This window comes from Brachyhypopomus gauderio, unplaced genomic scaffold (genome assembly GCF_052324685.1).
Source record: "Brachyhypopomus gauderio isolate BG-103 unplaced genomic scaffold, BGAUD_0.2 sc34, whole genome shotgun sequence".
NCBI lineage: Eukaryota > Metazoa > Chordata > Actinopteri > Gymnotiformes > Hypopomidae > Brachyhypopomus > Brachyhypopomus gauderio.
In genome coordinates this window covers 1,957,118-2,020,000 of record NW_027506866.1, presented here as the reverse complement: position 1 = coordinate 2,020,000, position 62,883 = coordinate 1,957,118, and the positions used below count along the sequence as shown (strand labels likewise).

The window sequence follows — 62,883 nt, the reverse complement described above, 5'->3', positions numbered from 1 at the left end:
GCGAGGTGGAGCAGAGAGAGCATGGAGACGATAACCTGGAGAGGAAGAAACAGGAGGAGGGCAAGGAGAAGAGCAGAGAGAAGGAGGGCTCCCTCGGAGTGGAGGACCTGGAACCTCCTCTCTCCCCTGTGCCCACCTCCCACAACAACCACAGCAGCATAGACGAGTATGTGGGGGGTGTGTGTGTGGGTGGGGAGGGAGGCTGTCCGATTGTATGTATTTATCATATGTTTATATACTCGTTTGTAATCTCCTCTCTCTCTCTCTCTCTTTCTCTCTAGCTTGCAGGAGTATATCTCGTGTGAAGGTGTTTCTCTGCAGAGAGCAAGACAGTTCTTAGAGAAAGAGACCAGCTGTCTGAGAGCGAGACAAGCGGCACTAAGGACGGCCCACCCCAGCCCGCAGAGGTCCGCTGCAGGAGGTTCTGCTCAGCCTCTCTGCCAGGTCCGTCAAGTCTAGTCAGTTTTATTTATAAAGCGCTTTTTACAAAACATGGTGTCACAAAGCAGCTTCACGAGCGCATGGGTCCAGATCCCTAATGATCAAGACGGGGGCGAGTGTGGCAGAGACAAACTCCCTAGGCGGATTAGGAAGAAACCTTGGGAGGACCAAGACCCAAAAGGGAAGCCATGCTCCATTGGCCCAGCAACTTTAAGTTCATATTTATAGTCCTGTGTCTATCTGAGCAGTCACAGTCTCTCCAATATGGATGCTGGGCCTCAGGTAGGATGCTGGCCGTATTGGCACATGCATCCACGGCATCAGCACATCCACTGGCAACCCAGAGCATCTTCTAGCTCCTTTATGGAATTGTCTTTGTAGAAACATGTAGTCAAGATACAGAATGCAGGTTAAATATGTAAAATCAAATTAAACTTCCATATATATAGTACACGTGCCAGTGATTTAGCATGTGGCTCCAGCAGGCTTATCCCTAGCAGCATAACTAAAGGGAGGGGCCTGGAGGTGACCACAGGCATGAGGGTACTGAGACATTACTCTGCCTTCGGCTGTAATCTTGTAGTTTTCGGAGCTGAGCGCATTTCTGCGCTTTGAGAGAGCAGCAGGTGAGATGGATTATGGTATGCAGTGAGTTAACTCGGATATTGTGGAGGACTATTTAATGCTTTATAGGCCAACAGAAGAATTTTAAAATCAGTTTGATATTTAACCAGGAGCCAGTGCAACGCTGAGAGAGTAGGACTAATGTGATGGACTTCTCAAGGCCTAGTTAGGACTCTGGCTCTTGGATTCAAATGCAGCAAGTTGGACTTTCTTCAGGGACTGTTCCATCCAATTAAAAGACAGTTACAGTAGTCCAATCTTGATGAGACTGTGGACCAGTTTCTCTGCATCTGATACCGAAAGTACATGTCTCAGCTTGGCAATATTACATGAAGTTGCAAAGGCAGCATTAGTGACATTGCATATGTGTGTGAAAAATGAAAGATCCAAATCACTAGAGACACCTAAACTTTTAGCAGGAGATTCAGGTGTTACTGAAAAGCCATCTAGTGTAATAAGAAGATTCGACCAATTGCTTCTTGCAGTCTTGGATCCAAGAAGTAACACCTCAGTTTTATCAGAATTTAGAAGAAGAAAATTAGACGCCATCCAGTTCTTTATTTCTTGGATGCAGTTGTCAGTTTTGGTAGTAGTATTGACATCATCCAAATTAGAAGATATATATAACTGAGTATCATCTGCATAGCAATGGAAGCTAATACCATGCCTACAAATGCTTGCTAGCATATATAATAGAATAGAATAACATGGGACCCAATACAGATCCTTATGAGCATTCATTATTTTCAAGTACAAATTGGTAATGATCGTTCAGGTAGGATTTGAACCAGGAGAGTGATTGACCTTTATCTGAGAATATTAAGAGATTTTAAGACTACTTTAAGACTTAAAGTTTAGACTTTAGTTTCAGTGCCGTGGTGGGTCTAAGCACGTTAGGTCTTGCAGTGCCTACAGCCATGTAGCCAGGTCAGATAGGAGACAGTAGGAAGCATGAGTGTAGTTCCTCTTAGATGTTCTGCTCCCCTGTGCTGTAGGAGGTGAGTGAGCAGGAGAAGCTGAGGGAGACGGTCCAGAAGGACCACACGCTCCTGAGAAAGAAAGAGGAGAGACTCAGCCAGCTGGAGACGTCACTGGCAGAGGAGGTAACACACACACACACACACGCGTATGCCTGCACCCACACACTTACGTACAAACCCACATTAATACCTACCTGGGCTTTACAATGTTTTTCTCAGCTGTCATGTGATGAAGGCGAGCGGCTGGTGGGAGATCGGAGAGTCTCATTTGATGTCAGAGACTCAGAGACGAGCAGAGACGAGTATGGCCAAGAGGAGACGAGTGAGAGACAAACTCTGAATGCACAACACGCACACACGGGCAGACATTTTGAGAAGGCACTAATTTTGGTTTTCACAAAGTTTACTACCATAGTTTTTTTTATGGTGGCAATTTGTATTGATTCTAGATTGTGAAGAGTGATTAGATGAATTGCAATTAATTGCAAAGTCATTCCCTGTGATGAAAATGACCTTTTACAATACAAAATTACAATACAAAATTATTGCATTACGGCTCCTCCATTTCAGTTAATGGAGATCATTTCAGTGATGATCTCGTTAGCTCAGGAGATAAAAAGTTGATGAGGATAAGACAGCTGACATCAATCCGTCATGCTGATTAGAAGAGAAGACTGGTTGCTTTAAAAGGGTAGTGGTGCGTTTACGTTTTCTCCTGTTAACCATGGTCACCTCCAAGGAAACACGTTCAGTCATCATTGCATCAAAAGGGTTTCACAGGCAAAGACAGTGTGGCTTGTACGATGCACCCCAATCAACCATTTATCCAGTCACTAAGGACTTTGGGGAGAGTGCTTCAAGTTGCATGAAGGAGGCTTCAGGGAGCGTCTCCTACAGGAGCGTCTCCTACAGAGGAGGCAGCTATGAGCCTCCTCACATCATCAAAGTGTGGGGTCACTCCCAATGTTGCCTAAGCAAAGCACAGCCATGAATAAGGGAAGGTATCAAAACATCCTTCCAGAACAACTTCTCCCAACGATTCAGGAGCAGTTTAGCAACAAACAATTATGGACTGTTAATAATTGTACTTCATTATATCACATAAACATTTGACAAAAGGTTCTTAAAATAAACTGAGGAAGCAAACTGTGAAAACTAAAAATTTGCCCACAACTGTAAGCAGCTCTAGAGTCCACTCTGGTCTTGTTGGTTCATAGTTGTCTGATGTTTTTATCTCTCTAGCAGTAATGCACCCAAACCCTGGTCTTCCTCTCTGTTTCAGCACATGCAGTGCCAGTGAAAGTGCAGCAGTTAGCAGAGTCCCTGCAGCAGATCTCTGGCCAGCTGAACACAGTGCTGGGTGCACTGGGATCTCTCACTGGGAGGACCGTCCAGCCCCTCCCTCAGCCACCTCCGTCCTCCTCCTTCCCTCCTGCCCCGTCCTGGGCATGGACACCAAGCCCCGCCTCCTCTTCATTGGCCAATCAGAACAGTTTCTTACACTGTTCTGTCCCAAAAACACACGGGTCTGACCTTCATTTGAACTCCCACTGGAGCAAACTCTTCCCTGGTACGTAGAGACAGACACACCCCAAACATTAGCAGTGATGAGCAGTGGTCACCTCAGTGGGCTGCAGTAACTTTCACTAATGCTTCATTTCTTCATCACTCGTAAAACCTTTAAAATACAAATAGAAAACTTCTGCCTCTCCCTCAAGCACAAACCAGTCACTGCTGGATTTATAGCCTTTTTTGCATAGTTGATGACCTCCATTGATTTTCTGTGCTTGGATAATGCCGATCTTTTCCAGTGCAAGTGTGATGCAGTGTAGAGACCTGCTTCAGATTAGCTTAAATCTAAACCACACTACCTGTATTAAGACTGCTCTGATTTTAGGAGTTTCCATGGATACCAGTGCCCGCTATCCCATGAGGGCTACCAGAGCATATAGTGGATACACTCCAGCAAGGTGACTACACACACTTGCACACCTGTGCAGGCTCGCTCACAATCTCTCACTCTCACTCACAGGGTCAGTGCTGCTGTTGATTTTGAAAGGAAAATTGATGAACTCATACAGTGCTTTTCCATTATGTGTGTGTGTGTGTGTGTGTGTGTGTGTGTGTGTGTGTGTGTGTGTGTGTGTGTGTATATGTGTGTGTGTAGTCTCTCCTCTGAGCTAGATAGCCAGAGGCTGCAGAGACTGATTGAAGACAACAAAAGGTGGCTGGAATCACAACGCAAAGACCCAAATGTGTATCCTTTCACAATCTCTCTCTCCCCCTCAGTACGGGAACAGAATGCATCATATTTTCACACACACTCTCTTGCACCCTTGTACTCTCCTGAACCTCTGCCCAGGCCTCTCTTCACACGCTACCCAGCTGCCCCACCCACCAATGGGCTGGTCCAGCTCGGCCTGGACGAGAACAATCAGATCAAGGTCTACCATTACCGAAGAGGCACAACCCACTGATGTCCGTGTATGTCCAGTGCAAACAAATCAGTGGATAGACAGAATACAAACATGCCATCAGCATGTACACATTACATGTGTACACGTTGCTGACAAAGTCAAGTCAGATTTAGCGTAGTACTTTGAAATTCTTTTTTGATAACATTTCTCATCTAATTGAAATTCAGATGGCATATCTAACTGTAATTAGTGATTAAGGTATTTCCACCTACATAACACATTGCAGTGGTGGATTATACTTATTAAGATGGCGGTGGCAGTGTTGGATGTGGCTAAAACGAGCTGGAACGTCGTCTTTCCTGCAGGTGCTGAACCTGCGCTCTGGCGTGTCCCGCATGGCGGTGGTGTCCTTGAGGGAGTTGTACTCCAGCCTGCAGAAAGGGATGGACCAGGAAGTGGAGGCTACAGCTAAGGTCCTCCTTCACAAAGCAGCGGAGTCCAATGGCTTCATCAGGCAGGACGTGGACACAGCTCTGGACAGCATGGTGCAGAACTGCACCCCCATTTGGAGCATGAACGCCCTTCTCGCTGGAGGACTCTGGTCAGTTAGCATGCAGTGAGCTTTAAACTGTGGCTTTCAGATAGCAACAACAGTCACAAGAAGCTAACACAGCACTAATTTTGGCTGCTGTTTTTACCTCTCCAATGTTCTTTCAAAATATTGCCCTGGCCTATATCAATATTTTTATTTATTTATCCTCTTATATGTTATTTTTATTGCGTTCCATCTCCGCTCTGCTGATCCAAACTGCCCTTCACAATGCTTAAAAAATAGGCTAGTTAGCTAGCTCACAGAGGACATACAAACATTTTCTGTTTAAAAATACACATGTACACTAACTGGTGCAAGCTAAGCAATCGAATAGAATATGATCATTTGATTGTGCACTTAGATCATACATAAGGGTTTTAAGTTTCTTTATAGAAGCTAAAAGTTGTACTGTATACATTGATTGGATGGATTAATAGTTATTACTATTATTATAATAGTTATTTTTTTCCTTCTGTTTTCCTCAAAAGTAATCTGAATGCTGCAGTAAGAAAGTGTACTGCTCGGCACTTGGCTACTTTGGTAGAGAAGATTGGTGCTGGCCGCTTATTGTCTGGGGCGAAAGACGTCACACCGCGAATTATTCCTGCAGTCTCCAAGTTGGCACAGGACTCTTCACAAGAAACCAAGTTAGTACTGGGATCAGAACGAGAATTCTACAAAGCTTATTCAGTTTCCCAGATAGTAATATTTTGCTGATTCTTTTAGTCTCCTAGTCTGATACCCTGAAGTCAGCAAATGCTGCTAAATTGTAGAGTAATAGAAGGACTATCGTGTTTTCTAGACACAGACAGCCTTGTAAAATTGTACCCTGGTAAGATAAATGGTTGGTGTGCTGTGAGTTACGGGTCCCTCACTCACGGTTCTCTCCTGTTTTGGGGTCTGTTCCTCGTCTCAGGCGCTTTGGCCGGCGTATGCTGCTGTTCCTGTCCTCCCACCATGACTTTGATAAGATGGTGGAAAAGTGCATCCCTGCCAAAGACCTGGCAACCATCAGGGACACTGTCCACACTCTGAAATCCAAGGTAGCGATTCATGTTTGGATACATGATGAGGATTTTTTATCCCATCCACTATGCCCCATGTTAACTCATTAAACAAATGTATGTGTAGACATATATTGTAAACAAATACTCGAGTACAGGGCAGTGTGTGGCACCACACATTGTATTTACAGTAGGGCATGCACAGTGTAGTCCCAGACCCAGTAGTTAAAGGACAGATTTACCAGAAATACTATAATTCCTATATTAATTAATAATATTTATAATATTGATAATAATCATTCCAGAGAGTTACCATAGTTACCAAATATTGTCACTTTAATTGAATGAAACCTTTCTAGGTTAAGAAAATGCTTCTGTAATAACCCAGTGCTGTCCAGGGTTGATTTATTTATCTTTGTTCCTTTTAAATGTTCTTTTTATAGAGCTGGTTAGGGAACTCTACCCCTGCAAGCCACAACTGGTTGAGCAGAAGGTGCTCCCTCTGCTCTGGTAGCTCCTGGGGACCTCCAGCAACAGTGGTACGGTCCACAGGAGGGGTGGAAGCGTGAGAGGGGCCACTGTCCACCTGTGCCAAGCCCTTCATGTCCACATGGGTCCGGCGCTGCTGGACTGCGCTGCTTCCCAACCTTCCAATATCCACAAGAGCCTAAGAGAGTTTGTGAAGAACCTCCCGATCACCTGAGAGCTGCCAGCCAGACCTCCAGACCAAAATAAACCCCAACATGGATTCTACTTGAAGATGGAGATGTTTGTGCATTTCTTACTGTGCCTGCACTCTAAATGAAAGAGAGAGGAAGAAAGTCAAACGTTTTTAACATTTTGAATTAGCAGAAAGCTAAATCCTTAAACTCAGAAGTCCTTTTAAATAAGGAGCACAGATTTTAGTGAATCACATCAGGTTTAACACACCTAGGAGCTCTGCTCTTTTTGCACTTTTGATAACTGTTGTCATGGTGACTATAGATATATATTGTTCTATGATTGTTATTTTCTGTTGACATATCCTGAGGTAACTGTGCAGAATGTAATTTATCACATACACAAGAAACAAGAATCTGGGGGGTATTCCACGAAGCGAGCTAACTCAGTAAGCCGGGCTTTTTAAGACAAGCCTGGCTCATTTTGCTCAAATTCGGTTCCACGAAAGAGGCTAGACTTGAGCCTCGCTCAGTTACTACAGCAACATATACGTTTGAACTAACCTGCTCTGTACCAGGCTAGAGTTGAGGCTTAGCTTAGCGGGACCGCTTCTATTGGCTGAGCAGCGTGATGTCAGTCTCGCCATCCGGGAAACTGAATTGAGGAACAAGGTTCCACTGCAGTTCTATCCATTAAATTGCTGTGGATGTAGCATATAATATCATATCTTTATACATTTAATTGAGTACTGTAATTATTAGTTTGGAATGATTGCAGGTTATTATTATCAAAATTTAATAATTATATTTCCAAATGCAATATATATTTCGATCTTAAGAGTACATATTCATTGTTAATCAGTGAGGTTTCTGCACATTTTAATGTATTGGTTTAATCTTCACAAATTCAGGTCAGTGTAAAATGGAATACAGTGTCTAATCGCAGTTATGGTGCAGAAACATACATTAGTATAAACTCTATATCACAAAAAATACAATTCTTTGTACCTGAGTATTAATAATTATTAATACTGAGTAATTTAGGTGAAGATACTTTTAGGTATATATTTATCCCCATACTTCCTCTTTTGTGTTCAAATTACAAGCAAATCATATCACTCTGCAATTTATATATGTTCAGTATAAATAATGTAAATGTGTGGTTAACTTAATGGTGCAAAAAGGAAATGGACACAGACAACTACCTTACCAAGATTTTCATACAGGTGATACAAATAATCCAAAATGTAGGCTATCAAAGAGCAGCTAACAGTGAAGGCTGAAGGCTGATTGACCATGGCATGCCCATTTGTAGAGAATCCAGTAGAGGGAGCGTGTATAGTGTGCAGAGCATTCATGCTACCAGCTCCAAGGTCATTCCAGGACAGGACAGATCCACTGGGCTTTCCAGATGACTACTTATTTGTTCAGAAGACACAGTATTATATATCTTTGTAAATTACTGGGGCCATATATTGAGAAGACCACTAGACGTAGTAAAGCTCTTACCAAACCCCAAACGGTCTGTATCGCTTTGCGCTTCTTTGCCAGTCATGCATTTCTGTACTGCGTTGGGGATGCATAACATCTTAGTAAGGCAATGGTCTGCCGTGAAATTCGAAAGGTTTACCTTGCGCTTAAGCGTTTCCTTAATATATTCATCAAATTCCCTGGTCACAGAGGCATCCTTCCCATCCTTTTCAGAACAGCTGTCATGTATTCATGAGAAGTAGTGTTGGTTTGATCAGTAACTTGGAGTCAATCAATCAATCAATCAATCAAATTTTATTTATATAGCGCTTTTTACAACAGTTGTTGTCACAAAGCAGCTTTACAAGTGGCGAGTCCTAGCCCCCAGAGAGCAAGCCAAAGGCGACAGTGGCAAGGAAAAACTCCCTAGTTTTTTTGCATGAGGAAGAAACCTTGAGAGGAACCAAGACTCAGGGGGGGAACCCATCCTCCTCTGGCCGACACCGGTCACCATGACAACAACAACAATTTAGACAGAAAGAAAATAAAGAAAAGGAAAAGATGTAGTAATGTCCATCATGGTGTAGGTTTATCCGGTCAGGCAGTAGGGGGCTGGCACTGGAGGTAAATGTATATGACTTTAACAGATGCTCTTATCCAGAGCACTTAACAAAGTGCTTTGTATTCATCTTAATCAACTATTTCATGCTAAAATTCATTCAATTCAAAACGCATTGAATTCTCTAGGATTTTCAAATGTCATTGGTGTTATAGACTGTACTCACATCTGGATAAAGGCTCCATCTGTACCCATGGAGGCAGACTATGTGAACCAAAAAATTATTTCACAGCATCAATGTACAGGTACATGCAAGTTTTGCCTACCCAACAGAAAATGTAAAGCATGTCAGTTCATGGGTTTGAACAACTTTCACCCTTTGTCACTTTTGCCATTGTTCTAAATGGTTTGCACCAGCCAATTTCTATTCTCCAACATTGAGGTAAAATGGCCCGGCTCGGTGCACAATATTTCGTGCCTCCTCACTGTATGCGCCTTATGTTTGGAATGAGCGTCAAGCTGTCTTAAACCTAGGCTTCTTACCCTCTCTGAAATTGTGTTGTGTATAGAAGTATTGTATGTCATTGTGTATAATTGTTTTGTTCTGCAAATATTGGCCAGGACTCCCTGGGAGAAGAGTTATTGTAACTCAGTGAGATTCCTCCTGGTTGAATAAATGTTAAATAAAAATAAATATATAAAACAGATGATGCATCTGAAATAAACATAATTTAAAAACAAAATACTAAAATAGGCTAAAACAAACAAAAATGGACTAACAAACAAACAAAAAAGCCCAGACACTGCAGTATTGAAATTCTGTAATAAAGTCATTTTTTTCAGGTAAGAAGAGCCTGCTGAGGGGTAGTTCAAAGTCAAAGTCTACTTTATTGTCAAATCTGTGATACGTGCAGGACATACACAGGATTGAAATTACGTTACTCTCAGACTCCATAGTGCAGCGGTAAACATTTACTTAAAATTAACATTAACTAAAACAGTAAAAAAAGGAATAGTACAATAGTAACGGTAAGTACAATAGTAAAGATAAAAAATATAGCTGAGTTGTTTATATATATAAGAAAATAAATAGAGGTCTCTGAAATTTACATTCAAGTAAGTGGCGTATGCAGCAGTAAGTAAACATACTGTATGTGCAAAGTGAATGTATGAGGAATCTGGTGTAATTACGATTAAAGTGAACGTATGCAATGAATTAGAAATATAATGTGCAAATGTAACAGGAGTGCAAATTGAAGAAAGAGCAGGGAGTGAGTTGATCCTCCTGACTGGTGGACTGGTGCCAGGGGGATCTGCCTCCTGAACTGTCATGAGATCACAACAGATCCTGGACCTGTAGGAGGAGCCAAGACACAAAATGGCAGTGAGATATCAATACTCCCAGCTGAACTACTCTCTGGACTACACCTGGTTGCAGCATGTGGATAAGACAACAGGGCGAAGATAAGATTTTCTATGGGGCAGTGTGAAGTGTGACGGCAGCTGCAGCGTGAGAAGGCAAACTGCTCTACAGACGCTCTACCTGGCTCAGAGAGGCTGAAACTTGGAGGACGCGGCTCTGTGTCTCTCGGCGCCGGGCAGGGCTGCTCTGGCAGAAGGCACAACCGAGGTCTTTTTGGACCATCCCGGAGGCCGCGGCGCTCTATTCTATAAGGAGATGCGAGACAGTGATCAACGACTGCGACCTGTCGACAGAGCCGGAGGGGAGGGAGAGGCAGAGCGCGTGGGACTCACCCGGTGGGATGACCATGGCCAGCGACTTGGGCAGGGTGGCGGCGTTTTCCACAAAGGTGGGCAGGCGCCTGGGGCTGAGCGGGCTGCAGGTGTCCGAGTCCCGCACGGTCACACAGCTGTTGACGTCCACCCGCTTGTTCACGCCGCAGCTAGGGAGGAGTGTTTAAATCCACAAAGTGAGCAAACAGAAGGGTGACCGTTTCAACACAGAGCAAACACAGAGCTCAGAGGCACAGGAGGCGGAGCAAAGGAGTTCGTGGGGAGGGCACCTGGTGGGATTGTCCTTGCCCTCGGTCTCGCTGGAGATGGTGATTATTCTGACAGCGGGGTGGAGTGTGTCCGAGATGACGATGGGCTGAGATGAGTGCGTGGCAGAGGACACACACACAACCAACAAACAGGTCACATGTACTTAATGGCAAGACCCTTCAAACATAGCTGAAAAGCACATTTCCGGTGAGTAATTTCTTATCTGAACACCTGCAGTGTTTAATGTGAGCTGTAGGTTTGGGGATACTGGTGCAACACACGACAAGCTTGTGCTGGCAGGCCCACCTGGCTGTGTTGGTCGGGCTGGCTGCTGAAGGTGACTGGGAGGTTGGAGTTGGTGCTGGCCCCCGCCCCCAGCCCCGCCCCCAGCCACACCCCCACTGCCGAACAGGCCTCTGCTGCCGTCGAAGCCCGTGCACCTCCGCTTACAGATCTCCATGTTCTGGAAGCAAGACTTTACACTGCAAAGTGAGAGAGACAGAGAGTGAGACAGACAACGAGAGTGACACACAGAGTCAGTGAGACAGAAAGAGGTGAGTTACAGCACTGTGCTACAGCAAGTTACAATAAGATGGCGTTCCTTAAAAAGAGCTCTTTGGGGTTTTCTTCCATTTGCATGCAACTTTAGTGTGCTTCCAGTTGGAATTCTTAGCTCCTTGTCTGAATACATTTAACACGAAAGAAGCAAATTATGGAGCGCCCAGCCCTGCATAATGATCGACACGCAAACCATCCTGCCCGCGTCGGAGCTGGAACACAGGCTGGACTGTGTGAGACGGAGGGACGGCCCTGTACATACTCACTGTGCACTGTGAGGGTAGTGAGAGAGGTGAGCCATGGTGACGAATGGGTGTTTGAGAGTCTCCAATGGCGTGATCCGTTTCCCTGCGTCCAGCGTCAGCATCTTTTTAAGCAGGTTGATGAACTCCCACCGGTCAGCCTTCTCCACCTGAACGTCTGTGCCTTCCAGAATGGGCATGTTGACCTGCATGGGAGACGAACGGGTAGGTCATATTATGTGCCAGCAGAGGGCGGCGATGTGCCTAAGACGCTGTTTCAGCAGCAACATTGCCGTGTGTTCCTCTGCATTTCACAGGCGCTGTTGTGACTTACATACACTTCTTATTATGACAGCACGAACCCTCGAACCCTTGAACTCAAAACCAAGACCTTGCTCTACATGCTCCACCAGCAGCTGGTGCGCTTTGTTCTTCATTTGCATGTCACAGCAGTGATGCTAAGCGTGCAATAAGGTGTACAAGAGCACAAATAACCTGCTTCATGTCATCGACACGGTCGAAAATGTATCTCCTGGTCTCTTGGGACTTGACGCCAAGCTCCACCTCATGCTCTAAAGGCGTCTGGGGAACATAGAAGGAGAAAAAACGTTCAGGTGTACTGTCAGGTGCCATTACAGATCTCTTATGAACCGAACACATGGCACAAGAAGGATGGGGGACCTTGAGTCTCCACAGATGGTAGCTGGAGCCAGAGCCCCTGTGGAAGAAGCATCTGGTCTTGGTTCCCGCACTCAGGAGGTTCTCTGCTGGAAGGCCCTGCGTCTGGGAGATGTACCGGATCTGCGGCGACAGCGTACAGGAGGGATGATTTTATGGTATGATGGGATGACTTTATTTTATGTTCATATATTGATCCTGAAGACGAGCTAGCAAAGACAACTACTCTATCCAAACCCTACATGCCCCTACAGCCACAAAGCCACCATGGGTCTGCACCTCTAACACAGTAAGGGCTTCGCTTTCCTAAAACACCTTGCACCAGTCAACCCTGTTGTACTGGGAGCTTCACCTGGACCCATCTTAGAATTCCACTGTCATGCAAACCTGAGATTTTTTCCCACTGCAAGACAGTATTCCTAGCACTACTGTAAAGAGCTCTTATTAGATTACCAATTATAGCCAGCAAACACATCTCAGGCCTAAAGGGCCCACAGATCACACTCTCAACACATTTGAGTTAATTGTTTTGTTGGTTCCCCAAAAATCATTCATAGTCTCTTCTTTGCCAGTCATTACAGAACAGCTAGCAAGCTGCATAGTTAGAATAAAGGTGGCCATCACTGTTAGCAACTCCACTCTTCTCCCAAACAAGATTTACATCTTTATTACACAGCGAGGAAGTTCTGGAAAGGAGGTGGGAAAGCAGACTCTAAATCAGCACTGTTCTTCGATGCTTCGTGAATAAAGACAGAAGCGTGAGAAAGGCGAGGTTCGGGTCCGAGGCCCGTGGGCTGACCTGATCGTATTCAGATGCTCCAGGATACAGGGGACAGCCCAGGAAGAGCTCGGCGATGACACAGCCCAGGGACCACATATCGATGGCCTCGCAGAACGGGAGACCCAGGATGATCTCGGGCGATCTGGACCAAAAAGACAAAAACGTCCATCATCACGTTTAACATGATACTGTGGTTTGTGGTGATTCAAAGGTACTCACTTTAACACAGAGTGATGAATTAATGTGTGAAAATGTAAAAGCTTTAAGAAGTATTTTTTTTACTACCTGAAATATTCTTTTGGTAAATTGGTAGCACAATACTGGCCTGTGCATTACCCATCTACTACTGTAGTGTAACCTGACACTGACACTACACTGACACACTGACACTACATACTGATGTGCTGTTCTCCACTACGTAAATACAGAACAACACTGCCATGGTGTAACTACAATGGAGCAGTGCGGGTACCCTGTACTGATATTACCAAAGCCTGAAGCATAAAACCAACCAAAAAAATATTTTTATGTGTGCTGAGAGCATCTTAACTTCTCAGGCACTGAAGATATTAAGATATTCTTTGGTGTTTGGATAAATGACAACACTTACATGATCCAGTTAAAAATACATCATTTATAAATCAAATGGCAATCAAACGCGTTGCAGTTCATCGTAATGCTTATCACAATCTTAATGTGCAGCCGTGTCACCATAGCCATCCACAACGGGCAGTTCACCTCTCAAGCACACTCGAGCGGAAGCGATTCCCACAACCATGCATCTGTTTCCAATATGCCTTAGGCCGCGCCACTCACCGGTAGTATCTGGTCTGCAGGTAGGAGGAGCACACGGCCTTGGAGACGTGGGTGGCGGAGCCGAAGTCGATGACCTTGACCCGGTACGGCTGCCTGACGGGGTCCACCAGCATGATGTTGTCAGGCTTGAGGTCGGTGTGGATCAGGCCCAGACTCTTCATCTTCAGGAGCGCCATGGCCAACTGCTGCACTATGGGCCGGATGCACTTCAGCGGCAGCGGGCTGTGCTTGACGAAGTCCTGCAGGCTCTGCCCCAGCATCTCAAACACCAGGCATAAGTGGTTCCTGTGCTGGAAGCACTCGTACGAGCGAACAATGTTGAACTCGTCTACGTTCTCCTTGTTGAGACGGCTCAGGATGCTCATCTGAGCAGATGGGGGAAGATGGGACAGGCGTTAAGTTATGTGGGCACAGCATTCAAGGGCTAATATGCTACGTAACTTCAATAGCATCAGCCCAGTTACTGCATGGCTCCCTTCAGACATTTACTTTTGCTATATTTGGCAGATGCTCTTTTCCAGAGGGAAATGACCCCTGATCAGTGGCGGCTGGTGCACAAATAATTGAGGGGGGTGTAAACAAATTAAAAACAAATAAAGCAGTCTTATTGCCCTTTATTTATTTGAACATGAATTTTGCCCTAACGTTCTTCAAGTGAATGCTTTGTGAGAAGATTATTTTGTAAAGATAAAACTGAATTTTCTCTCATTTTGTATGAGCTGCTGCTCCAGCCTGCTGATATTCAACATGAACCGATTTACGTTGGAGGTTCGCGCGAGGTGGGCGGAGTCTCGCCCTACGATCACTCGCGAAAGTATAAACCAGCTTTAACGAACCGCAGCTGACTGACACTACCAACAAGAGTGGGTGTGTCCAACAAGAGTGGGTGTGTCTGAAACCGACCAATTAAACTGCAGCCTCAGATCAGTGCTTGGCAAAAGTTTATGCCTCTTCATGCACTCTCATTAGACCGGTGCCCCGCACACAGGAAGTGTGCACAATGTAAGCAATTAAATACAATTATGTGTTTACACTTTTAATAAATTCAAACATGGCAATTAGACACACAGTGTCACTAAATAATTTCCTCACTATCGCAGTTTATAATGAACTCATTTTAATATCGGAACAATATTAAGGGGGCGGCGCCCCAGCGCCCCATATTGACCAGCCGCCACTGCCCCTGATTACAAATTGCAGTGTTAGCCAATATCAGCCTATTACATCTTATTAGAGCAGGAACAAAGCAACATCACAATCAGGGCTACAATTGTGTAACGCGGGAGTACAGGGAGGTACTTGACGTGTGAAAAGAGAAACAATATAAGCCGTGAGAGCACGGTAAAACAATAAACAAAACTTCAGACAGCTGAAACGGATCATTGCTGATTACGTCCCGCAACTCCTGGTGGTAGAGGGAGTGGCAGCCGAGCCAGCCCTGACACATTGATTCTCAAAACCTCTTTTAAATCTACCATAATTTCCCCACCTCGATCAGGCCCTGGCGGGCATAGGCAGGGTGATTTTTCAGGATCTTGATGGCGACAGATTGACTGGTGCCGCGCTTCCAGCACTTGGCCACCTGGCCAAAAGTCCCGCGGCCAAGGAACTCCAGCACCTCGTATCTGTTGGAGGCAGAGCAGAGGACCTCGTGCTGCACTAGACGGTAGTCGTCCATGCTGAGGAAACTGCTGCTTGTAGCCATGGAGTCAAAGTACGCCATGGACCAGGTGGTAGAGATTTAACCAATCTGAATATCTTATTTAGTTATCTGGGTTAACTAACCTCAGAACAAACTTTTTGAATAAAAAGCAGAAGAAAACGACACGGAATTCATTCGTAGTCGACCGTAAATGTTGTTCTGTTTGCACATCACTATGACAACGCGTAATGTAAACTAGCGGTTTCCATGGAAGCTCAATTCGAATTCTACGATTGTGACGTGGTAACAGGCACCACAACGCGCTACGCAGCGCTGCTTTATTAGCATATAAGATCAAATATAAGGTCGATTAATTTCAAAACAATACACAAAACAACAGCACTGTTTTAAATGTGCGTGTTTGGGTAGCCAGCTACAGTTTTGCTTTTTCTCTAATTCGCTCGCTAGCTATTACCTAACCACCCCCCCCCCCCCCCAAAACGATCACGTTGGCGTATTAATATGTAGTTAAGATATATGCTCGTTTGGGTAGGATTTAATCCAGTAGCTCTACCTTACCTAACAAACTAGCAATATTTTATTTAATGGTAGTTTATTTTCAAAGCACACAATCTTAACGTCTTAATGCACTCTCGAGTTTACCGCTGGAATTACAAGAGGTTGATACATTTCTTATGTATTTGTAACTTATATATTTGTAACGTTATATAAGCGAACCATTCAGTCAAATAGCTATTTGTTGCGAAACGAAACACAGTTCATTTCAAGCATCTTCAAATGCTTTAGCCAATATCCAACACTTTTTTTTTAATCTGAAAAAGCAACATTAAAATGAAAGTATTTCCAAGTATTTCAAGCAGTCGTACGAACCCTAAAATTGGGTCTGTCCACTACAAACTCCTTTATGCTTTTAATTCTTCAGCCGAACGCTTGGTGAAGGGGGTTGTATAGAAGGATAAACTGATAGCACATGTACATCTCAGAGACTCTGCTGGATGTAACACAGTTCGTCTGGAATACGTATTTAAGAGCGCGTGCTCATCGCCAACACGTCTCTGATAGTCTGTGGTGGATCGTGAAAGACCTCCAGCAGCTGCATTACAGACCTACCTGGCTGCGTCATGATCGCGCCTGCGTCTCGGAGACGCTTATGAGATCTCTCCTAGACTATTTAATACGGCGTTTACTCATCTGTAGTACGTCTTTTAAACGGCAGGCTTGGATGCCAAAATGACGTTCATACGCTGCATTCCAGACTTATATGTACAGTAGGCCTATAGCTAAAATGCAGCATCTGAACGTACCTGAATGCAGGGTTGCCAACTCTCACGCATTGAGCGTGAGACACACGCATTTGACCGTTTTCACACGCTCTCACGCCACACTTCCGATATCTCACACAGAAAAAAAATATCCAGTTTATTTACCCCAGATCCACATATATGATTCAATACGTTACTAGTTCGCTAGCTCTGGCGCCATCCACCGGAATCTGTGTCCATTTTACGTTCGCCACCCCCCGCTCAACAAAATACACTCGCCACCGGCTCCAGGTTAAAATCTCACTCCAAGCGAACGTCAAAAGTTGGCAACCCTGTGAATGTGGCATTTAAAATCAAACCAGATTGAATTACAATTAAAGCTAGATTTTATATTCTTCTTCCTCCCTAAGTTAAAGCTACGAAATACACAAGCAGCGCGATCGTATGAGCCACTAAGAAGCCTAAAGACTCAAACAGAAATATACACTGGAAAATTATGCTATATTATTTTATGTAATTAATTAATATTATTAATATTATTACCACAAAACAAAATTAAGTGAAAGGGATTTTCAGTTAACATGTTTATTTAACAGAAAATCAACAATATGCAACAAACGTGTAATTAACAAATTAAAGATGAGCGTCTTGCTGGTGCCAGGTGGAGGTAGTCTTTTAGGCATTTTTCAGCCTCTGCTTTCATGGGAGCGGGTAGCGCTGGGTTCTTCACTGCGGCAGCTGTGTGTCAAAATGTAGAATATTATTACTATTCTTGTTAAAGAGGCATAAGGGCTACACATTTATCAGTTATATTACCCTGAATACATTAAGTAAACTGCATGTAAGAAATAAATCATCTAATGTATCTGTTATTAGGCTAGGCTTAAGGTATTAGGTTACAAGCATAGTAAGTAATTGGAGGAGGAGTAGTATTTTCCAAAATATACAAAGGTGTTGTTATTTACCAGTCATTTTGCCGTAAAACTTTAAAAACCACATGACCTATAAGAGTCCGTAAATGCTATGCGCTTCATGCTAAAGCTAAAAATGTAACATGTAAGTCGTTCCAATATACTCACCAATAACAAGCTGTCCACAGGCTGTCTGTTTTAATACTCGCTTGTGTCCCCTGCCACACCAGTTAAGGCTTTTTGCCAGGTTTGGGGTGAAGACCTTGCTGGAGATCCACCATATCGTTCTCTTTATTGTGTGGCCTCCACTTAGTGACAGCATGTTGGTCTGAAATAAAGCACAATAAAAATAGAAATGGATAAACAGCAATCTCACTGCACCAACTGCACCTTCATAACATATGTCCTAGGAAATGTACATTCTGTTTTGCATTTTGTAATCAGGGTTCTTATTTAAAATCAGTTAATATCTTATTCATTGTATTGACTTAAAGTAAGTGATTAGAACGTTTTTGACTAATAATATAAAACTGTATACAGTCTTGGCTAAAATATTTGCACTTCTTTTTAGAAAATATTTAGATGCAATATTGACAGATTGGTGAACCTCTACCCATCTCTGGAGAGAAAGATAGATAGATAGATAGATAGATAGATAGATAGATAGAGAGATAGATAGATAGAGAGAGAGATAGAGATAGATAGTCAAGTCAAATTTATTTATATAGCGCATTTTACAAAACATGTTGTCACAAAGCAGCTTTACAATCATATGGGTCCAGATCCCTAATGAGCAAGCCAAAGGCAACAGTGGCGAGGAAAAACATGATGGTGGAGATTAGGAAGAAACCTCGGGAGGACCAAGACTCAAAAGAGAACCCATCCTCCACTGGGCGGCCCTTTAGCACAAGTCCATATTTGTGGAGATAGAGTGTTGGTGGTAGCTAGATTTGATTTACAGTTTTTCTCAGTCGATTTGGTACATTTCTTTCATCATGATTTTCAAAACAGTTGCAAAGCACATAATTCACTCAAAATTCTTTGTTTTTGCTTCAAAAGCAAATATTTAGGTCAGTCAATTTGTCAGTGCCATCAGAGTATCTAGTCTGTGTGCCATTGCCTATGAACAAGGCAGTCAAAATAATTATGTTGTCATGTTGTCAGTGCAACTATAAGTCAAAGTCAAATTTATTTATATAACGCTTTTCACAACACATGTTGTCACAAAGCAGCTTTACAGGATTTACATGGTTAACAATACTATGGGTCCATATCCCTAATGAGCAAGCCAAAGGCGACAGTGGTGAGGAAAAACTCCCTATGATGGTGGGGAATAGGAAGAAACCTCGGGAGGACCAAGACTCAAAAGGGAACCCATCCATTGGGCGGCCCGTTACAGTCACAAGTCACAGTCAGTGCAGACTGTAAGTACATTCTGATGGAAACTAGCTAAGCTTTTGATTTCAAGAATGCTGCACATGCTGTGGTATATCAAATGAAACAATACATTTTACACACAAAATACAAAGTTACACAGAACACAAAGTTACACATGACTGTATTTGGGAGACTGATAGAAAGTAATTGGGCTGGAATCAATTTTGTACAGCAATATTGTTTGACTGTATTGTTTGCACTGCAATTTGTTGACAAAAACAAATCTGATTGAAATTCAGAAAAGACAGACAGCTGACTGGAAAAACTGCAAAATTAGAAGAAACTTATTCTACACATTCAAAACAACCTGAGCACATACAGCCTCCAGAGAATATACACATTTCTGAATTTACATACATTTTCTCTATGAAATGTTTGAACAATTGAACACAGACACAGTTGTTCTTCCAATATTCAGCTGCACCCAGTGACCAGCTTCAGCCATTGTAAAACCATGACTTACATGTACAACATGGTCCACAATTGTTGCCCTTATTTCACTGTTTTGTCCCCTCAGCCTTACACCACACAGTCTTACTCCTCTTCTTGGCTGTTCACCCTGCACATGGCCTTGTGTTTCCATTATGAGACTTTGTGATACTGCAGTGTTTAGCCTCTATAAATGTTTGCCAATTACAGTAAAGGTTCATGAGACGCACCTCTGACCTGTAGTTGAGACCATTGGTTGATCTAAACCTTCACAAATTCCCTTTTTTACTGTATCTGAATGTTCACCTGCGAATAATTCAATCAAGTTAGGAAAAAATTACCAAAATGTAACGACAAAAAAAAAAAGAAGTAAAATTATGCCTTAGAGATTATGACGACATGTTCAGCACTTTTGCATCTAATGACCCAGGCGTTGGGTCTAAATGTTTTGGAGAGTAAGACAATTCAACAGACAATACGTACAACACATTTTGATAAACATGACATAAGCAATAATGTATTTGTTCTGTCCCGCACACTTGCAGCGGGATTTGTTAGTTTGTTTAATCCCAGTTGGTGAACATTTTAATTCTCTTTTGCGCCACAAGGGGGCAGCCTTGCTAAATTTGTGCTCCTGTTTTTGTTTAAATCGCGCCATCTAACGGTTAGTGGCTATAAGCAGCAAGGAGATTAGGAAACAGCCATTCGAGCACAAAAAATCCAACCAGAGATAGAAGGGCACCAAATTACCTAGGTGACTACGTAACTGAAGACGAGGATAGTGATGGAATGCATATCACAGTAGACTACTGCTGTAGAGCAGTGTGTGGCATTCCACAGACTTATGATGAAGCAATGCAATCAGACAATTCAAAAGAATGGAGAAAAGCAATGGATGAAGAAATCCAATCTCTGAATGAGAACAAAACCTTCACCCCAACAACACTAGCAGTGGGCAAGAAACCCGTGGGGGGTAGGTGGGTTTACGCAATCAAGTCTGGTGTAGATGGGAATGACCAATACAAGGCTCGATTTACCGCTAAGGGCTACAGCCAGAAAATGGGAGTAGACTATGGGGAAACGTTTTCACCAACAGCAGACCTAACGAGTATAAGAGTTGTGTTACAAAAGGCAGTACAGGAAAATTTACTGGTCCACCAGATGGATGTGAAAACGGCGTTCTTACACGCCCCCATCGACTATGAGGTCTACATAAATACACCAGAGGGTTATCAAGAAAAAGAGGGTGTAGTATACAAGCTGGAGAAATCACTTTATGGACTCAAACAGTCTGGACGAAATTGGAATAGGGTTTTACATAATTGTTTAACAGAAAATGGATTCACACAAAACCAAGTGTCACAAACTCCTTGTGAGCAAAAGCTTGAATACAGTGATGATGCAGTTAAAATGACAGACATCAGAATGTACAGAGAGGCCGTGGGCAGTCTGATATACCTGACAACCTGCACTAGGCCTGATCTGAGTTTTGTGGTGAGCAGGCTGTCACAGTACCTAGCTGAGCCTACACAGGAGCAATGGGTCACTGTGAAACATGTCCTGCGATACCTTAAAGGTACATCAAACAAAGGTTTAACCTTTAGGAGAAACAACACTGAGAATCTTGGTATACAAGCCTACAGCGATGCAGACTGGGTGGCTGATACCAGTGATCGCCGCAGTACAACAGGATACTGTGTGAACCTAAGTGAGAACAGCGCACTTATTTCATGGAAGACGAAGAAGCAACCTACTGTTGCACTTTCCACATGCGAAGCAGAGTATATGGCACTTGCTTCTACTGTTCAAGAGTGTCTTTACCTAGAACAATTACTGGGGAATATGGAAAGTTACAAATACACACAAACAATAATACATGAGGACAATCAGGGGACAATGGCCTATGTGCACGCTGTTAAGTGACGTAATTTCCGCTAAAAGGTTAGGATGGTTGTTGACATCCGGTAGCCATTGAAAGCGTACACTGTGCTAGCTATTCACTTCACCAGTCTTGTAACGAGCATATTTACCGTTATTTACTTGGAAGTTTCCTTCATCTCCTGTCCGTTTACGTGTCCTAAACATGACAGTTAAACAAAAAAAAGTATCGTTTCAACAACGTACAGACAACAGGTTCAACCACCACTGCTGTGTACCATTGTGCACAGCATCGACAAGGTGTAATTCCTACCTGAGCTTCCACACCTTTCCAAAGGACTCAGAACTGCAGAAACAATGGGTGGTTAAGATCACGAGAGATCATTTTATTATCACGAGTACTTCCAGAGTGTGTTCGCGACATTTTATCGCTGCTCGAACCTCCCAATCCTACTGGACAACGACGACTGCGACCTAGAGCTTTTCCTGTGCTATTTCAATGGAATAACTATACTATTCCAACTCCACGACCTGGAGTATGGGAAAGAACAGAGCGTCCACCCAACACTGATCTAACAGAGATGCAGACTGACCATGATGATGATGACCCCTTACCGTGTCATGAACATGACTACTGCGTCAGTAATGAGCCTGCTGCTCTTGATCTCTCCCTCAATGAAAATGAAGAGCTACGCGAGGAGATACCAAGGCTCCGAAAACAAATCGAAGACTTAACTGTCAGCAGCAAGTTCTGTTTGGAGCGGTTTTCTGCCTCTGATGATGACATACGATTCTTTACCAGGTAAATAAAAAATATGGCAGGACACAGTACACGGATGGGCCTTCTCTAAAAATGAAATGAATACAATAGTAATACAATTGACAGAATAATTTGAAATTGTTTTAATTGTTCATGAGTTCATGTCTTCATTATGATTTTCTATTGCTTGGGCATAGAGAGGTATTTTGGCATGTAAGTGTTAAAGAAAAACATGTCACACCTCCTTTTCACCTCTTCTAATACACTGCTATCTCTGTAAACTCGCTGCACAAAAATATCATCATGGGCACAGATAACTAAATCACACCACTGCATACCAGTAATCAATAACTGGCCCTGGATTTGCCAATAATAATAATGGCTCTCCTTCAATCTGTGTAGGCCTTGTGCCACTTTGAGGAATTTGCAGTCTACATAGCTTTGTGCATTTGGGCACTTAATTTCAACAAGCCCAAATGATGGACGCTCAAGTGGGTCATATACAAGTCCATCAGGTGATGCACCCAGCCAAGATGCATCTGGATGAATCACTAGCCCACACTTGGTCAAGTTCAAGTTTTTCAGAACTGCATAGTCCTTTAAGGCCCCCGTTTCCATTTCAAGTCCCCTCTTCATGTGTGCTGTTTGTCGTGTCCCTCGGATTATCCTTTCTGCCAGGCTTTCTGCAGCACCTGGACCTCTAACGTGGCTCACCTCTCTGAAATGTGAGGCAGTCACTCTTTCTCTCCTAAGTGAATGCCACTCAGGTGTAGCACTTTGGGATCTTGTTGCCTCCTCAATAAGGTGTGACTGTGACAAGGTCACAGAAAGTGAGCTTAGGTGTAGCTGTTCTTGGTGTGTTGGCACAAATGAATATTCAGGTGGGCTTAGATGGTAACATTCTAGTGGCAGACTCGGGAATGGGGGTGCATCCTCATGTATGACAACACTGTCAGATGGAGGTGGTGGTTGTTGATAGGACAATACACTGCCAACTTGTACCTTCCCAAAGATGGAGTCCACAAGTGGCTTGTCAGGCGAGATGTTCATTGTGCAGATGAGTGGAAGAGAATCTGCTTTCATTCCAGCGTAGACCGGTCCAGGATTGAGGGTGGCCCGGTGTGGGAGCTCACCGCTGTAGCCCTTGAAAAGTGTACTAAAAGAAGAGTGAATAACATTTATTTTTACACATTGTAATCTGTTCACCAGCACAACTGATTGTGAATCACATATCACATGTCATCTGAAGTACAACGAGGCTAAATTAAATTTTGAAGAGAACAGGGTCTTATCAGATGATCAAAAGCATTTATTATTTTACCACACACTGTAATCTGCCTATTAAATTTGGTACTACATACCTAACTCCACTGGCTGTAGTAGCACCTGGTTTTGGCTTTAGGACAACCATGGCATCCACGGGTCCAGGCTTCACCCCCTATTAATTTAAAAGATGGTGTTAGTAAAGTGACTGTGATACATTAACTAACATTAAATAATGAAATAAGACAAACCATTGTTGGTGGTTTATGCCACTTCTGTTCTGTCTGTGTGCATGAAAGGACAGGAGGCACGACAGACATGCCAGATTCAGAATAATGAGCAGTCTGGAAAAGCAATGCAACCAAGTGGTTGCAGATTCCGCAACCAGCAACACAAGAGCAGTTGCTGTTAATGAGCACAACTGGCATTGAATCACGTAATGTCATCTGAAATACACAAGAGGCAAAATGTAATATCTTGAAAAGAAGACTTGAGCAATGTCAATAGGCGCAATTTCTGTCCCATCATGTTGTTAGTGGTGAATGTCACTTGTCTATTGTCTCATGTAACGTTTGTGCTGTTTTGCATCACTCCTAAAACACTTGGCTATACTGTCTTTCTATTCTACAGTGTTGTGCATGGTTCAATCTACTAGTTCACTGAGCAACTATAAACTATAAAATATATTTTAGATTTAAACTTCATTTTCACTCCAGATGAAATGCTTACACAGAGGAGTGAAACAGGCCTACTTATATTTATATTATTTTGTTGTTTCCACCACCAACAACAGAACAGTGCAGGTTTTACTTCAACTGCTTCTTGAAGAGTGTTATCAGAATATGTTAATAGGTGTAAGTGTTGAAGCCATATGTTAATAAAGAAGATAAAATATTTGAAAGACAGATTGACAGATTTTAGAAAATGCAGTTTGAAGAATAGCTGAGGTGGACTATATTCTGCTTTTGAGTCATAGAGGTAGATAACAATAGCTCGAACTGTAAAATAAACTCCCATTTGTTTACTATAGGCAAAACAGACTGCTAATGATTCCCACTCAGCTACTCTGCATTTGGCTACCATTGTAAGCTTTGAAAACCAATGCCTATGGCTATCACAGCTTACGTGAAGTAAGAGCAAGGATAAAAGATTGAACTTGTGTTGAACTAACTTTTGAACTTGTTCAACAGAACTTTGAACGTGACACTGAACAGAACTCGTGTCATTTTAACCAGTCCTACTCTCAGCTGGTGTGGCGTAGCTATCTGTTTTCTTCATAGATCTGTAGCAGTGAGCCCTCACTGTTATCTCGTTAGCCTTACTTTTGCCTGATACTTCCATCAGAAATACAAACATGTTTTTAAAAGGCATTTCTAGTACTAGGACAGGTCGGTTCGTTACTAAAAACAACATCACTTCATTAGACTGCCACCTCAGGCTAGCTAGCTAACTAGCGTCAGCCACTTACCTTCAAAATTGCAGAGGTAGGATGAAACGTAGAACTTGAAACCCTTTTCAAGTGTACTCTGTGGCGTTGTACTTGATGCTCTGACAATACGACGCACATCGTTGACGGTAAACTTCGGAAACTCCAACAGGCACCTTGTGAATTTCATAGACTCGGCCATAAACATCTGCACTTCCGCATACCAACCGGAAATATGGTACCATCCTTACACCAAACGACGAAGTGGTGCGTGCACCTAAGCCATTAAAAAATAATAAAGAATAAAAATTGAGACGACATTACAGCTTTAAAAACGCAATAAACCAATAACATATGTACTAGATAAGCAAAAATAAGGTACCAACAAAATAAGGTTCACAGCTCCGTGTTCCTCGGGAGCGGAATATGTAAACAACGCGAGTGGAAACTATCTAACGGTGGTACGCTAACGACAGCTAGCGTCGCCACAGCGGGCTACAGTTAAGCTCGCCCATTAAGACGGAAGATATGATTAGTCAATTTAGCTGTCATTTGAAACTGGTATTGAGCTGAATTATAACTGCGTGGCCCTCTGTAAACGAACAGCGGGCATCACAGTTAGCTCGTTAGTTTCCTGTTTACTTTCTAGAAACGTCAGAGGGCGTAATATGGCGACTTCAAGCTGATTGGTTTAGTAGCCTCAATATGCAAAATAGTAACGCATTCTGGTAGCGAAATCTTATTTTGCATAGGGAAAAAATAAAATAACGTTTGAACAGTTCATGTAGAACTAAAATATATGTAATATAGAACTATTCTGTTTCCTAAATATATTTAGGTTAATATATTTTTTGGCATACCGTCATCGAGACATATATGAATTTATAGTGGTATATATATTGTACAAATGGCCAAAGTAAAACGTGTTGTTAGGAAGCACTAGATGTTGCGCTCCCTTGGAAAGGAATCGTATGGTAATGGCATGCGATTGAAGGGATGAAGGGCTCCTAGTGACCTGCAACCGATTTTTTTTAACCTTTAGCACCACCTGACACAGTGCTCTCCTATTTTGTCCGCCTAAGCATGAAAGCCTCATATTGGACCTTTGGGTTTACCCTAAGGTGTTTAACAAGATTTCTTGTGTTGCCACAACTCCTTATAGTTTTTTTTTTTTACACAAATCACAAACAGCATCTTGGCTCTTTGTGGGGCTGAAATAGCTCCACACATGACTTCTCTTGCGTTCCGCCATAGCGTACGTACAGCGCCCTAGTACACTGAGTGAGCGTCTGTGTGTGTGTGTGTGTGAGCGTGCCGCAGTACTTACGCATTATGCACTGACCCAGGCGGAAGAAAAAGTAGTTCCCACCAACCGCATATCATTTAGACAAGATCTCAATATTTTTGTTACTTCCACAGTGTTCCTGTTAGTGCTTTGCATTACCTCAAATGACTGAAATATCAAAAGTATGGATATTTTGATTTGAAAATCGATTTTACAACATAAAGACCTGGTATCGATGGAATGGATATTTCAGTATCGATCCGCGCATCACTAACTAGAGCTGCGTCAACAAGCCAAATTACAGGATTAGGGCTGCATGTATGAACATCACACACTGACAGAGGTGGGTAGAGTATTCAACAATTTTACTCAAGTTAAAATACTGTTACTTGAACCAAATGTTACTCAAGTAAAAGTAAAAGTATGCATCCAAAAATTTACTTGAGTAAAAGTAAAAAAGCACTTTGATAAAAAGCTACTCAAGTAGTGAGTAAATGCATGAGTACTGTCTCATGTCAATAAATTACATCATGGGAAATTGAATGACTGGAAACTGACTTTTAATGATAACAAAAATAATTTATTATAAAAAAATATAATATATAAAAAGTATTTATTATAAATAATTTGTATTTTAGTTTGTTCCTAATTATTAGACCTGTGTAACTTTATATCCTGAGAGTAGGCGGTATCCAACTAGAGATAGAAGGGCACCAAATTACCTAGGTGACTACGTAACTGAAGACGAGGATAGTGATGGAATGCATATCACAGTAGACTACTGCTGTAGAGCAGTGTGTGGCATTCCACAGACTTATGATGAAGCAATGCAATCAGACAATTCAAAAGAATGGAGAAAAGCAATGGATGAAGAAATCCAATCTCTAAATGAGAACAAAACCTTCACCCCGACAACACTAGCAGTGGGCAAGAAACCCGTGGGGGGTAGGTGGGTTTACGCAATCAAGTCTGGTGTAGATGGGAATGACCAATACAAGGCTCGATTTACCGCTAAGGGCTACAGCCAGAAAATGGGAGTAGACTATGGGGAAACGTTTTCACCAACAGCAGACCTAACGAGTAATAAGAGTTGTGTTACAAAAGGCAGTACAGGAACATTTACTGGTCCACCAGATGGATGTGAAAACGGCGTTCTTACAGTATATAAGCTGGAGAAATCACTTTATGGACTCAAACAGTCTGGACGAAATTGGAATAGGGTTTTACATAATTGTTTAACAGAAAATGGATTCACACAAAACCAAGCTGACCATTGTGTATATTCTCAAGAGTCAAAAGAAGGGAAAGTGATCATAATTTTATGGTTCTATGATCTAATCATCGCTGCAAGGGATGGAAATTAATTGAAAAGAGTGAAAGGGATGCTTGCACAGCAATTCAAGATGAAGGATTTGGGGCAACTCAAGCATTTTCTTGGTATACATTTTGATTTTTCTGGTGGGTGTATTAAGATGTCACAAGAAAAGTACACAAACAAAACTCTACAGCGTTTTAACATGTCAGAATGTAGGGTAAGAGAAACTCCTTGTGAGCAAAAGCTTGAATACAGTGATGATGCAGTTAAAATGACAGACATCAGAATGTACAGAGAGGCCGTGGGCAGTCTGATATACCTGACAACCTGCACTAGGCCTGATCTGAGTTTTGTGGTGAGCAGGCTGTCACAGTACCTAGCTGAGCCTACACAGGAGCAATGGGTCACTGTGAAACATGTCCTGCGATACCTTAAAGGTACATCAAACAAAGGTTTAACCTTTAGGAGAAACAACACTGAGAATCTTGGTATACAAGCCTACAGCGATGCAGACTGGGCGGCTGATACCAGTGATCGCCACAGTACAACAGGATACTGTGTGAGCCTAAGTGAGAACAGCGCACTTATTTCATGGAAGACGAAGAAGCAACCTACTGTTGCACTTTCCACATGCGAAGCAGAGTATATGGCACTTGCTTCTACTGTTCAAGAGTGTCTTTACCTAGAACAATTACTGGGGAATATGGAAAGTTACAAATACACACAAACAATAATACATGAGGACAATCAGGGGACAATGGCATATGTGCACGCTGTTAAGTGACGTAATTTCTGCTAAAAGTTTAGGATGGTTGTTGACATCCGGTAGCCATTGAAAGCGTACACTGTGCTAGCTATTCACCTCACCAGTCTTGTAACGAGCATATTTACCGTTATTTACTTGGAAGTTTCCTTCATCTCCTGTCCGTTTACGTGTCCTAAACATGACAGTTAAACAAAAAAAAGTATCGTTTCAACAACGTACAGACAGCAGGTCCAACCACCACTGCTGTGTACCATTGTGCACAGCATCGACAAGGTGTAATTCCTACCTGAGCTTCCACACCTTTCCAAAGGACTCAGAACTGCAGAAACAATGGGTGGTTAAGATCAGGAGAGATCATTTTATTATCACGAGTACTTCCCGTGTGTGTTTGCGATATTTTATCGCTGCTCGAACCTCCCAATCCTACTGGACGACGACGACTGCGACCTGGAGCTTTTCCTGTGCTATTTCAATGGAATAACTATACTATTCCAACTCCACGACCTGGAGTATGGGAAAGAACAGAGCGTCCACCCAACACTGATCTAACAGAGATGCAGACTGACCATGATGATGATGACCCCTTACCGTGTCATGAACATGACTACTGCGTCAGTAATGAGCCTGCTGCTCTTGATCTCTCCCTCAATGAAAATGAAGAGCTACGCGAGGAGATACCAAGGCTCCGAAAACAAATCGAAGACTTAACTGTCAGCAGCAAGTTCTGTTTGGAGCGGTTTTCTGCCTCTGATTGTGTCATACGATTCTTTACCAGGTAAATAAAAAATATGGCAGGACACAGTACACGGATGGGCCTTCTCTGGTGTCTGAAATACATTGTGAATGAATTAGCCATTATATAACTTTATATATAACTTTTATATTCCACAGATTTGCAAGCCATGCCCACCTCATGGGCTTTTGGAAGCAAATAGAGCCAGCCACCCACATCATACGGGTTACAAGAGCACAGACTGTTGAGAAGACTGATCAGGTCCCTCACTCTGCCAGTGCAACGGTAAATGTTTTCGTCTTGTCCATACAAAGCATGTTATGTCATCATTTTCAAATTAATCTTTACATCAAAAGAAGTTTTGATAGTCATAATGTAATATGACAATAGGATAATGTATTTTTTCCCCAGGTTCTTCAACCAATTGATGAGTTTTTTCTCTTCATGAACTACCTGTCATTGGGACTGATGCAAAAGGATTTGGCCCACAGATTTAGAATACATCGGTCAACTGTTAGTCGTATTATTAACACCTGGGCCAACTTCCTTTATACTGTATTGGGAGCTGTTTCTATTTGGTTAGATGTGGACACTGTGAAAACTCACCTCCCAGATGTGTTTCAGGACTACGCTGACACTCAAATAATTTTAGATTGCACAGAACTGAGATGTCAAACTCCAAATTCCCTTCTCCTCCAGAGTGAAGTGTTTTCCACTTATAAATCACACTGTACATTCAAAGGGTTGGTTGGGATAGCCCCTCATGGCGCAGTGACCTTTGTGTCTTCTCTTTATCAAGGTGCTATCAGTGATAAAGAGATCTTAAAGCAGTCTGGCATTGTGGCCCTCCTTGACCCATCTATGGCCATCATGGTGGACAAGGGTTTCCTTGTTGAAGACTGCGTTCCATGCAAAGTCCACATACCCACGTTTCTGTCAAAGAGAGCTCAACTGTCTAGGTCAGAGATCAGAACGTCACAGTCCATTGCAAGACTGAGAGTCCATGTTGAGCGTGTGATTCGCAGAGTCAAAGCACATAAAATATTCAGCACAGTGATCCCCCTTTCAATCACAGGGAGCATAAACCAAATTTTTTACTGTTGCCTGTCTTTTGGTGAATTATCAAAATGGCCCCTTGGTAAAAGCCTGGGCAAACAATGGCTAATCTCAATCCAGAATTAGACAGATGATGTGAATGATGGTGATTTATTATTATTTTATATTTTCTCCAACCTTAAAATGATCCCTTTAAGGTCAGGGGTCGGCAAGCCGCGGCTCCAGAGCCGCATGCAGCTCAGCTTTTGAATAGAATTAATGAGTATTTAATTAACGTATATTATTTTTGAGACTTAAAAAATGTTCGGGTGGAATTTCACAAATGTCCAGTATTTAGTTTCGGTTCGCTTGAGTGACATGTCATCGTCACTGAAATAAATTTCCAATTATTTTGCTTTTGTGGCTCCGAGTCAAAAAGCTTGCCGACCCCTGCTTTAGGTCATGCTAGTCTGTAAATATTGGCTGCAATGTTAAGGTACAGTGCAATATGATAAATAGTATAAAATGCTTTCACTTTTATATGTAAAATTGACAACACAATACAACATTATGTATTTCTTAACTTTTACTGTATTTGTAAAAATGAAATGAATACAATAGTAATACAATTGACAGAATAATTTGAAATTGTTTTAATTGTTCATGAGTTCATGTCTTCATTATGATTTTCTATTGCTTGGGCATAGAGAGGTATTTTGGCATGTAAGTGTTAAAGAAAAACATGTCACACCTCCTTTTCACCTCTTCTAATACACTGCTATCTCTGTAAACTCGCTGCACAAAAATATCATCATGGGCACAGATAACTAAATCACACCACTGCATACCAGTAATCAATAACTGGCCCTGGATTTGCCAATAATAACAATGGCTCTCCTTCAATCTGTGTAGGCCTTGTGCCACTTTGAGGAATTTGCAGTCTACATAGCTTTGTGCATTTGGGCACTTAGGGCGTACTCACACTAGGCTCTGTGATCCGGGCCCGGGCACGGTTGCCTGCCGAAGCACGGTTCGTTTGGCTAGTGTGAGCGCTCCAACCGTGCCCGGATCAGTTAACCGTGCTCGGGCCCGCTTTGAAGAGGTGGGCCAGGGCACGATTCATGTGGACTCGGGCACGGTTCGCTTCTAGTGTGAGCGCTATCCGTGCCCGGGCCCGCTTGGTGCCTCGTCTGATTGGTTCATTTCGCTGGAACTCAAACATGACATCAGTGATGCGACGCTCACGTTAAACAGTCATAGCGGCAAAGCGATTAGCAGACAATCGTTGTGTTAAATTATCGATAAATCTGTGCTTGCACCGTGTTTTTGCACTCCCAAAACGACTCCAAAAATACAATAAAAAGAGAATCGTGAACTCTATAGTGTTGTGCGAGCGCGCTTTTTTCCAAATAAAGCGGCGTTGTGATGACGTAAGCGTGCTCGGGCCGGGTTGCTGAAGCGAGTGTGAGTGCAGGCCAGAGGGGGAGTGGGGAGGGGGGATAACCGGGCCCCAGCACGGAACGAGCAAAACGTGCCTAGTGTGAGTACGCCCTTAATTTCAACAAGCCCAAATGATGGACGCTCAAGTGGGTCATATACAAGTCCATCAGGTGATGCACCCAGCCAAGATGCATCTGGATGAATCACTAGCCCACACTTGGTCAAGTTCAAGTTTTTCAGAACTGCATAGTCCTTTAAGGCCCCCGTTTCCATTTCAAGTCCCCTCTTCATGTGTGCTGTTTGTCGTGTCCCTCGGATTATCCTTTCTGCCAGGCTTTCTGCAGCACCTGGACCTCTAACGTGGCTCACCTCTCTGAAATGTGAGGCAGTCACTCTTTCTCTCCTAAGTGAATGCCACTCAGGTGTAGCACTTTGGGATCTTGTTGCCTTCTCAATAAGGTGTGACTGTGACAAGGTCACAGAAAGTGAGCTTAGGTGTAGCTGTTCTTGGTGTGTTGGCACAAATGAATATTCAGGTGGGCTTAGATGGTAACATTCTAGTGGCAGACTCGGGAATGGGGGTGCATCCTCATGTATGACAACACTGTCAGATGGAGGTGGTGGTTGTTGATAGGACAATACACTGCAAACTTGTACCTTCCCAAAGATGGAGTCCACAAGTGGCTTGTCAGGCGAGATGTTCATTGTGCAGATGAGTGGAAGAGAATCTGCTTTCATTCCAGCGTAGACTGGTCCAGGATTGAGGGTGGCCCGGTGTGGGAGCTCACCGCTGTAGCCCTTGAAAAGTGTACTAAAAGAAGAGTGAATAACATTTATTTTTACACATTGTAATCTGTTCACCAGCACAACTGATTGTGAATCACATATCACATGTCATCTGAAGTACAACGAGGCTAAATTAAATTTTGAAGAGAACAGGGTCTTATCAGATGATCAAAAGCATTTATTTTTTTACCACACACTGTAATCTGCCTATTAAATTTGGTACTACATACCTAACTCCACTGGCTGTAGTAGCACCTGGTTTTGGCTTTAGGACAACCATGGCATCCACGGGTCCAGGCTTCACCCCCTATTAATTTAAAAGATGGTGTTAGTAAAGTGACTGTGATACATTAACTAACATTAAATAATGAAATAAGACAAACCATTGTTGGTGGTTTATGCCACTTCTGTTCTGTCTGTGTGCATGAAAGGACAGGAGGCACGACAGACATGCCAGATTCAGAATAATGAGCAGTCTGGAAAAGCAATGCAACCAAGTGGTTGCAGATTCCGCAACCAGCAACACAAGAGCAGTTGCTGTTAATGAGCACAACTGGCATTGAATCACGTAATGTCATCTGAAATACACAAGAGGCAAAATGTAATATCTTGAAAAGAAGACTTGAGCAATGTCAATAGGCGCAATTTCTGTCACATCATGTTGTTAGTGGTGAATGTCACTTGTCTATTGTCTCATGTAACGTTTGTGCTGTTTTGCATCACTCTTAAAACACTTGGCTATACTGTCGTTCTATTCTACAGTGTTGTGCATGGTTCAATCTACTAGTTCACTGAGCAACTATAAACTATAAAATATATTTTAGATTTAAACTTCATTTTCACTCCAGATGAAATGCTTACACATAGGAGTGAAACAGGCCTACTTATATTTATATTATTTTGTTGTTTCCACCACCAACAACAGAACAGTGCAGGTTTTACTTCAACTGCTTCTTGAAGAGTGTTATCAGAATATGTTAATAGGTGTAAGTGTTGAAGCCATATGTTAATAAAGAAGATAAAAGATTTGAAAGACAGATTGGCAGATTTTAGAAAATGCAGTTTGAAGAATAGCTGAGGTGGACTATATTCTGCTTTTGAGTCATAGAGGTAGATAACAATAGCTCGAACTGTAAAATAAACTCCCATTTGTTTACTATAGGCAAAACAGACTGCTAATGATTCCCACTCAGCTACTCTGCATTTGGCTACCATTGTAAGCTTTGAAAACCAATGCCTATGGCTATCACAGCTTACGTGAAGTAAGAGCAAGGATAAAAGATTGAACTTGTGTTGAACTAACTTTTGAACTTGTTCAACAGAACTTTGAACGTGACACTGAACAGAACTCGTGTCATTTTAACCAGTCCTACTCTCAGCTGGTGTGGTGTATCTGTTTTCTTCATAGATCTGTAGCAGTGAGCCCTCACTGTTATCTCGTTAGCCTTACTTTTGCCTGATACTTCCATCAGAAATACAAACATGTTTTTAAAAGGTATTTCTAGTACTAGGACAGGTCGGTTCGTTACTAAAAACAACATCACTTCATTAGACTGCCACCTCAGGCTAGCTAGCTAACTAGCGTCAGCCACTTACCTTCAAAATTGCAGAGGTAGGATGAAACGTAGAACTTGAAACCCTTTTCAAGTTTACTCTGTGGCGTTGTACTTGATGCTCTGACAATACGACGCACATCGTTGACGGTAAACTTCGGTAACTCCAAGAGGCACCTTGTGAATTTCATAGACTCGGCCATAAACATCTGCACTTCCGCATACCAACCGGAAATATGGTACCATCCTTACACCAAACGACGAAGTGGTGCGTGCACCTAAGCCATTAAAAAATAATAAATAATAAAAATTGAGACGACATTACAGCTTTAAAAACGCAATAAACCAATAACATATGTACTAGATAAGCAAAAATAAGGTACCAACAAAATAAGGTTCACAGCTCCGTGTTCCTCGGGAGCGGAATATGTAAACAACGCGAGTGGAAACTATCTAACGGTGGTACGCTAACGACAGCTAGCGTCGCCACAGCGGGCTACAGTTAAGCTCGCCCATTAAGACGGAAGATATGATTAGTCAATTTAGCTGTCATTTGAAACTGGTATTGAGCTGAATTATAACTGCGTGGCCCTCTGTAAACGAACAGCGGGCATCACAGTTAGCTCGTTAGTTTCCTGTTTACTTTCTAGAAACGTCAGAGGGCGTAATATGGCGACTTCAAGCTGATTGGTTTAGTAGCCTCAATATGCAAAATAGTAACGCATTCTGGTAGCGAAATCTTATTTTGCACAGGGAAAAAATAAAATAACGTTTGAACAGTTAGTGTAGAACTAAAATATATGTAATATAGAACTATTCTGTTTCCTAAATATATTTAGGTTAATATATTTTTTGGCATACCGTCATCGAGACATATACGAATGTGTAGTGCTATATATATTGTACAAATGGCCAACGTTAAATGTGTTGTTAGGAAGCACTAGATGTTGCGCTCCCTTGGAAAGGAATCGTATGGTAATGGCATGCGATTGAAGGGTTGAAGGGCTCCTAGTGACCTGCAACCGATTTTTTTTTTTACAACCTTTAGCACCACCTGACACAGTGCTCTCCTATTTTGTCCGCCTAAGCATGAAAGCCTCATATTGGACCTTTGGGTTTACCCTAAGGTGTTTAACAAGATTTCTTGTGTTGCCACAACTCCTTATAGTTTTTTTTTTTTTTACACAAATCACAAACAGCATCTTGGCTCTTTGTGGGGCTGAAATAGCTCCACACATGACTTCTCTTGCGTTCCGCCATAGCGTACGTACAGCGCCCTAGTACACTGAGTGAGCGTCTGTGTGTGTGTGTGTGTGTGAGCGTGCCGCAGTACTTACGCATTATGCACTGACCCAGGCGGAAGAAAAAGTAGTTCCCACCAACCGCATATCATTTAGACAAGATCTCAATATTTTTGTTACTTCCACAGTGTTCCTGTTAGTGCTTTGCATTACCTCAAATGACTGAAGTATCAAAAGTATGGATATTTTGATTTGAAAATCGATTTTACAACATAAAGACCTGGTATCGATGGAATGGATATTTCAGTATCGATCCGCGCATCACTAACTAGAGCTGCGTCAACAAGCCTAATTACAGGATTAGGGCTGCATGTATGAACATCACACACTGACAGAGGTGGGTAGAGTATTCAACAATTTTACTCAAGTTAAAATACTGTTACTTGAACCAAATGTTACTCAAGTAAAAGTAAAAGTATGCATCCAAAAATTTACTTGAGTAAAAGTAAAAAAGCACTTTGATAAAAAGCTACTCAAGTAGTGAGTAAATGCATGAGTACTGTCTCATGTCAATAAATTACATCATGGGAAATTGAATTACTGGAAACTGACTTTTAATGATAACAAAAATAATTTATTATAAAAAATATAATATATAAAATGTATTTATTATAAATAATTTGTATTTTAGTTTGTTCCTAATTATTAGACCTGTGTAACTTTATATCCTGAGAGTAGGCGGTATCCAACTAGAGATAGAAGGGCACCAAATTACCTAGGTGACTACGTAACTGAAGACGAGGATAGTGATGGAATGCATATCACAGTAGACTACTGCTGTAGAGCAGTGTGTGGCATTCCACAGACTTATGATGAAGCAATGCAATCAGACAATTCAAAAGAATGGAGAAAAGCAATGGATGAAGAAATCCAATCTCTAAATGAGAACAAAACCTTCACCCCGACAACACTAGCAGTGGGCAAGAAACCCGTGGGGGGTAGGTGGGTTTACGCAATCAAGTCTGGTGTAGATGGGAATGACCAATACAAGGCTCGATTTACCGCTAAGGGCTACAGCCAGAAAATGGGAGTAGACTATGGGGAAACGTTTTCACCAACAGCAGACCTAACGAGTAATAAGAGTTGTGTTACAAAAGGCAGTACAGGAACATTTACTGGTCCACCAGATGGATGTGAAAACGGCGTTCTTACAGTATATAAGCTGGAGAAATCACTTTATGGACTCAAACAGTCTGGACGAAATTGGAATAGGGTTTTACATAATTGTTTAACAGAAAATGGATTCACACAAAACCAAGCTGACCATTGTGTATATTCTCAAGAGTCAAAAGAAGGGAAAGTGATCATAATTTTATGGTTCTATGATCTAATCATCGCTGCAAGGGATGGAAATTAATTGAAAAGAGTGAAAGGGATGCTTGCACAGCAATTCAAGATGAAGGATTTGGGGCAACTCAAGCATTTTCTTGGTATACATTTTGATTTTTCTGGTGGGTGTATTAAGATGTCACAAGAAAAGTACACAAACAAAACTCTACAGCGTTTTAACATGTCAGAATGTAGGGTAAGAGAAACTCCTTGTGAGCAAAAGCTTGAATACAGTGATGATGCAGTTAAAATGACAGACATCAGAATGTACAGAGAGGCCGTGGGCAGTCTGATATACCTGACAACCTGCACTAGGCCTGATCTGAGTTTTGTGGTGAGCAGGCTGTCACAGTACCTAGCTGAGCCTACACAGGAGCAATGGGTCACTGTGAAACATGTCCTGCGATACCTTAAAGGTACATCAAACAAAGGTTTAACCTTTAGGAGAAACAACACTGAGAATCTTGGTATACAAGCCTACAGCGATGCAGACTGGGCGGCTGATACCAGTGATCGCCACAGTACAACAGGATACTGTGTGAGCCTAAGTGAGAACAGCGCACTTATTTCATGGAAGACGAAGAAGCAACCTACTGTTGCACTTTCCACATGCGAAGCAGAGTATATGGCACTTGCTTCTACTGTTCAAGAGTGTCTTTACCTAGAACAATTACTGGGGAATATGGAAAGTTACAAATACACACAAACAATAATACATGAGGACAATCAGGGGACAATGGCATATGTGCACGCTGTTAAATGACGTAATTTCTGCTAAAAGTTTAGGATGGTTGTTGACATCCGGTAGCCATTGAAAGCGTACACTGTGCTAGCTATTCACCTCACCAGTCTTGTAACGAGCATATTTACCGTTATTTACTTGGAAGTTTCCTTCATCTCCTGTCCGTTTACGTGTCCTAAACATGACAGTTAAACAAAAAAAAGTATCGTTTCAACAACGTACAGACAGCAGGTCCAACCACCACTGCTGTGTACCATTGTGCACAGCATCGACAAGGTGTAATTCCTACCTGAGCTTCCACACCTTTCCAAAGGACTCAGAACTGCAGAAACAATGGGTGGTTAAGATCAGGAGAGATCATTTTATTATCACGAGTACTTCCCGTGTGTGTTTGCGATATTTTATCGCTGCTCGAACCTCCCAATCCTACTGGACGACGACGACTGCGACCTGGAGCTTTTCCTGTGCTATTTCAATGGAATAACTATACTATTCCAACTCCACGACCTGGAGTATGGGAAAGAACAGAGCGTCCACCCAACACTGATCTAACAGAGATGCAGACTGACCATGATGATGATGACCCCTTACCGTGTCATGAACATGACTACTGCGTCAGTAATGAGCCTGCTGCTCTTGATCTCTCCCTCAATGAAAATGAAGAGCTACGCGAGGAGATACCAAGGCTCCGAAAACAAATCGAAGACTTAACTGTCAGCAGCAAGTTCTGTTTGGAGCGGTTTTCTGCCTCTGATTGTGTCATACGATTCTTTACGAGGTAAATAAAAAATATGGCAGGACACAGTACACGGATGGGCCTTCTCTGGTGTCTGAAATACATTGTGAATGAATTAGCCATTATATAACTTTATATATAACTTTTATATTCCACAGATTTGCAAGCCATGCCCACCTCATGGGCTTTTGGAAGCAAATAGAGCCAGCCACCCACATCATACGGGTTACAAGAGCACAGACTGTTGAGAAGACTGATCAGGTCCCTCACTCTGCCAGTGCAACGGTAAATGTTTTCGTCTTGTCCATACAAAGCATGTTATGTCATCATTTTCAAATTAATCTTTACATCAAAAGAAGTTTTGATAGTCATAATGTAATATGACAATAGGATAATGTATTTTTTCCCCAGGTTCTTCAACCAATTGATGAGTTTTTTCTCTTCATGAACTACCTGTCATTGGGACTGATGCAAAAGGATTTGGCCCACAGATTTAGAATACATCGGTCAACTGTTAGTCGTATTATTAACACCTGGGCCAACTTCCTTTATACTGTATTGGGAGCTGTTTCTATTTGGTTAGATGTGGACACTGTGAAAACTCACCTCCCAGATGTGTTTCAGGACTACGCTGACACTCAAATAATTTTAGATTGCACAGAACTGAGATGTCAAACTCCAAATTCCCTTCTCCTCCAGAGTGAAGTGTTTTCCACTTATAAATCACACTGTACATTCAAAGGGTTGGTTGGGATAGCCCCTCATGGCGCAGTGACCTTTGTGTCTTCTCTTTATCAAGGTGCTATCAGTGATAAAGAGATCTTAAAGCAGTCTGGCATTGTGGCCCTCCTTGACCCATCTATGGCCATCATGGTGGACAAGGGTTTCCTTGTTGAAGACTGCGTTCCATGCAAAGTCCACATACCCACGTTTCTGTCAAAGAGAGCTCAACTGTCTAGGTCAGAGATCAGAACGTCACAGTCCATTGCAAGACTGAGAGTCCATGTTGAGCGTGTGATTCGCAGAGTCAAAGCACATAAAATATTCAGCACAGTGATCCCCCTTTCAATCACAGGGAGCATAAACCAAATTTTTTACTGTTGCCTGTCTTTTGGTGAATTATCAAAATGGCCCCTTGGTAAAAGCCTGGGCAAACAATGGCTAATCTCAATCCAGAATTAGACAGATGATGTGAATGATGGTGATTTATTATTATTTTATATTTTCTCCAACCTTAAAATGATCCCTTTAAGGTCAGGGGTCGGCAAGCCGCGGCTCCAGAGCCGCATGCAGCTCAGCTTTTGAATAGAATTAATGAGTATTTAATTAACGTATATTATTTTTGAGACTTAAAAAATGTTCGGGTGGAATTTCACAAATGTCCAGTATTTAGTTTCGGTTCGCTTGAGTGACATGTCATCGTCACTGAAATAAATTTCCAATTATTTTGCTTTTGTGGCTCCGAGTCAAAAAGCTTGCCGACCCCTGCTTTAGGTCATGCTAGTCTGTAAATATTGGCTGCAATGTTAAGGTACAGTGCAATATGATAAATAGTATAAAATGCTTTCACTTTTATATGTAAAATTGACAACACAATACAACATTATGTATTTCTTAACTTTTACTGTATTTGTAAAAATGAAATGAATACAATAGTAATACAATTGACAGAATAATTTGAAATTGTTTTAATTGTTCATGAGTTCATGTCTTCATTATGATTTTCTATTGCTTGGGCATAGAGAGGTATTTTGGCATGTAAGTGTTAAAGAAAAACATGTCACACCTCCTTTTCACCTCTTCTAATACACTGCTATCTCTGTAAACTCGCTGCACAAAAATATCATCATGGGCACAGATAACTAAATCACACCACTGCATACCAGTAATCAATAACTGGCCCTGGATTTGCCAATAATAACAATGGCTCTCCTTCAATCTGTGTAGGCCTTGTGCCACTTTGAGGAATTTGCAGTCTACATAGCTTTGTGCATTTGGGCACTTAGGGCGTACTCACACTAGGCTCTGTGATCCGGGCCCGGGCACGGTTGCCTGCCGAAGCACGGTTCGTTTGGCTAGTGTGAGCGCTCCAACCGTGCCCGGATCAGTTAACCGTGCTCGGGCCCGCTTTGAAGAGGTGGGCCAGGGCACGATTCATGTGGACTCGGGCACGGTTCGCTTCTAGTGTGAGCGCTATCCGTGCCCGGGCCCGCTTGGTGCCTCGTCTGATTGGTTCATTTCGCTGGAACTCAAACATGACATCAGTGATGCGACGCTCACGTTAAACAGTCATAGCGGCAAAGCGATTAGCAGACAATCGTTGTGTTAAATTATCGATAAATCTGTGCTTGCACCGTGTTTTTGCACTCCCAAAACGACTCCAAAAATACAATAAAAAGAGAATCGTGAACTCTATAGTGTTGTGCGAGCGCGCTTTTTTCCAAATAAAGCGGCGTTGTGATGACGTAAGCGTGCTCGGGCCGGGTTGCTGAAGCGAGTGTGAGTGCAGGCCAGAGGGGGAGTGGGGAGGGGGGATAACCGGGCCCCAGCACGGAACGAGCAAACCGTGCCTAGTGTGAGTACGCCCTTAATTTCAACAAGCCCAAATGATGGACGCTCAAGTGGGTCATATACAAGTCCATCAGGTGATGCACCCAGCCAAGATGCATCTGGATGAATCACTAGCCCACACTTGGTCAAGTTCAAGTTTTTCAGAACTGCATAGTCCTTTAAGGCCCCCGTTTCCATTTCAAGTCCCCTCTTCATGTGTGCTGTTTGTCGTGTCCCTCGGATTATCCTTTCTGCCAGGCTTTCTGCAGCACCTGGACCTCTAACGTGGCTCACCTCTCTGAAATGTGAGGCAGTCACTCTTTCTCTCCTAAGTGAATGCCACTCAGGTGTAGCACTTTGGGATCTTGTTGCCTTCTCAATAAGGTGTGACTGTGACAAGGTCACAGAAAGTGAGCTTAGGTGTAGCTGTTCTTGGTGTGTTGGCACAAATGAATATTCAGGTGGGCTTAGATGGTAACATTCTAGTGGCAGACTCGGGAATGGGGGTGCATCCTCATGTATGACAACACTGTCAGATGGAGGTGGTGGTTGTTGATAGGACAATACACTGCCAACTTGTACCTTCCCAAAGATGGAGTCCACAAGTGGCTTGTCAGGCGAGATGTTCATTGTGCAGATGAGTGGAAGAGAATCTGCTTTCATTCCAGCGTAGACTGGTCCAGGATTGAGGGTGGCCCGGTGTGGGAGCTCACCGCTGTAGCCCTTGAAAAGTGTACTAAAAGAAGAGTGAATAACATTTATTTTTACACATTGTAATCTGTTCACCAGCACAACTGATTGTGAATCACATATCACATGTCATCTGAAGTACAACGAGGCTAAATTAAATTTTGAAGAGAACAGGGTCTTATCAGATGATCAAAAGCATTTATTTTTTTACCACACACTGTAATCTGCCTATTAAATTTGGTACTACATACCTAACTCCACTGGCTGTAGTAGCACCTGGTTTTGGCTTTAGGACAACCATGGCATCCACGGGTCCAGGCTTCACCCCCTATTAATTTAAAAGATGGTGTTAGTAAAGTGACTGTGATACATTAACTAACATTAAATAATGAAATAAGACAAACCATTGTTGGTGGTTTATGCCACTTCTGTTCTGTCTGTGTGCATGAAAGGACAGGAGGCACGACAGACATGCCAGATTCAGAATAATGAGCAGTCTGGAAAAGCAATGCAACCAAGTGGTTGCAGATTCCGCAACCAGCAACACAAGAGCAGTTGCTGTTAATGAGCACAACTGGCATTGAATCACGTAATGTCATCTGAAATACACAAGAGGCAAAATGTAATATCTTGAAAAGAAGACTTGAGCAATGTCAATAGGCGCAATTTCTGTCACATCATGTTGTTAGTGGTGAATGTCACTTGTCTATTGTCTCATGTAACGTTTGTGCTGTTTTGCATCACTCTTAAAACACTTGGCTATACTGTCGTTCTATTCTACAGTGTTGTGCATGGTTCAATCTACTAGTTCACTGAGCAACTATAAACTATAAAATATATTTTAGATTTAAACTTCATTTTCACTCCAGATGAAATGCTTACACATAGGAGTGAAACAGGCCTACTTATATTTATATTATTTTGTTGTTTCCACCACCAACAACAGAACAGTGCAGGTTTTACTTCAACTGCTTCTTGAAGAGTGTTATCAGAATATGTTAATAGGTGTAAGTGTTGAAGCCATATGTTAATAAAGAAGATAAAAGATTTGAAAGACAGATTGGCAGATTTTAGAAAATGCAGTTTGAAGAATAGCTGAGGTGGACTATATTCTGCTTTTGAGTCATAGAGGTAGATAACAATAGCTCGAACTGTAAAATAAACTCCCATTTGTTTACTATAGGCAAAACAGACTGCTAATGATTCCCACTCAGCTACTCTGCATTTGGCTACCATTGTAAGCTTTGAAAACCAATGCCTATGGCTATCACAGCTTACGTGAAGTAAGAGCAAGGATAAAAGATTGAACTTGTGTTGAACTAACTTTTGAACTTGTTCAACAGAACTTTGAACGTGACACTGAACAGAACTCGTGTCATTTTAACCAGTCCTACTCTCAGCTGGTGTGGCGTATCTGTTTTCTTCATAGATCTGTAGCAGTGAGCCCTCACTGTTATCTCGTTAGCCTTACTTTTGCCTGATACTTCCATCAGAAATACAAACATGTTTTTAAAAGGCATTTCTAGTACTAGGACAGGTCGGTTCGTTACTAAAAACAACATCACTTCATTAGACTGCCACCTCAGGCTAGCTAGCTAACTAGCGTCAGCCACTTACCTTCAAAATTGCAGAGGTAGGATGAAACGTAGAACTTGAAACCCTTTTCAAGTTTACTCTGTGGCGTTGTACTTGATGCTCTGACAATACGACGCACATCGTTGACGGTAAACTTCGGTAACTCCAAGAGGCACCTTGTGAATTTCATAGACTCGGCCATAAACATCTGCACTTCCGCATACCAACCGGAAATATGGTTACATCCTTACACCAAACGAGGAAGTCGCGCGTGCACCTAGTTTCAAATGACAGTAAAATTGACCAATCATATCTTCCCTCTTAGTGGGCGGGCTTAACTGTATGATAATTTCCGCCCGCTGTGGTGACGCTAGCTGACGTGCGAGTTGTTTACAAGGAGGAACACGGAGTTGTGGACCTTATTTTGTTGGAACCTTATTTTGCTTAAAAAGTTATCTAGTACAGATATTATTGTTTATTGCGTTTCTAAAGCTGTACTGTCGTCTCAGTTTTTTATTTTTTATTTTTTTATTGCAGTTAATTAGGAAAGGGGGGCCCACTTTTAATGGTCACGGTTCGCTACTGATATATATACGGTCTCTGGTATGAACCCTTTGGGTACAAGCCAGGCTGCATCAGGTTATTGTAGCAGCCTGGCTGATTTGGTGTTTTAGTTAAAAAAATAGGAAATTGTGATATGACGTGCTACTCAACTTTGGAATGTTTGGATTAGAATGTTTGGATTTCAATTTCGATGCTGAAATGCTGAGAAGTAGTCGCACGACATTTTGCTGTGATTTACAAACATTACAAATCTTACAAATAATATCTAATTTACAATCGCAGATCTTTCTATTTGTTCTATATCTTTCTGTCTTTCTATTCTTTCTAATTTTTTATCTCGAGAATGAGTTTTTTCCACAGGAGAACCGACCAGCCAAGGCCTGAGCAGGAACAGAAGAACTTCATAGACACACCAGGTTTTACAACTCATGGTGAGAAAAATACATTTTCATATACTGTACATAATTTTATACTTCTATGTAAGACAGTATATTTAGTTCTTATGAGTATGGATTTCCATAGGCTTATTCATAATAATTAAATATACACATTTATGTAGTAGGTTTCTAAGGTTCAGAAAAATAACATGTATATTTATTCTACTGTCAACTGTCAAGATCTTTATTTTACATTTACACATGGTACAGTATAATATAATTAATAGACCATGGGTTATTTCTTTGACCATGGAAAAAGCAAATAAAAATAAACATTTTTAAAAAGAAACAGATTTCTAACATGACATCACAAATTCTTAAGCATTCTAATGACATCACATGGCACCATAGCCCTTCTTATAATCACTTGTTCATTGGGAAACACTTACAAGGTTTTTGAGCCTCACTGTGAGGCGTGCTGGGTTTCACTTTACCTGCTGTGGGATTTTCAGGTGTGCCCTACAACCCCCAAGCGACAGTGATCCACACGGATCCCTGTGGACCAGCACCCTTCCCTCACAGAAGGACGGCGAGACCCTCAGATGTCGGCCATGTTAACACCCCTGTAGAAGGACCACTCCACACTGGTACTGTGTAACACTGAAGATTACATGCGTATTCAACAAACCAAATAACCATGCATGATGAAGTAGAAAAAAACATTTATTACATTTGTTTGTAAGGTCTGGCAGAGGTGCAGAACCATCAGCTTTCTGCACATGACCTGACCAGTAAAACATCAGTTTTATCAGAAAATATGACATGACATATTCTTCAACATTGTAATGAATTCAAATGGCACTGTAGCCCTTCTTATAGACCTGATGATCTTAACAGTACACATTCCTCTGTGCCCTGGGTTGGTGTTTTGCATTTAGGCCCTGACATGGAGAGGCAGAGACACCTTGCTCAGCCCCATGTTCAAGGCGAGGTCCTGAGACAGATGGATCCAGTCAACCTCCAGCCTGATGGTGGGTATTTGGGTATTTTGGGTATAACGTTGCTTTGTGTGGAATGCTACGGTTGCTATGGACGCTATTATTGCTATGGAATTCTATTATTGGCTAGTTAGTTAGGTTAGCCTAGCGAACGGTACCACGGAGAGTTTAGAGACAATATGGCGAGGTGATCTGTCTACTGCACTGTTATTCATAATCTTTTTCTTAATGTTCAATCAACATGACAGCAGATGCCCTTCAGAGACCAGTTGGAGACCAGTTGATCCTGGAAGAGGATTATGATGAGAATTATATCCCATCTGAACAAGGTACATTAGCTGTCGCATACTACCTGTTACAGTTTAGGACCCCGGATAAAACTTTTAACAGAGCCGGAGTGGCTAATCGGGAGATTCAGGAGGATTCTCGATGGGCCGGCTCATGTCAATCTCTAGTTTGGGCCGATTGGGATGGAAAAATAATTTTGGGCATGAAACTCCCGGGCTGAAAAAGTGGCCCTGAACTCCGGCCCTGAACTTTAATATATGTTACTGAAATGGTATCATTTAATATCCACCATTGATAAAGTCTACAAGCTACAACAGTTCCATCATTTAAAAACTAAATTATAACATTGACATAATAACTTAATAATATATAATAATATTATAATATATAATAATAATATTAACAACACAGTTCCAGTTGGGACTCCTGTATGTTCGTCCAAGCTATAGCTACACTTTATAACATGGAATCAATCTCCATGCATTATGGACTTAAATATTTGAATTTGTGGGATTTTGTCTTGATTTGAAAATATCATACTTATTGTGGGTATATTCTTCTTATCTGTATTGCTCCTCAGATATCCATGATTTTGCCAGACAAATTGGCATTGACCCTGAGAGGGAGCCAGAGCTCCTATGGCTGGCCAGAGAGGTGGCTGTAGCCCCACTACCTCCTGAATGGAAACCCTGGTAGGACAAGCTCATTCTCATACAGTCACCCATAATGAAACAGTTTTCTTATCCTTACACACAGAACAGTGAGTGTTGGTGTGAGTGTTGGTTCCTTTTAGAAAAATCCAAGCATACTCTAATGTGCCATTAATTGAGAAATGGCTTCCATTCCAAGAACTCTACGTCTCATTCATGCTGGCTCGTTCATTCAGGTTCTCGATTACCTGACGTACCAAGGCCCTTTGTCCCCTGTAACTCAGTTATAATTTTAAGTACCATTTATAGAGGTAGGATGCACCTTGTGACCTAGGTGATTAGATGAGCAAATTAGACAGCCCAACTTTTTTTTAAAGACCATGGAACTGCAAGTCTGGAGAAGACTGAATATTTTGACTGGGAAATAAGACTGGGCAAGAGAAAATATAACAGGCAGAAGATGATTTTTTTGAAGTTGGGGAGTTTGATGTGACATGAAAGATCAGACACATTTTAACATATGAAATCATTTTTGGATTCTGTATTCAAATGGTTTGGGGGAAAGTATGACCTTATTGTCAGGTGTGACAGTGGTGTCAGTACCTTCATAGATAAAACACACAAAGACAAGATCCAGGAGATATTTAATGTTAGTTGTCCCCGAAACTAACAATTGCAAAGTATAAAATGAATATTTCATCACTCTATGCAGCAGATTTGCTTGTAGACTTGGCCTTCTGGCACTATTAATCTGAGCAATGAGACCCAGAGCACCACTCAGTGTTTCAGATGTTGTCCTGTTGACACCTTTGTGGACAGTCCTGTGCTGGAGAACCTAGGCTTGTCTACACATCATGTGTTTTTATGTGTGTGTTTATCTATGTGATGAGCTTGTCTCCCTTTCCTACTCTCCAGTCAGGATGTGACTGGAGAAGTTTACTACTTCAACTTCTCCACGGGCCAGTCCACCTGGGACCACCCCTGTGATGAGCACTACCGCCAACTAGTGGCCCAGGAGCGGGAGCGTGCTCACCACGGCCGGACAGCCTCTGCCATCTCGGGCTCCGCCTCCACAGGAACCACAAAGAACAAGGAGAAGAAGAAGAAGAAGAAGAAGGAGAAAAAAAAGAAGGAACCAGAGGGACTGAAGGCCCCAAGAGTGAGTTTGGATCTGTGTACCCTAAAATGTATTTTGTTACACAGCAGTTATATTTGTCACACTTTCTCTTCCATTCTACACATTCTTGACTGCTGTGTTTCTAAGAACACTGAAATGAATTGAACAATTATTTGCTCATCGAAGTATATCAAAAGATTTAGGACAGCAGTCGCCTAAAGTTGAGCAGAAAGGAGAAAGAAAGCTAAATTGTGTGTGCCATTCTGCTAAAGCTCTCTCTCTCTCTCTCTCTCTCTCTCTCTCTCTCTCTCTCTCTCTCTCACACACACACACTCACACACTCACTCACTCTATCACTGTCTCTCAGCTGCTGGCTCCTCTGGCTCCACTGAGAGGGATGTGTAACCTTTCAGTTCCAGGACTGCGAGGTTCCCTGGGCAACTCCACAGACCTTCATCCTTTAAAGTCCTCACTAGGGGTAAATGTACGGTCTATATCCTCTAGTAGGGGTGAACATGTACAGTCTATATCCTCTAGTAGGGGTGAACATGTACAGTCTATATCCTCTAGTAGGGGTGAACATGTACAGTCTATATCCTCTAGTAGGGGTGAACATGTACAGTCTATATCCTCTAGTAGGGGTGAACATGTACAGTCTATATCCTCTAGTAGGGGTGAACATGTACAGTCTATATCCTCTAGTAGGGGAATGAAACCTCATTGTATACTTTTATAAGGTGGTGTAAGAACAAACCCTACATACGTCACTGGAAGTAAAAGAACACGTCACTCCTCTGCAAAGTTTAGCTTTTACCAAATTGACTTTGAAGTGATGGAGGTCTGAGTTCATGGCAGAGGTGTAGAGCGTATGATGGTGTGTATCTTAGGATGTATCCGGAGCAAATTTGCATTCGCTAAGAGGACGACAGCTGGAGAGTCTGGCTCCGCCCATATTTAATTCAGATCTGGAGGTGGATGAAGAGGAGGATGAAGAGCAGAAGGCGGCGTCTGTCCATGAGGTGAAAACACCTGCTAGAATATAATGCTCTGATTTTTAGCTCACTGTCACCTTTGTAGTCTTTACAGTGCAGTAAAGTATGAGGAATGATTTTCTGTATCCGTGTTGCGGTGTGTGTTTGTGTGTACGTAGAGTCTGCTAGGGTCATCAGACCTGTTGCAGAACATACACTTGGACCTGGACATCCTGAAAGGGGGACTGCAGTATGAGGTGGCCACGATGTTCTTCACTCTCCCTCACTCACACATTATGTTCCCAGCTTTTCACACACATTTATACAGCGCCACTAACATCACTGTGTGTGCTCACGTGATCTTGGTGTTACTGTAGCACCTTGCTCTACCTTTCACACACACACACACACACACACACACACACACACACACACACACACACACACACACACACACACACACACACAATGATCTTGTGAATGTCTGTACATGCATGTTCATGCATATGTGTTTGCATGTGTTGGTGTGTTTGTGTTTGTCTGTGTATGAGCAGGACAGTGAAGTCAGTGGCAGTGCTCCTGTGGAGGAGAGATCCGAACCAGAACGCCAAGATCTCGCTCCGTTAAGAGACCACAGCCCTGACCCACCCTTGCAGGTACTCATTAACACTCACACTGCCTCTCTTCCTATATGTCTCTCCCTCCCTCCCTCCCTCTCTCTGTCTGTCTGTCTGTCTTTCTCTACAAACACTATAGCAGTGGTATAAGTGAGGGGACCTCAAAGTTTATTTGAGGTTAGGGTTTTATTTGAAGTCATGCGCCAGAGTGTTTCTTTCTTTCAGTGTTTCTTTTTGTCTTCTTCCTTTCCGTCCATCCATCCATCCATTTATCCATTCGTCTGTTAGTCTCAGGATGAGAAAGATGGAGAGAGAGAGGAAGATGAGAAGATGAGACCACAAGTGGCAGAGAGGTTGGTCTCACTAATGCTGTTGATACCAGAATGTGGTCAACACACGCACACACATGCATAGACACACACAGCTTTTGATAATTCAACTTCAATTCAGTTCAAAATTTGGACATCGTCCATGAACATTTTCATATTTAATCTTAAATCTACTTCTGTTGTGCAGTCAGATTGTGTGACTTCCAAGTCAGAATGCACAAATGCTCACAAGTTCAGCAAATTGACTCGGAGAATTTGACTTTGTTTCGATAAATTGTTTTAAGTGAGGAAATCACAATTGCATGTTTCTACTTTCAAGATACTGTATAATATCACTGAGGCGTGAACGTTTTCCATAAATTTCACCTGAAAGCCAAACATGTCTATAACTTTGTGAGTAGTGTGTGTGTCATGATTGGTAACATTACACTGTTGGGTGTTACAGGATGATGTTGGAGCCTTCCTCCCCTCCATCCTCTTCCTCACTCTCCAAACCCTCTGGTGGACTGCAAGAGCCACTGAAGAACAATAGCGCCCTCTGCTGGCTGAGGCCGGAGACGGTTCGCGGGACAGCGAGCAGGAGCAGCGTGGCAGAGGAGACTGAGCTGGACGTGGAGGAAGAAAAGACAAAGAGAGAGGAGGAGTGTGTGTGTGTGTGTGAGTGTGGTCAGCTGTCTGGTCTGTTGCAGGAGGTGAGGGAGGAGGTTCAGAGGGAGCACAGCAGGAAGCTGGAGCAGCTGTCGCAGGAGCACCAGGAGCAGCTCCTCACCCTCAGACACGAGCACCTGGAGGAGGTGCAGTAGGGAGAATTTATTTACTCACAGCTCAGTGATCACCTGAGAGGCCGAGCCAACGTGTGTTCATCACACGGTGTGTGTGCAGGAGAGCGTGGAGAGGGAGCGCTTGTTGAGGGCTCATCTGGAGGAGAAGGAGAGGATGCAGGATTCACACACATCCCAGCTGGAGCAGCTCAGACTACAGCTCGACTCTCAGCTCCAACACACCCACAAAACACACATGCAGAAAGTAAGATCCCACACCCACACGATACGCACGCGCAAAAACGCCTCTTCTGCCGGACCCAGTCGGGTGTTTATGTGTATAAAGACGGTGAGAGTTGTTTGTATTTGTTTGTTTTTCTTGTGTGTGTGTTTAGGAGTTAGAAGTGCAGAAGATGATGGAGCAACTGGACATGAAATCCAAAGAGCTCAAAAGTCAGGAACTGCTACTCCAAACTCAGGTACTTTACCTGCGTTATTTGAGTGTGTGTGTGTGTGTGTGTGTGTGTGTGTGTGTGTGTGTGTGTGTGTGTGTGTGTGTGTGTGTATGTGTGTGTGTGGGTGTGCTACTCCAAACTCAGGTACTTTACCTGCGTTATTTGAGTGTGTGTGTGTGTGTGTGTGTGTGTGTGTGTGTGTGTGTGTGTGTGTGTGTGTGTATGTGGGTGTGCTACTCCAAACTCAGGTACTTTACCTGCGTTATTTGAGTGTGTGTGTGTGTGTGTGTGTGTGTGTGTGTGTGTGTGTGTGTGTGTGTGTGTGTATGTGGGTGTGCTACTCCAAACTCAGGTACTTTATGTAGTGTTAGTTACTTCTAACTAAATGATAGACACGGAGAGTCATATTTGGATGCACGCATGAAGCTCCACTTTATTCAAGTCCCCTGTAAACTATATCCCCCACCTAACCACAAGGGGGAGTATAATACCATGTAACCTATAAATGCATCATTGCTACACTTTACCTGCTTTATTTGAGTGTGAGTGTGTGTGTGTGGGCGTGTGTGTGCTACTCCATGCTCAGGTACTTTACCTGCTTTATTTGAGTGTGTGGGTGGGTGGGTGGGTGGGTGGGTGTGTGTGTGTGTGTGTGTGTGTGTGTGTGTGTGTGTGTGTGTGTGTGTGTGTGTGTGTGTGTGTGTGTGTATGTGGGTGTGCTACTCCAAACTCAGGTACTTTACCTGCATTATTTGAGTGTGTGGGTGGGTGTGTGTGTGTGTGTGTGTGTGTGTGTGTGTGTGTGTGTGTATGTATGTGTATGTGGGTGTGCTACTCCAAACTCAGGTACTTTACCTGCGTTATTTGAGTGTGTGGGTGGGTGTGTGTGTGTGTGTGTGTGTGTGTGTGTATGTGGGTGTGCTACTCCAAACTCAGGTACTTTACCTGCTTTATTTGAGTGTGTGTGTGTGTGTGTGTGTGTGTGTGTGTGTGTGTGTGTGTGTGTGTGTGTGTGTGTGTGTGCTACTCCAAACTCAGGTACTTTACCTGCTTTATTTGAGTGTGTGTGTGTGTGGGCGTGTGTGTGCTACTCCATGCTCAGGTACTTTACCTGCTTTATTTGAGTGTGTGTAGGTGTGTGTGTGCTACTCCAAACTCAGGTACTTTAGCTACTTTGAGTGTGTATGTGCAACTGGTACACTGAGCTCCATTGTATTAGGTGCCCTTATAACTGTACTTATAAGTTACTAATCATTCGTCAGTCAGTTCTTTGTGCTGAGAAGTTAACTGAGTCAATGACCTGTTTTGAAGGGAAAAAAATGAATAGGTCAAGTTTGGAGTGTGTGTATGTGTGCGTGTGCGTGCATGCATGTGTGTGTATCTTCAGTCCAGTCACTCAGCTGCCTGATAAAATGATCTGTGTGTTCGTACTGTTGGTCTGTAGGCTGCAGATTTGAAGAAGAGGAGACAACAGCTGAGTGAGGAAGAAGATGATGTTGAGAAGGGGATAGAAGTGCGTGTGAGTGTGAGTGTGTGTGTGTGTGTGTGTGTGTGCGTGTGTATCTGAGAGTGTGTGGCCAGGTGTTTGTGTGTGTGTATCTGAGAGTGTATGACCAGGTGTGTGTGTGTGTGTTTGTCATTGTGAACTGTTATACTAGGTTGTGTGTGTGTGTGTGTGTGTGTGTGTGTGTGTCCCAGGCTCTCTCACGTGTCCTGAGAGAACGGGATAGTCTGCGTGCGGAGCTGGACAGACTAAGAGATGAGAGGAAGAGAGAAAGGGAGGAGCTGGAAAAAGAGAGAGAGGGAAGGAGGAGGGAGAGGGAGGAGAGCAGAAGGATGATGGAGGAGAGAGAGAAGCTACTGAGCAATACAGTGCTTCTACAGGATAGATGTGATGAACTCCACAGAAGGCTCAGGTAACACACACACACACACACACACCCATATATACACACACACACACCCACACCCCCATATACACACAAACATGCTATAATACACATCCTGAAGACTTGGGTAATGTATACGTATACCAACTTCTGTCGATGCGCTGGAGGTTTAGATAATATACACACGCATACGCATGTGTGGGCACACACACACACACACACACACACACACACACACACACACACACACACACACACACACACACACACACACACACACACACACACACACAGACACACTAGCTTTGACCGAGTCAGTACTGGTCTCTGGTGACACAAATACACGGTACACAGAGTGTGTACATGTACAGATCTGTGTTGGTGTGGTTTGTGTCTGTCAGCGAGGTGGAGCAGAGAGAGCATGGAGACGATAACCTGGAGAGAAAGAAACAGGAGGAGAGCAAGGAGAAGAGCAGAGAGAAGGAGGGCTCCCTCGGAGTGGAGGAAATGGAACCTCCTCTCTCCCCTGTGCCCACCTCCCACAACAACCACAGCAGCATAGACGAGTATGTGGGGGTGTGTGTGTGTGGGTGGGGAGGGAGGCTGTCCAATTGTATGTATTTATCATATGTTTATATACTCGTTTGTAATCTCCTCTCTCTCTCTCTCTCTCTTTCTCTCTAGCTTGCGGGAGTATATCTCGTGTGAAGGTGTTTCTCTGCAGAGAGCAAGACAGTTCTTAGAGAAAGAGACCAGCTGTCTGAGAGTGAGACAAGCGGCACTAAGGACGGCCCACCCCAGCCCGCAGAGGTCCGCTGCAGGAGGTTCTGCTCAGCCTCTCTGCCAGGTCCGTCAAGTCTAGTCAGTTTTATTTATAAAGCGCTTTTTACAAAACATGGTGTCACAAAGCAGCTTCACGAGCGCATGGGTCCAGATCCCTAATGAGCAAGACGGGGGCGAGTGTGGCAGAGACAAACTCCCTAGGTGGATTAGGAAGAAACCTTGGGAGGACCAAGACCCAAAAGGGAAGCCATGCTCCATTGGCCCAGCAACTTTAAGTTCATATTTATAGTCCTGTGTCTATCTGAGCAGTCACAGTCTCTCCAATATGGATGCTGGGCCTCAGGTAGGATGCTGGCCGTATTGGCACATGCATCCACAGCATCAGCACATCCACTGGCAACCCAGAGCATCTTCTAGCTGCTTTATGGAATTGTCTTTGTAGAAACATGTAGTCAAGATACAGAATGCAGGTTAAATATGTAAAATCAAATTAAACTTCCATATATATAGTACACGTGCCAGTGATTTAGCATGTGGCTCCAACTAAACTTTTAGCAGGAGATTCAAGTGTTACTGAAAAGCCATCTAGTGTAATAAGAAGATTCGACCAATTGCTTCTTGCAGTCTTGGATCCAAGAAGTAACACCTCAGTTTTATCAGAATTTAGAAGAAGAAAATTAGACGCCATCCAGTTCTTTATTTCTTGGATGCAGTTGTCAGTTTTGGTAGTAGTATTGACATCATCCAAATTAGAAGATATATATAACTGAGTATCATCTGCATAGCAATGGAAGCTAATACCATGCCTACAAATGCTTTCTAGCATATATAATAGAATAACATGGGACCCAATACAGATCCTTATGAGCATTCATTATTTTCAAGTACAAATTGGTAACAATCGCTCAGGTAGGATTTGAACCAGGAGAGTGATTGACCTTTATCTGAGAATATTAAGAGATTTTAAGACTACTTTAGACGGTTTCAGTGCCGTGGTGGGTCTAAGCACGTTAGGTCTTGCAGTGCCTACAGCCATGTAGCCAGGTCAGATGGGAGACAGTAGGAAGCATGAGTGTAGTTCCTCTTAGATGTTCTGCTCCCCTGTGCTGTAGGAGGTGAGTGAGCAGGAGAAGCTGAGGGAGACGGTCCAGAAGGACCACACGCTCCTGAGAAAGAAGGAGGAGAGACTCAGCCAGCTGGAGACGTCACTGACAGAGGAGGTAATACACACACACACACACACACACACACGCGTATGCCTGCACCCACACACTTACGTACAAACCCACATTAATACCTATCTGGGCTTTACAATGTTTTTCTCAGCTGTCATGTGATGAAGGCGAGCGGCTGGTGGGAGATCGGAGAGTCTCATTTGATGTCAGAGACTCAGAGACGAGCAGAGACGAGTATGGCCAAGAGGAGACGAGTGAGAGACAAACTCTGAATGCACAACACGCACACACGGGTAGACATTTTGAGAAGGCACTAATTTTGGTTTTCACAAAGTTTACTACCATAGTTTTTTTATGGTGGCAATTTGTATTGATTCTAGATTGTGAAGAGTGATTAGATGAATTGCAATTAATTGCAAAGTCATTCCCTGTGATGAAAATGACCTTTTACAATACAAAATTACAATACAAAATTATTGCATTACGGCTCCTCCATTTCAGTTAATGGAGATCATTTCAGTGATGATCTCGTTAGCTCAGGAGATAAAAAGTTGATGAGGATAAGACAGCTGACATCAATCCGTCATGCTGATTAGAAGAGAAGACTGGTTGCTTTAAAAGGGTAGTGGTGCGTTTACGTTTTCTCCTGTTAACCATGGTCACCTCCAAGGAAACACGTTCAGTCATCATTGCATCAAAAGGGTTTCACAGGCAAGGACAGTGTGGCTTGTACGATGCACCCCAATCAACCATTTATCCAGTCACTAAGGACTTTGGGGAGAGTGCTTCAAGTTGCATGAAGGAGGCTTCAGGAAGCGTCTCTTACTGGAGCGTCTCCTACAGGAGCGTCTCCTACAGAGGAGGCAGCTATGAGCCTCCTCACATCATCAAAGTGTGGGGTCACTCCCAATGTTGCCTAAGCAAAGCACAGCCATGAATAAGGGAAGGTATCAAAACATCCTTCCAGAACAACTTCTCCCAACGATTCAGGAGCAGTTTAGCAACAAACAATTATGGACTGTTAATAATTGTACTTCATTATATCACATAAACATTTGACAAAAGGTTCTTAAAAAAATAAACTGAGGAAGCAAACTGTGAAAACTAAAAATTTGCCCACAACTGTAAACAGCTCTAGAGTCCACTCTGGTCTTGTTGGTTCATAGTTGTCTGATGTTTTTATCTCTCTAGCAGTAATACACCCAAACCCTGGTCTTCCTCTCTGTTTCAGCACATGCAGTGCCAGTGAAAGTGCAGCAGTTAGCAGAGTCCCTGCAGCAGATCTCTGGCCAGCTGAACACAGTGCTGGGTGCACTGGGATCTCTCACTGGGAGGACCGTCCAGCCCCTCCCTCAGCCACCTCCGTCCTCCTCCTTCCCTCCTGCCCCGTCCTGGGCATGGACACCAAGCCCCGCCTCCTCTTCATTGGCCAATCAGAACAGTTTCTTACACTGTTCTGTCCCAAAAACACATGGGTCTGACCTTCATTTGAACTCCCACTGGAGCAAACTCTTCCCTGGTACGTAGAGACAGACACACCCCAAACATTAGCAGTGATGAGCAGTGGTCACCTCAGTGGGCTGCAGTAACTTTCACTAATGCTTCATTTCTTCATCACTCGTAAAACCTTTAAAATACAAATAGAAAACTTCTGCCTCTCCCTCAAGCACAAACCAGTCACTGCTGGATTTATAGCCTTTTTTGCATAGTTGATGACCTCCATTGATTTTCTGTGCTTGGACAATGCCGATCTTTTCCAGTGCAAGTGTGATGCAGTGTAGAGACCTGCTTCAGATTAGCTTCAATCTAAACCACACTACCTGTATTAAGACTGCTCTGATTTTAGGAGTTTCCATGGATACCAGTGCCCGCTATCCCATGAGGGCTACCAGAGCATATAGTGGATACACTCCAGCAAGGTGACTACACACACTTGCACACCTGTGCAGGCTCGCTCACAATCTCTCACTCTCACTCACAGGGTCAGTGCTGCTGTTGATTTTGAAAGGAAAATTGATGAACTCATACAGTGCTTTTCCATTATGTGTGTGTGTGTGTGTGTGTGTGTAGTCTCTCCTCTGAGCTAGATAGCCAGAGGCTGCAGAGACTGATTGAAGACAACAAAAGGTGGCTGGAATCACAACGCAAAGACCCAAATGTGTATCCTTTCACAATCTCTCTCTCCCCCTCAGCTTATACACATGTACGTATCACACACAAACCAGTACGGGAACAGAATGCATCATATTTTCACACACACTCTCTTGCACCCTTGTACTCTCCTGAACCTCTGCCCAGGCCTCTCTTCACACGCTACCCAGCTGCCCCACCCACCAATGGGCTGGTCCAGCTCGGCCTGGACGAGAACAATCAGATCAAGGTCTACCATTACCGAAGAGGCACAACCCACTGATGTCCGTGTATGTCCAATGCAAACATCAGTGGATAGACAGAATACAAACATGCCATCAGCATGTACACATTACAGGTGATGTTGCTGACAAAGTCAAGTCAGATTTAGCGTAGTACTTTGAAATTCTTTTTTGATAAAAACATTTCTCATCTAATTGAAATTCAGATGGCATATCTAACTGTAATTAGTGATTAAGGTATTTCTGCCTACATAACACATTGCAGTGGTGGATTATACTTATTAAGATGGCGGTGGCAGTGTTGGATGTGGCTAAAACGAGCTGGAACGTCGTCTTTCCTGCAGGTGCTGAACCTGCGCTCTGGCGTGTCCCGCATGGCGGTGGTGTCCTTGAGGGAGTTGTACTCCAGCCTGCAGAAAGTGATGGACCAGGAAGTGGAGGCTACAGCTAAGGTCCTCCTCCACAAAGCAGCGGAGTCCAATGCCTTCATCAGGCAGGACATGGACACAGCTCTGGACAGCATGGTGCAGAACTGCACCCCCATTCGGAGCATGAACGCCCTTCTCGCTGGAGGACTCTGGTCAGTTAGCCTGCAGTGAGCTTTAAACTGTGGCTTTCAGATAGCAACAACAGTCACAAGAAGCTAACACAGCACTAATTTTGGCTGCTGTTTTTACCTCTCCAATGTTCTTTCAAAATATTGCCCTGGCCTATATCAATATTTTTAGTTATTTATCCTCTTATATGTTATTTTTATTGCGTTCCATCTCCGCTCTGCTGATCCAAACTGCCCTTCACAATGCTTCAAAAATAGGCTAGTTAGCTAGCTCACAGAGGACATACAAACATTTTCTGTTTAAAAATACACATGTACACTAACTGGTGCAAGCTAAGCAATCGAATAGAATATGATCATTTGATTGTGCACTTAGATCATACATAAGGGTTTTAAGTTTCTTTATAGAAGCTAAAAGTTGTACTGTATACATTGATTGGATGGATTAATAGTTATTACTATTATTATAATAGTTATTTTTTTCCTTCTGTTTTCCTCAAAAGTAATCTGAATGCTGCAGTAAGAAATTGTACTGCTCGGCATTTGGCTACTTTGGTAGAGAAGATTGGTGCTGGCCGCTTATTGTCTGGGGCGAAAGACGTCACACCGCAAATTATTCCTGCAGTCTCCAAGTTGGCACAGGACTCTTCACAAGAAACCAAGTTAGTACTGGGATCAGAACGAGAATTCTACAAAGCTTATTCAGTTTCCCAGATAGTAATATTTTGCTGATTCTTTTAGTCTCCTAGTCTGATACTCTGAAGTCAGCAAATGCTGCTAAATTGTAGAGTAATAGATACACTATCGTGTTTTCTAGACACAGACAGCCTTGTAAAATTGTGCTGGTAAGATAAATGGTCAGTGTGCTGTGAGTTACGGGTCCCTCACGGTTCTCTCCTGTTTTGGGGTCTGTTCCTCGTCTCAGGCGCTTGGGCCGGCGTATCCTGCTGTTCCTGTCCTCCCACCACGACTTTGATAAGATGGTGGAAAAGTACATCCCTGCCAAAGACCTGGCAACCATCAGGGACACTGTCCTCACTCTGAAATCCAAGGTAGCGATTCATGATTGGATAAATGATGAGGATTTTTTATCCCATCCACTATGCCCCATGTTAACTCATTAAACAAATGTATGTGTAGACATCAAAAAACTATTCTTTCAGAAAGTCATTCCACTGATATGCTAAGAGATGCCAGATATAAAAAAGATAAAAGATTTACCAGAAATACTATAATTCTTATATTCATTAATAATATTTATAATATTGATAATAATCATTCCAGAGAGTTACCATAGTTACCAAATACTGTCACTTTAATTGAATGAAATCTTTCTAGGTTAAGAAAATGCTTCTGTAATAACCCAGTGCTGTCCAGGGTTGATTTATTGATCATTGTTCCTTTTAAATGTTCTTTTTATAGAGCTGGTTAGGGAACTTTACCCCTGCAAGCCACAACTGGTTGAGCAGAAGGTGCTCCCTCTGCTCTGGTAGCTCCTGGGGACCTCCAGCAACAGTGGTACGGTCCATGGGAGGGGTGGAAGCGTGAGGGGGCCACTGTCCACCTATGCCCTTCATGCCCACATGGGCCCCGCGCTGCTGGACTGCGCTGGTTCCCAACCTTCCAATATCCGCAAGAGCCTAAGAGAGATTGTGAAGAACCTCCCGACCACATGAGAGCTGCCAGCCAGACCTCCAGACAAAAATAAAGCCCAACATGGATTCTACTTGAGGATGGAGATGTTTGTGCATTTCTTACTGTGCCTGCACTCTAAATGAAAGAGAGAGGAAGAAAGTCAAACGTTTTTAACATTTTGAATTAGCAGAAAGCTAAATCCTTAAACTCAGAAGTCCTTTTAAATAAGGAGCACAGATTTTAGTGAATCACATCAGGTTTAACACACCTAGGAGCTCTGCTCTTTTTGCACTTTGAAATACTAACACTTATGATAACTGTTGTCATGGTGACTATAGATATATATTGTTCTATGATTGTTATTTTCTGTTGACATATCCTGAGGTAACTGTGCAGAATGTAATTTATCACATACACAAGAAACAAGGATCTGGGGGGTATTCCACGAAGCGAGCTAACTCAGTAAGCCGGGCTTTTTAAGACAAGCCTGGCTCATTTTGCTCAAATTCGGTTCCACGAAAGAGGCTAGACTTGAGCCTCGCTCAGTTACTACAGCAACATATACGTTTGAACTAACCTGCTCTGTACCAGGCTAGAGTTGAGGCTTAGCTTAGCGGGACCGCTTCTATTGGCTGAGCAGCGTGATGTCAGTCTCGCCATCCGGGAAACTGAATTGAGGAACAAGGTTCCACTGCAGTTCTATCCATTAAATTGCTGTGGATGTAGCATATAATATCATATCTTTATACATTTAATTGAGTACTGTAATTATTAGTTTGGAATGATTGCAGGTTATTATTATCAAAATTTAATAATTATATTTCCAAATGCAATATATATATTTCGATCTTAAGAGTACATATTCATTGTTAATCAGTGAGGTTTCTGCACATTTTAATGTATTGGTTTAATCTTCACAAATTCAGGTCAGTGTAAAATGGAATACAGTGTCTAATCGCAGTTATGGTGCAGAAACATACATTAGTATAAACTATATCACAAAAAATACAATTCTTTGTACCTGAGTATTAATAATTATTAATACTGAGTAATTTAGGTGGATACTTTTAGGTATATATTTATCCCCATACTTCCTCTTTTGTGTTCAAATTACAAGCAAATCATATCACTCTGCAATTTACATATGTTCAGTATAAATAATGTAAATGTGTGGTTAACTTAATGGTGCAAAAAGGAAATGGACACAGACAACTACCTTACCAAGATTTTCATACAGGTGATACAAATAATCCAAAATGTAGGCTATAAAAGAGCAGCTAACAGTGAAGGCTGAAGGCTGATTGACCATGGCATGCCCATTTGTAGAGAATCCAGTAGATGAGGGAGCGTGTATAGTGTGCAGAGCATTCATGCTACCAGCTCCAAGGTCATTCCAGGACAGGACAGATCCACTGGGCTTTCCAGATGACTACTTATTTGTTCAGAAGACACAGTATTATATATCTTTGTAAATTACTGGGGCCATATATTGAGAAGACCACTAGACGTAGTAAAGCTCTTACCAAACCCCAAACGGTCTGTATCGCTTTGCGCTTCTTTGCCAGTCGTGCATTTCTGTACAGCATTGGGGATGCATAACATCTTAGTAAGGCAACGGTCTGCCGTGAAATTCGAAAGGTTTACCTTGCGCTTAAGCGTTTCCTTAATATATTCATCAAATTCCCTGGTCACAGAGGCATCCTTCCCATCCTTTTCAGAACAGCTGGCATGTATTCATGAGAAGTAGTGTTGGTTTGATCATTAACTTGGAGTCAATCAATCAATCAAATTTTATTTATATAGCGCTTTTTACAACAGTTGTTGTCACAAAGCAGCTTTACAAGTGGCGAGTCCTAGCCCCCAGAGAGCAAGCCAAGGGCGACAGTGGCAAGGAAAAACTCCCTAGTTTTTTTGCATGAGGAAGAAACCTTGAGAGGAACCAAGACTCAGGGGGGGAACCCATCCTCCTCTGGCCGACACCGGTCACCATGACAACAACAACAATTTAGACAGAAAGAAAATAAAGAAAAGGAAAAGATGTAGTAATGTCCATCATGGTGTAGGTTTATCCGGTCAGGCAGTAGGGGGCTGGCACTGGAGTTAAATGTATACGACTTTAACAGATGCTCTTATCCAGAGCACTTACCAAAGTGCTTTGTATTCATCTTAATCAACTATTTCATGCTAAAATTCATTCAATTCAAAACGCATTGAATTCTCTAGGATTTTCAAATGTCATTGGTGCTATAGACTGTACTCACATCTGGATAAAGGCTCCATCTGTACCCATGGAGGCAGACTATGTGAACCAAAAAATTATTTCACAGCATCAATGTACAGGTACATGCAAGTTTTGCCTACCCAACAGAAAATGTAAAGCATGTCAGTTCATGGGTTTGAACAACTTTCACCCTTTGTCACTTTTGCCATTGTTCTAAATGGTTTGCACCAGCCAATTTCTATTCTCCAACATTGAGGTAAAATGGCCCGGCTCGGTGCACAATATTTCGTGCCTCCTCACTGGCACAGAGGTTTGCCCAAGGTAAGAACACTCCAACCACACAAAATAGTGCAGATTTGGCCTCAGTGTTTAACTCTTCTCCTTATAATTGTAGGTGCTTTTCCTGGCTTATTGCTTAGGGATAGGGGTTACCCCTGCCAACCTTTTCTCCTTACCCCATATGCAGACCCTACAACAGATGCAGAGAGGAGGTTCAATCGTGCACATTCTAAGACAAGGGCATGCAGTGAGATGGCATTTGGACAGTTAAACAGCAGATTTAACTGCTTGCGCCATCTCAGAGTCACCCCTGAGAGAGCCTGTGATATCGTAGCACCCTGTGCAGTTTTGCACAATGTGGCAATACTGCAAAAAGAAGAAATGCCAAGAGTGCAGTTGGAGCAATGGGAAGATGGCATTTTAATTGCAGACCACATGGATGGTAGAGCTATGAGGGACATGTATGCAAACACTTACTTTGGTTAAGGGAATATTTTGTTTGCATTTGTTCATTAACACTATTAACATAAAACAAGACGGCTTTTTTTTTGGAAAGAGAAATTTATTAATTGTCTTGCTGAGCCTGTGGACAGAAGAAACTTTGATTTACTTATCTTGCAAAAACAAGCATATTAAAGTGAGACCTTTTTGCAAATACTCACATTTTTCTCCATTTTCTTTATTTCAAGCTCCAACTTCCATATTTTTAGTTTTTTGTATTGCAGATCTGCTTTTTTACATTCTATATCTTGGAGCAAGAACCTTTTGTAGATCTCACTAATCTCAGATTCCTTTAAGACTGAAGTATAGTCAAGATTGAGAAGTATTTATTCATGTTGAACTGCATAACTACTACTCACGTGTTCTCTTGCAGAGGTGTGAGCTCTGGACATGGAGGCCTGAGGGTCTTCTCTCTGTTCTTCCATTTCCTTTAAATACAACACAAATCATGAGATCACACAGCACATTAACAGACAGATACATAGACACACACGCCTTACAGAACAGGCAGACACTGTGTCCTCATTCTCCTGTACCATCCTGGATGGTCCGGCAATCTCCCCCTGCAAACAACAAATTAAGACACATAAATGTTAACGATCCTCAGGGTTCAGTCATAAGAAATAGGCTCGTTTATGGTACTCACATCATTGTCAAATACAGGAGGGTCTAAAAGAGTCCGCACACCCCCCACCACTGTAGTCATCAAGAATACAATAATACTATGATGTAGCCTGTAAGAACAAACATGTAAAATCTGAGAAACAACTGAACCTACCTTTAACATAAGGCTGTGTATCATGAGGACAGACAGGATCAGATGATGTTCCTCCTTCAATTCCCACAATGATGGGGTGTCCGCTGTTTTGCTCTAAAGCAAGGTCTTCTGCAGGAGTGAGGGCTGCTACAGGAGGCCCACCACCAGCAGCAGCAGTAGCAGTAGCAGTTTTCTTTCTGGTTGCTAAAATATTTTATATAGTTATTTAATATGGTGTTTTACCTTTTCCTGCACATTGGACTAATCAACTGTACTTACCATTCTGGAGTATATTTTTATATTTCACCTTGACCTGCTGCCACGTTCTCTTAACCCTGCTCATGTTACTTTTAAATCATGAAATTATTATTAACATTATTAATTTACTATAACACTTTTAAAATGCCAATGAATGGATTAAATTACACTACCGTTCAAAAGTTTGGGGTCACTTAGAAATGTTCTTATTTTTGAAAGAAAAGCTGTTTTTTTTTTTTTTCAATTTAGCTAACATTAAATGCATCAAAAATACACTCTATACATTATTAATGTGGTAAATGACTATTCTAGCTGTAAACATCTGGTTTTTAATGCAATATCTACATAGATGTATGGAGACCCATTTCCAACAACCATCACTCCAGTGTTCTAATGGTACATTGTGTTTGCTAACTCTGTAAGGAGGCTATTGGATATTTAGAAAACCCTTGAAAACCCTTGTGCAAGTAGGTTAGCACAGCTGAAAACAGTTTTGCTGATTAGAGAAGCTATAAAACTGACCTTCCTTTGAGCTAGTTGAGAATCTGGAGCATTACAATTGTTGGTTCGATTAAAATCACAAAATGGCCAGAAAAAAACAACTTTCAATTGAAACTCGACAGTCTATTCTTGTTCTGAG

General features: G+C 42.5%; 4 protein-coding genes across 4 annotated transcripts in view; all 4 read left to right on the top strand.

The window, feature by feature from the left end:
- The window catches only part of LOC143485511 (uncharacterized), a 3,320-nt gene extending 2,861 nt beyond the window's left edge, over positions 1-459 (top strand). The window contains exon 5 of the mRNA XM_076984959.1: positions 322-459. Within this exon, the coding sequence (XP_076841074.1) occupies positions 322-459 (138 nt within the window). The remainder of the gene's footprint in view (positions 1-321) is intronic.
- Positions 460-4,788: 4,329 nt separating this feature from the next.
- Positions 4,789-7,383, top strand: LOC143485510 (TOG array regulator of axonemal microtubules protein 1-like). The gene is made up of 4 exons (XM_076984958.1): positions 4,789-5,063; positions 5,543-5,701; positions 5,971-6,097; positions 6,502-7,383. The coding sequence occupies exons 1-4, from the start codon at positions 4,789-4,791 to the stop codon at positions 6,625-6,627; spliced, it is 687 nt and encodes a 228-aa protein (XP_076841073.1). The 3' UTR covers positions 6,628-7,383.
- Positions 7,384-42,917: 35,534 nt separating this feature from the next.
- Positions 42,918-52,568, top strand: LOC143485509 (uncharacterized). The gene is made up of 8 exons (XM_076984956.1): positions 42,918-43,685; positions 44,144-44,278; positions 44,570-44,662; positions 44,878-44,958; positions 45,498-45,609; positions 46,483-46,726; positions 47,052-47,162; positions 52,431-52,568. Exons 1-8 carry the CDS (start codon positions 43,598-43,600, stop codon positions 52,566-52,568), a joined length of 1,002 nt encoding a protein of 333 aa, XP_076841071.1. The 5' UTR covers positions 42,918-43,597.
- A 3,835-nt stretch (positions 52,569-56,403) lies between these two features.
- On the top strand, positions 56,404-59,206 carry LOC143485441 (TOG array regulator of axonemal microtubules protein 1-like). Its single transcript, XM_076984882.1, has 4 exons — positions 56,404-56,616; positions 57,096-57,254; positions 57,518-57,644; positions 58,015-59,206. The coding sequence occupies exons 1-4, from the start codon at positions 56,411-56,413 to the stop codon at positions 58,138-58,140; spliced, it is 618 nt and encodes a 205-aa protein (XP_076840997.1). The 5' UTR covers positions 56,404-56,410; the 3' UTR covers positions 58,141-59,206.
- The last annotated feature ends 3,677 nt before the right edge of the window (positions 59,207-62,883 follow it).

Coding starts and splice junctions, on each gene's coding strand:
- LOC143485510 (XM_076984958.1), top strand. CDS start 4,789: ATGTGGCTAAAACGAGCTGGAACGTCGTCTTTCCTGCAGGTGCTGAAC. Junction 5,702..5,970: donor GACTCTTCACAAGAAACCAA/GTTAGTACTGGG, acceptor TCCTCGTCTCAG/GCGCTTTGGCCGGCGTATGC. Junction 6,098..6,501: donor TCCACACTCTGAAATCCAAG/GTAGCGATTCAT, acceptor TTCTTTTTATAG/AGCTGGTTAGGGAACTCTAC.
- LOC143485509 (XM_076984956.1), top strand. CDS start 43,598: ATGAGTTTTTTCCACAGGAGAACCGACCAGCCAAGGCCTGAGCAGGAA. Junction 44,663..44,877: donor AGTCAACCTCCAGCCTGATG/GTGGGTATTTGG, acceptor TCAACATGACAG/CAGATGCCCTTCAGAGACCA. Junction 46,727..47,051: donor AGGGACTGAAGGCCCCAAGA/GTGAGTTTGGAT, acceptor ACTGTCTCTCAG/CTGCTGGCTCCTCTGGCTCC.
- LOC143485441 (XM_076984882.1), top strand. CDS start 56,411: ATGGCGGTGGTGTCCTTGAGGGAGTTGTACTCCAGCCTGCAGAAAGTG. Junction 56,617..57,095: donor CTTCTCGCTGGAGGACTCTG/GTCAGTTAGCCT, acceptor TTTCCTCAAAAG/TAATCTGAATGCTGCAGTAA. Junction 57,255..57,517: donor GACTCTTCACAAGAAACCAA/GTTAGTACTGGG, acceptor TCCTCGTCTCAG/GCGCTTGGGCCGGCGTATCC.